Source organism: Solea senegalensis, linkage group LG7 (genome assembly GCF_019176455.1).
Source record: "Solea senegalensis isolate Sse05_10M linkage group LG7, IFAPA_SoseM_1, whole genome shotgun sequence".
Lineage (NCBI taxonomy): Eukaryota > Metazoa > Chordata > Actinopteri > Pleuronectiformes > Soleidae > Solea > Solea senegalensis.
In genome coordinates this window covers 23534813-23605973 of record NC_058027.1, presented here as the reverse complement: position 1 = coordinate 23605973, position 71161 = coordinate 23534813, and the positions used below count along the sequence as shown (strand labels likewise).

General features: G+C 39.9%; 5 protein-coding genes across 11 annotated transcripts; 4 read left to right on the top strand and 1 right to left on the bottom strand.

Moving 5' to 3' along the window:
* The first annotated feature begins 11944 nt into the window (after window positions 1–11944).
* On the top strand, window positions 11945–20239 carry cops2 (COP9 signalosome subunit 2). Its single transcript, XM_044030995.1, has 13 exons — window positions 11945–12090; window positions 12487–12600; window positions 13388–13465; window positions 13565–13690; window positions 14532–14621; window positions 14701–14778; window positions 14876–15050; window positions 15129–15307; window positions 15736–15788; window positions 17113–17210; window positions 17314–17396; window positions 18555–18613; window positions 19117–20239. The coding sequence occupies exons 1-13, from the start codon at window positions 12037–12039 to the stop codon at window positions 19259–19261; spliced, it is 1332 nt and encodes a 443-aa protein (XP_043886930.1). The 5' UTR covers window positions 11945–12036; the 3' UTR covers window positions 19262–20239.
* Window positions 20240–21354: 1115 nt separating this feature from the next.
* secisbp2l (SECIS binding protein 2-like) lies at window positions 21355–38086 on the top strand. Its single transcript, XM_044030788.1, is given in 19 exon segments — window positions 21355–21610; window positions 26425–26633; window positions 28437–28764; window positions 28868–29006; window positions 30365–30588; window positions 31162–31186; window positions 31380–31495; window positions 31807–31917; window positions 32031–32141; window positions 32310–32477; window positions 32577–32718; window positions 33022–33197; window positions 33338–33470; window positions 34032–34194; window positions 34908–35128; window positions 35276–35430; window positions 35863–36082; window positions 36644–36753; window positions 36756–38086. Coding segments are annotated over 19 exon segments (3339 nt in total). The 5' UTR covers window positions 21355–21589; the 3' UTR covers window positions 37323–38086.
* Window positions 38087–42730: 4644 nt separating this feature from the next.
* Window positions 42731–55676, top strand: LOC122772281 (SHC-transforming protein 4-like). 3 transcript variants are annotated; one of them, XM_044030179.1, is made up of 13 exons: window positions 42731–42895; window positions 43542–44053; window positions 45098–45168; window positions 47107–47167; window positions 47845–47964; window positions 48081–48134; window positions 50108–50159; window positions 50298–50424; window positions 51130–51319; window positions 51601–51679; window positions 51937–52033; window positions 52297–52444; window positions 55046–55676. In XM_044030179.1, the coding sequence occupies exons 2-13, from the start codon at window positions 43544–43546 to the stop codon at window positions 55172–55174; spliced, it is 1638 nt and encodes a 545-aa protein (XP_043886114.1). In that variant the 5' UTR covers window positions 42731–42895; window positions 43542–43543; the 3' UTR covers window positions 55175–55676. The 3 variants fall into 3 exon arrangements, with proteins under 3 accessions (XP_043886114.1, XP_043886115.1, XP_043886113.1); XM_044030180.1 differs by having other exon boundaries at window positions 51130–51323; window positions 51590–51679; window positions 51967–52033; XM_044030178.1 differs by having other exon boundaries at window positions 51130–51323; window positions 51590–51679.
* A 2245-nt stretch (window positions 55677–57921) lies between these two features.
* ppm1g (protein phosphatase, Mg2+/Mn2+ dependent, 1G) lies at window positions 57922–67205 on the bottom strand. 4 transcript variants are annotated; one of them, XM_044030174.1, is made up of 14 exons: window positions 67034–67205; window positions 65588–65724; window positions 64125–64194; window positions 63766–63851; window positions 63236–63365; window positions 62949–63051; window positions 62513–62715; window positions 62041–62222; window positions 61808–61939; window positions 61588–61690; window positions 61061–61192; window positions 60658–60787; window positions 60404–60503; window positions 57922–60301 (listed from the first exon to the last, which is right to left on the bottom strand). In XM_044030174.1, exons 2-14 carry the CDS (start codon window positions 65696–65698, stop codon window positions 60104–60106), a joined length of 1680 nt encoding a protein of 559 aa, XP_043886109.1. In that variant the 5' UTR covers window positions 65699–65724; window positions 67034–67205; the 3' UTR covers window positions 57922–60103. The 4 variants fall into 4 exon arrangements, with proteins under 4 accessions (XP_043886109.1, XP_043886108.1, XP_043886112.1 ...); XM_044030173.1 differs by having other exon boundaries at window positions 67056–67205; XM_044030177.1 differs by having other exon boundaries at window positions 62041–62219; window positions 67056–67205.
* Window positions 67206–68083: 878 nt separating this feature from the next.
* On the top strand, window positions 68084–70367 carry mis12 (MIS12 kinetochore complex component). 2 transcript variants are annotated; one of them, XM_044030182.1, is made up of 2 exons: window positions 68084–68515; window positions 69803–70367. In XM_044030182.1, exons 1-2 carry the CDS (start codon window positions 68096–68098, stop codon window positions 70073–70075), a joined length of 693 nt encoding a protein of 230 aa, XP_043886117.1. In that variant the 5' UTR covers window positions 68084–68095; the 3' UTR covers window positions 70076–70367. The 2 variants fall into 2 exon arrangements, with proteins under 2 accessions (XP_043886117.1, XP_043886116.1); XM_044030181.1 differs by having other exon boundaries at window positions 69800–70367.
* The last annotated feature ends 794 nt before the right edge of the window (window positions 70368–71161 follow it).

Below are 71161 nucleotides of genomic sequence, written 5' to 3'. Positions count from 1 at the left end.
ACGCATGAAAGCACTGGCAGTCGGCCAACCTCTCCTGTGGTCATGGCTAAACCTGAGCCATATGCCTCATCTAAATCAGCAATATGTGTCATAAAGTTTGTTTTATTAGACTTAGCACAAATCTCGTGTTCATGTGTAAAATCTTTGGCAGTTGAGTTTGAGTTCAGAAACGCTCTGTGCGTGCAAAGTCTCATCTGATGTAGCACAAACCCCGGTATCCGCAGCCTTAGCCCCACCCCATGCCTGGGACTCCACGTCAGCTCCGGTCTTGCTCCAACTTGTGCCATTCATTCTCCGGGTTTCTCTGCCTTCTATAGCCTTACCTCAGGTTCAGCAGGCCCCGACTCATCTGGAACCACAGAAGACAAAAAGAAAAAAATGCTGAACGCTGAACTGCTATTCCCCTCCTTATGGGATTGCCTAAATGTTGTTAACCACACCATCATCTGTGGTAGTTTATGCATGCAAATGTGGTTTGTAAGTGTGTTTGATCGCACTTCTTGTTTACTGTGACAATGCCATTTATTTATCTGTATTAATGCTATATGAACCGTTGCCTGGCACCAAAAAGACTCCAGGTTACTACCCGGTGAGAATGAGGGCCTTTCTGTGTGGAGTTTGCACGTTCTTCCGTGTGTACCTGGGTTTTCTCCGGGTTCTGCAGTTTCCTCCCACAATCCCAAAACATGCACAGATTAATTGGTCACTCTAAATTGTCCGTAGGTGTTTTCACTGCGATGGACTGGCGACCTGTCCAGGATGTACCCCACCTTTCGCTCTATGTCAGCTGGGATTGGCAGCTCCTTGACCCTCAGTCAAGACAATGGTACCACAACTATCTACAGATGAAAGACAAGCGGATGTTTGGGACAGATGCCTAAAGCAACTACGTCCAAAGGTTAGCATACACTCTTCTCCCTCTCATGCGCGTTATAGGTAGATATTTAATGTATATAATGTTTTTAACCGTCCGTTAATTGTTGCCTTGTCATCGCTGCCGTTTCTGCTTGCAGAGTAGCAGACACACTTTCTTTTTACAGTCTCTGTCTGTTTTTGACACAGGAAAATGCATCACATTGGTTAAATGATATAAATTAATCTGTTACGTATGTGCATCAAGGTTCCCACACCTTGACTGACATCAGGACTTTCCAGGAGCAATTTCCTTCAAATTTAAGGACCAGATGTGCTGATGAAGCTTAAGATGGGAGGGCAACTTGTAAGTGCTGCTTAGCCAATGGCGCCCACCTTTCGATTTGTAGCACGCTCTACATCTGGACAAGTGATTGTCCTTGGGATCTTGGTCAAAGTCAGTTTTTGTAATTGTCTTTGATGAGACAGAGATCTTGGAATTTTCATTTCCCAGGCGTCACACCATTTGCTCTTTTATGTTTAACATTACTCTTTCATTGTTCAGCATGGAATCTCACGCCAACGGCAGAGAGAGAGAGAGAGAGAGAGAGAGACAGTGGACAGTGTCCACAACACCACAGTAATTACAACTTAACGTTTGTTCTACTTAGTACATCAAGCAGTGCAGGGCATGAAACAGTAGGTGGCCTTGTAACATACAAGGGCACATCGGTGGTAGGAGACGTTTATCTAAATATCAACTTAACTTCTTTCTTGCACGAACTTCAAGCACTTCCAATGACCCATATCTATTTAGTGTGATTTTCAAAAACCTTCAAGGCCCTTAGTTCAAACTTTCTAGGACTTCAAGGACCAATGGTAACCCTGGTGTATACGTGTGTAAAAGTGTAAAAGTGCAGCTTGTTTCCATGTTCCAGAGACTTTGGCAACCAACACACTACAATATTTTGAACTGGGGTTACAGTAACCTTTTTAAACACTAAAGGTCACTGTCCCCTTTAATATTAATAACGTATTCACTGTAGGAACACAAGAGTGTTTACAGCAATGCATGTCATCTTTTAAAGCAGCTCTTTATCATGTATGAGCAGCGACTTCAAGTGTGGAAAATGAAAGATCACAGAGCACCATCTGTATCTGGGGAGGTTGTGCAACCAGACAGTGATGCTCCATCTAACATGTGTGCACCACCAGGCTCAGTGAGACACACATGGTGTACACAGACACTTGTTGTCTAAAATGTAAACAAGGCCAGAGCCAGTGAATGGCCATCATTCCACACTCTGAGAAAGACGTTTTCCTCTCACTTAAATGCCCACCGCTTTTCCAAGCACTTTAATTTGTTGCCATTTAACACTGAGGGCACTTAGGGAGCGATACGGTACTTCAAAGTGATCTCTCAGCGCTGACCTTGCTTCCATGCAATGGAAAGTTGCTATTTGTGACTGACTGTGGAAAATCTCTCATGCCTCACTGGTATTTCACTGCCATTCTCAGTTCAGAATATGGGCAGCTCTCTGGTGGAGAAATAAACAAAGTGGATCCTAATGGATGGAAGTGAGGGCTTTTATCTGATCAAGGAGATACAGTAATCTCTTTGACTGTAGCCTCAATCAAGCCTCGAATAATGCAGTGGAGTAACAACAACGGGTCAGACACACATGGCTGATTGTAATATCTGATGGTGCAATGTTAAAGAAAAAAGATGATAGTTTTCAACACATTGTTTGCTCTTTCAATTGAACTTTTCTCCATCAGTTTAAACGTTTTATACATAATATGTATAAAATATGTATAATATGTAAACATATGTAAAATATGTATAATATAAAATATGTATAATAATATGTATAATATGTATATATATAACTTTAGGTATGCTATGTATGATGTTGTGCAAAAAAAAATTTGTGGAATACAAATTAGGCACTGATCTAAATCTCTCAAATTAATTTTCCTCACCAAACCACTGGCTTCGGAAACTCCCATGGGCAAATTATTTCTTTTTGTTTGAGCATGTTTCATTAAAATTACATTTCCTTGCTTGAGGTGAGGACTCTTGGCCACCAATTTGTGTTTGCTCTGCAACTGCTTGGATACTCTGTCTGCCACGTGCTTTAAAAATTTCCACCAAGCCCTGAATTCACTTCCATTCTTCTTTGAGAAGAATGTCCTTTCCCAGACTCATTAGGTGAAGGTGGATGAGCTTCAGTATGCTGGGTCAAGAACATCAGGCAAGTGAGTAAACGCAGATGAGTATGCCTCACTCCAGAGACTTGAACTCTTCTGTGGCTCTCATCCTGCACACACTTGATAACCACCAGCTCAGCTCAGCTTCCTCCAACTCCTCTTCTGGCAGGTTCTTGCAAAGAAACGTGCCTCCCGTTGCTACCTCTATGTCGAGCCTAAGAGAAAAGGGAGCAATATGAATTAAGGCTACATTCATATTTCTCTGTTTTCCTTTAAAAATTCATAAATTTGTCTCGGGATATGCCAGCTGTTCACGCTTCCCAGGAGTCTCGGAAATCAACAAGTTTGAAGACACTGCTGGCTCTGCTTAAGTTTGAAAACTCTGGGGCTACATTTTTGACTGGAGACAGGCAGAAATGAAGACCTTTGCAAACAATGACACAGTTACCCACATTCGCAGATAAATCCTGGTTTCTTGGTAGAAACTTACTTTCTGGACCTACGAATACATGCCCAGTGTAGCTAAATAATAATGTCATGTGCATTTTTATTATATGCCTGCAGATTTCTTCAGATATGGTGTTGGATGCAGATCCAAACAAAAGACAGTACTGTAGTATCAAGGCAGTAAGTCTTGTACTGCCTTGATGAGAGTGTTAAAGTAGAAGACGCACTTCGGGTTTACAATGCTCAGAATGTCCTTAGAGGCATTCTAAGTAATGTTAAAGAAAAATCACAGACATTCTAGGTCTATTTTCGGATAATAACGAGCTACAGTGGCATTGAGTCAAGACAAATCGCTATTTTTAAAACCACTGTTCTATGCAGCTCCCACTGAAAGATTGTTTGGCACTGCAGATGGCGTCACAGAACCACAACTTTGAAAACCCTTCAGTGTGGGGCAGGGTTAACACCTTTACCAAACATCCATGGTCCGACCACTGGGCTAATGGAGCGTTCTGAAGCTCTGACATGTCCCCCTCTCTTTCTCAGAATGTTTCTGCTGAGCAATGGGTGTACGTTCGTTTGAAGAGTCATGGATTAGATGGGAAAGGATTGTGGAGACACCTGCTTTGTGTCATTTGACAAGCTTTCTGAATTTATGCTTGCAGGTCACCCATGGTTTAGAGCTTGGAAGGGCCTCACAGCTGGTTGTCATCGTGCTGATTGGCTCTCGTCGATACAAGAAGCAGACCTAGCCGGTCTCCTTCTCTCTGACTCTCCACATGGCTGGCACCCAGACCTCTTGAATACATGCACACATGTTTCACACATCCAAGCGTATGCCATACTGCTGCCCTACTATTTCTCCACGAGTTGAATCTCGACAAACTTGCGCTCGCGTTGTTGCAAACTGACGCATTTGTCACATTCAAATTCAATACTTTTGTTTGTACACATACTGTACAGCACTCTGTACACAGTTTACTCACTGGCTGGATTATGTTGTCTCAAAACAAACGCAACTGTCGAGAACTCGCTGGAAATGACAGTCACAACATTTGACCACAGTTGCCACCTGCCAAAATATCTGACAGATGAGTTGCTCACTGGACATGAAAAGGAAAGTTTTATATTCTGTGAGTGAGTGTGTGTGTGTGTGTGTGTGTGCCAGCTTTTTCATGCGACGTGGAAATCAGCACTAGTGACATCTCCTGCTTTTTCAGCCATCGCTAAATACTTTAATAGTCTCTGCCTTTTCACTTTTGTACCCAAAATTATGAGCCCTGAAGAAGAGTGTCCACCATGTTCATCAACTGCATGATTACCTCGTAACATCAGAGCAGAAGGTATAGAATACACTAAATCTTTAACAAATATTCCTGCAAATACTTTTCTATAGCAAATAACTGCAGTTGTTGCATCTATGACTATTTCCTCACAATCCTCCACAGAATGTTATATTGTTTTTCTATAATTGCAGCAGATTGCACCATAATGCCACAACAGCTGCAGATTGGAAAAAAAGAGAGAAATGACTGTAGATTGTTGATGAGAAATAGCCATATTTCTAACTATATTTTACTTTATGTTAAACCTAAAGACACACACAAGCCTTTCAACAGATGAGTTACGTGCGAGCCGAGGTTTTATTACTTCTCTTCTGACGAGCACTTTCACAGCTGTGAGTTCTCTGAGCTTGGCTGTCAGTTAAAGACGTAAAACACTGTCTTTGACAGGTCAGCGCGGTGACAAAGAAAGGTGAGATAATTATTGAGAACTCCTTGTAGCAAAACCAGCATATTGTCTGCAAAGAGGTCCTGACACTGTGGCCAGAGTGGGAGCACAAGTCTTTAGTGAACATGTTCATTTCTTCTTCATCTGCTTAATTCCTGTGCCAACTTATTCTTTGAGAATGACGTTGGCATAGCCATTAGCTATGAATGTTTTTTTAACAAACAATACTTTATAACTTTATAAGATGATATATTATTATCTGATTTCATTTTACTTCATTTTATTACTGCCTTAAAATCATTACCTTTCCACTGAAAAATAGTACCGACTCTGACATTGTCACGGAGCTTCTTCTTCCTCTAATTCTAAATTGATTTTGGGGGTATTTGTGATGTCACATTTCACGCCCAGCTGACACATGGGTGAAAAATGGGAATGGTGTAATTGCATTTTTGTAAGCAGGTGTTAACTCAGGTTAAATAATCCAAGGTATATCTGCTAAGTTTAGTGTGAAAAAGGCTGTCCTGTGAATTCATTCCACACAATGACCCGTTAAATTCACACTCTGTGGAGGCTGTGTAATGTCCAGTTTAAAGTGATCGTGCAAAACTTTAACTGTGAGTACTAAAATACAAAAGTGCATTTTTGACTGTCCATGAGAACATTTTCTGATTTCTTTGACTTCTTCGTGAAGCCACTTACCTAATGCGATCACATGATGGGGAATCATGAGCTTGTTTTGTCTCGCTAGCCCTCAGGGATATCTGTTATAATCTTGATATATCGCATTTTTCTTGACTTAGAGCTTGATCTTTGACCTGTTACCTACAAACATTTGTCATTGGGAAATCACTTTCTCAAGTGAAATAAAACACATCCATGCATTTTGAAGTCATCATGAGTCGTGGTGATGACTTCACCATGTGTGCACACAGAGAGACAGAGATAGAAGTCAGAAAAAAACAATAACCTGCTTATGTGGTATTTACAAAACCGATTTTCATCAGAAACCAGAAAGAAAAACTATTTTATATATATTTTTTAATATATTTAATTTCCTGAACCAAATCACTCATCAATTTATCTATATTTTGAGGCGTAATGACACTGGGGAATGCCCTTCTTAATCAGTGTGTAAAATTACCCATGTTGGTTTGCCCTTTCCTTCAATCATTTCTCTATTTTTCTTCTTTTTTTTTTTCATGATGCCTGTCAACAAGGACACATCACAGCCATGTGCGTGTTCACCGTGACGGGCAGGCATGCAGCTGGAAGGGACCACCTCAGAGGACATATCAATCCACCCTTTGATGTTATTGTCTCTTATCGTGGAAAAAAAAGGTTGCTCTCGTGAGAAATTTTATTACTGATTATTACTGAACTTTATTCATGAACTGTCTCACATGACTTGCAGGCTGGATCAAACTGCAGTTATGTTGGAAGTTCCCACCCCTTGTCTTAGTTTCGTGTTAGTCCTTTATCTCACTTGTCATGCACTTAATCCCCCCCCCGCCCCCACCCTCTCTCATGCACATCCCACAGTGCGGAATCTATTGATATTCATACTCCCTGGCTTTATCATTATATATTTGAATTTAAAATACACCAGGAAAAAGAGGAACTGAAGCTGAAAGGAGAGAGTTGATAAGTATTTCACCAAGACCCCTCCTGCACTCTTCATCCTGCACATGACCTAAAAGCTGAACCTGCTTTTATGCCACATCTGACTTTATTTTCATCCTTAAATAAAAAAAGAGTAATAAAAAACAACGCATCTTAGAACTGTTTGCCTTCCATCCTTGTCAACGGGTGCGGGTGGGATATTCTGGTTCTCTGCGCTGCAGGAAGAGCTTTGGCTGACTGGACTTATACCGGAATAATAAACCCATACCAACTTCCCATGTGCTCAAATAGGTAATTTTATTAACTATGTGTATAGGGTAAATTGAAGAAAGGCAACCACAGCTATGTCTGACTTCACATTTGTTGTGTCTTTTAATGAGTGAAGGGATGTAGAGACATCCTTAAAGGAGTAGTCTGGGGTAATAAGAAGCAGGTATTTGCTTTTACTTCATGAAGTCTTGTTGCAACAGTTTCTGCAGCTGGCCAAGAAATAGTCCGAAACATTACCCCGCAATATAACTTAGTTTTGTTTTTACACTTTGATTTTTTGCACGAATAAGCAAGCAAGATGGGACATGTTACGTGAGCTTCAGAGGTGCTGATAGGGGTTTTTTCTTCCCTTTGTACAGAGCATGACCTGCCGTTTCTCCCTGCTTCCTGTCTATGTAACATTCAATACAGGCATCTTCTCCTAAACTCTTTTCATCTAGACTCTCCTAGAAAAGTAACATCTCCAGAAATGTTCAAATGTTCCTTTTAATTTGGGGTTTGTGCGTGTTTATTCTATTCCAATGAAAAATGACTTGAAAGAGTAATGTCCTGAGCACTGTATCCACAAGCTAATCCTTATTTGAATGAATGTTTTTCTTACCCACTTACATTTAATACACAAGAACTCTCCACACAGCCCAGCACCCCAGCACCGCGGGCCACATACCACACACATACCATATTATTCTAGCGTGTGATGCAGTGGGCGTGCGGGCGGACTTGGCATCGGTGGCTGCTTCAGCTCTTGCAAATTGGATTTCATCTGTAAATAACAGCCCCACTTGATGGAAGATGTTGCATAAAATAGAGACACGCTTTTACATACCTTGTAAAAATGAAAACAGCAACAAAAAAATAAAAAGAGAAAAACAAACTGGCTAGTCACGCATCTTGCACAAGTTGAGAAGTGAGAACAGATATGATGACCCGGGGGCAGCTTGTTGAAGGCTGGCAACTGCACAGGTTTTGGGGGCATTTCACTTTATGTCCGTGCACAGACACGCATGATTAAACAGGTGTGTACAGTATATTAGAGCACACACACCCATATATACATACATTTATATATATATATATATATATATACAGTATATCTGAAACTATTTGTGTGCATGCGTGAGTAATGAGGTACAGGGGAATTGGCTGTGGTGCAAAAAGAATTAGCACCCTCGTGTGAGAGCTTCAGTGGTGAGAGCCATTTGTGTCGGCAGCCTGCTGAGAGTGGTACGCAGGCTTTTGCTGCCAGATGCCATGCTGGAGCTACATTAAAAGGTTCTTGTCTCATGTTTAAGGAACTGTCAGAAATTAGATTATTATTAACTCTATTAAGGTTATTAGGTTCAGCATAAAACAGTTTTTGGCAACCAAAGATAAAACGGATTATAAAGCCCAGTGTATACATTTACGCCCAGGGACTAATACAAATGTACTAATTTTATCGAGTGAATCATCTGATATCTGAAAGATGAAGGTGTTTATACAGCTTAATACCACACTTTTGGATCTGTAAACAGGGTCAGTTGGTTTGATTAACTTGTGTTTATCTCACTGTCCCTCTGACACGGTCAGATAAATACAAGTATTTGGCATTCATTTGGTGCATTAGAACCATGTTATTCAGCCCCTGCTCACCACAGGACTTTTGAGACACTGTGAATATGTTGACAGGTCAATCAATCTGTGGTAATAATGCTGTAATTCAGCTATCAAAGACTTCACAAGGTTGTGAGGCTGTTGTCATGACAAATATGTGTGTCTATCGTCTGAATCCCTCAGTAATTCTGATGCGGTGGATTCCGTTAGTTAGCATTTGTTTAGTGTTTGTGTTGACACATAAAACAAATATGTGTGCACAAGTCCACCAGGGCTGATGCAGAGAGCAATTAGAATATTCTGGTTTCTCTGTGAAACCAGTAGACATCCTCAGCACAGCCGGGATTTACTGCATCTCCAACATGGTCATCTCTGTGTAGGAGATGTAGTTAATCTGTCAGTGCGAACATAAAAGATTATATAACGAAGGAAAGTGCACTGTCTGTGACTCATTTGTATACATGCGCCCTTGCAAAAGTTATATTATCGTGAGGCTTATAAATACCTTCAAAGTTCAACATCAGTCCGTGAATAGGTTCTTCTCTCTCTAGTACTGGTGTTGGTGATTCATGTCTGAATATTATAAATATTATGGCCAAACTGACTGCGTCAGATGATAGACTTAGGTTTTTCACTCGCACTCATCCGTTTTTGGATATAAACTTATGACACATTACGTGATGACACACAAGCTGATGGCGTAGGTTTTCGGAACAGTTAAGTCATGTCTGCGGTGATGAAGCGTTTCACATGGTGCCCTGTGGGACGTGACGCGCGAAACAAATGGAAACTGTGGCCACAAAATATGTGAACTGTGCTCACAACACACAAATTCTTGGCAATTAGTATTTTGTGCAAATTAAATATGAATTCATGGGTTTCTTTTTTTGATGTTGCATTATTAAAACACAATGTAACTTTGTTGTTGGTTTGACAATAGAGAGGACAATCCTGACATTGTGTTGTAATGTAACAAAGTACAAATACTTTGTCACTGTACTCAAGTACAAAATTAATGTATCTGTACTTTTTTTTGTTATTTACGTATATTTACAGCAACTTTTACTTTTACTCCACTACATTTCCTCTAGCTATCTTTGTTACTCGTTACTACCAAATAAAATCAGAAGAAGAGTTGGTAGTGGTCTGTATTTATATAGCGCTTTTCTTGGTGAGCTGCTTTACACTATAGTTTTGTCACACTTCGATTTGATACTTAAGTACAGTAAAGGTCATATACTTTAAGACTTTTACTTAAATGATATTATAAAAAAGTAACTCCAAACCAAACAACCAAAGTGTTTTTCTGGTAAGATACTTTTATTTGAGTATCCCTTTCAGGTACAAGACTGTTCTTTTCTGATACGAATACCTTGTTGTTGACATTTTGTATCATCCACCTGTAACCGTGATCCTTTCCAGAGCCTTGTCGTTCGTCAGTAATGAAATCTATCCCAGCGTCCAAGACGTACCTCAGCTGGTAAAGCATTCTGACTCAAAATTCTACTTTAATGATTCATTGCAATGTCAGGCTTTTGTCTCTATCACTGCACCTTTGTTTACTCTCTATGGACGCCGGCTCCATAGAGATAGCTAAAAACACGCCTGGGTTAGTATGTTGTGGCCACAAATTAATATTTTGAGACCACAATGTTTTTATTTGTTTGTTCATGTCATTCCTGGGGCTCTGTAAATACTGTCTCTGAAGAACAGAAATGCAACAGGACCAGATGAGACACCGGCAGAAGTCAGTGAAGCTGAAAATTAAATGGGCATCAACATCCTCTTCAGCAAGATCCAGGAGGGGGAACTCATCCTCACTGAGTGGAAGGAGGGAATCAAAGAAGGGGGGCCTCCAGGACTACAACAACTACTAAGGGATCGTGCTTCTATCAGAGACCTACATGGTTCTAAGCAGAGTTATTTTGGAAAATGAGGATAAGTATGAGAGTTGACACCAAGCTCTGAGGTCCTGTGCTGAATTAAAGAGCAGTCACAGTCTTGAACTTCATTGACTATGACGGTGTGGATGGAGGTAACGAGAAACTGATCTACCTCATCCAATACACCTACCATGGCATGATCTACAGGATAACTCCAGGCCAACTGAGACCGTTCTGAGGTTAGAACAAGAGTCTAACAGTGCTCTGTCTCACTCTTCCTCCTGGTCATCGATGATGAACTAGATCAGTGATTGATCAGTGAAGTGTGGGCCGCTGCCCCCCAGTGTGCCGTGACGGTACTGCAGGTGGCCGGTGAAAAGGTCATTATATATAAATAAATGTTTTTCATTTTCATTTTTCTAATGAAGTTATAAATTGCTTTAAAATATATACGATAGATTTTAAGAAGTGCTTATAAGGAATACAACAAAGCCATGGAGTTTAAATTATGTGTTATTTTTCTTTTATCTGACCTAGTATAGCAGGTAATATATATAGCATTATTGTGAAATTTTATGTGGAAGTATCCAGTGTCAGCTGATCACCATACAGGCCTAACATTTTAGGATTTGCACTTAATGTTAATTTGTTCATTAGTAAATTGTTATTTATGTTTATGGCACTTCGTTGTGAAGCTAAAACTTAGTATAAGTAGGTATTGCATGGAGCTCAAGCTCATGTAACACATGACAACAATAATATGTATGGGAATTATTGATCCTAGTCTTGTGTGTTGATCAGGGTCTTGAGGATTCCCGATACTCTTACGTTTGGAAATGAAGTAGACAATGAACGAGAAATGATCAGAATATTGAAGCAAAAATATACCAAAGTATAAGAAATATAAAGCAAGTCGAGAGGGAATAAGCATGTCTGAAGAGGTGAGAATCTGAGTTTGTGATGTCATGTTGTTGATTGTGTTATGAGTATATTATCTGCGCTGGATCTGTGTACATACAGTATGTATGTATGTCAGTTGTACAGTCAAACAGATTATGCTTTGTTCTTTAAGATAACAAAAAGAACAAAGCATAATATGTTTGACTGTACAACTGACATACATACATACATGCAACAAATTATGCTTTGTTCTTTATGAAAAAAAAAAATTCACATCATCATCCTAAAATTCCAGTATAGCACTGTCACGCTTTACCATGCAGCGCTGTGAGACTATGGTTGGAAAAAAGCCTGCCTGCGCTGCAGTTGGTTGTCTTTGACGATACAATAGCGCCATCTATCGACACAAACGGCTTCCTGCTTGTTTCAGTGCTGCTGTCACACCATCATCCCACCACGGCCGCGAAACACAGCACAGGCCGGGCCACCGTCTGTCTCTGAGTAAGGACTAGGAAACGTCGCCAAGATGTCTGACATGGAAGACGATTTCATGTGCGACGATGAAGAGGATTACGACCTGGTATTTACAACTGAAATAACTACACTTGCCTTTGAAATTCACCCGCTTTTATCCGCTAACAGAGTCCAATGCGGACAGGGCTAGCTGTTTAGCATGTTGGCTAGTACAAGTAGAGAGCGGGTCACTGTCGCTAGCTTCTTAGCCGGCTAACTGCAGTTAGCTGTAACGACCAGGTGCCCGGTTGATATAATGTATATTAAGCGACCACCTGTTAGCTGAATTAAAGTGTATGCATTATGTGGTCTAAATTACAGACACTGAAACCACAGACAACTCGATGTGCTCATTACGAAACCACGGCGTCTGTGTTGTTTTGCTTAGCATTGCGTTAGCATGCTAACGAGTGCTGTGTTTTATTTGGTAACGTGACTTTGACATGCATGTGTTTAAACGCAGGAATATTCAGAGGACAGTAACTCCGAGCCAAATGTGGACCTCGAGAACCAGTACTACAATTCAAAAGCCCTGAAGGAGGATGACCCCAAAGCTGCACTCAGCAGTTTCCAAAAGGTGGAGTAGTAATTATGAAAAGACTCAATAAACAACACAGCCTGCTACAACTCACCCTAGAAGCCACCTCAAAAAAGGTTAAACAGTGGAATTAGTAGGGCTGCATACTATAATGAAAATTTAGATTAAATTAGACTTTATTAATTCCACACTGGAGTAATTCACTTGCTGCAGACGCAAAAGGGTTATAAATAGACAAGTGTAAACAGTAAAATAAAATAAGTAGTAATAGTAATAAAATAAGAACTTTTTAAAAATGCAGTGCCACAGGATTGTAACACAGATTATGTACACTGGTACAGACAGATTGTTGACATGAGACAAATAGTGCTTAGTAGAGGTGAGGGTTTATTTTACTGCTCCTTTGGTGTCTCAACACCCATCATGTGTACAATATATTTATCGTACATTGAGAGCCTCCTTACAAATTCTTTTATTTTTTGGATCAACAGTTTGGCAGTAAAGGCAAGGAACCGCCTAAATCATATTTTGAAAATCTGTTCATAAATCATCGGAACAATAATGACTGATCTGAACTCTCTGTGGGAGCAATGTGTCATCAAAAAGGCCAAAAGTATAAGTACTTATGACCACGTACTTATCTTTATCTATCTATAGAGAATCTTGAATAACACTCTAGAAGTCTTTTGCATGTAAACATGAATCTCATGAAGCCAACACATGTGATTTCTTTTGAATAATATGTGCTTTCTTTTAAATAATGTGCTGTTTATGTATAACAAAAATTGTGATATTGACATGTGTTTTGAATATATTGTTTTCTCAGGTATTGGAACTGGAGGGAGAGAAAGGAGAGTGGGGATTCAAAGCATTGAAACAGATGATCAAAATCAACTTCAAGCTGGTATGCTTTGCAGTATATGCCCTCATTTCTTTCCCCCTGACCTATCGGAGGTGATTTCTAAAGTGAGAGTTATTATTTTTGTGTGTCTCAACCCTGCAGACAAACTTTCCAGAGATGATGAACAGGTACAAGCAGCTTCTTACATACATCAGAAGTGCTGTCACCAGGAACTACTCTGAGAAGTCCATCAACTCCATTCTGGACTATATCTCTACCTCCAAACAGGTATGGACACACAGTGCACTTACACTCAAGAAGAGTCAGAATCATATCAGGTTTTTTTTAACCACTTGGAACCAGCATCTTGGGAGCCATAAAATGCTATTTTTGGAAACCAGCTCCCAGGATGTAAACATTTTGAAATGCCATCCTTGCGTTTCTGTATATACTATCAATATGCAACTTTGGGGAAACGATGATCTCACTCATGCTTTGGTATTTCCTGTTGTCATTGTTGTCTTCTTCTTGTGTTTAAAATTTGTACACAACTTTTTGCTCATAATCTATTTTTTCCTCCTTTTTGTCGTGTATTTGTGGCAGTGTTACAGCACCACATCAGTCCTGCCACATATACAATAACGTTTAAAGATGTTGTGTGTGTATGAAGAATTAATGATGATAATAATAATAATAATAATGCCATATATATGAAGAAAAATAACAAAAAAAAAGACCACGGTGACCATGTCTTCACGGACACCAAACATCTGAGGAACAGCTTGATTTGTGGCTGTTTGTCTCAAAAAGACGTCCAGCTTTGTATGAGAATAGGGCTTTTCCTCAACTTTCATGGGAGTTTTCACCAATCACAAGGGAGTAACGCTTTTCTATCGTCCACTCAGCTGACTGTAATAGGTGGAGCTGGTCTAGCTACACCCTGACTGTACTGCACCAAGGGTGCCAAATAATAGAGTGGTTGGGGACAGTTATTTTGGTACTATTCCTAATGGAATCGCAAAGAAATATGTATCATACTGTGTCAAGGGAACCATTCCACTCGGTGAAAACATGGCATTGGATTTCCAAATGTTTGAAATGTGCTACAGCGTGTCTCCTATTTTACCAGATGGATTTGCTGCAGGAATTCTATGAGACCACTTTGGAGGCTTTGAAAGATGCAAAAAATGACAGGCTGTGGTTCAAAACAAACACAAAGGTACACAAAGATTATTTTCTTAATCCATGTAATAAAGCATAATCATTTCCTATTAAACCACACATTTCTTTCTTTGTAGCTGGGGAAGCTCTACTTGGAGAGAGAGGAGTATGGAAAACTGCAGAAAATCTTACGGCAACTTCACCAGTCATGTCAGGTAATTGGGTCAATTTTTATTTATTGATTATGCCATAGTTAAATACAAAAACATTTTTTTGAACACCATTATAAGTAGTAGTACTGTTTCCACACAGACGGATGATGGAGAAGATGACCTGAAGAAAGGCACACAGCTGTTGGAGATCTACGCTCTCGAGATCCAAATGTACACGGCACAAAAAAACAACAAGAAATTGAAAGCTCTTTATGAGCAGTCACTTCATATTAAATCTGCCATTCCTCACCCGCTCATTATGGGAGTTATCAGAGGTATGATAAGATTTGTGTTGTATCAATGTCACATTTGTTGCACCTTATAGCTGTTAATTGAATTTTTCCTGTGACCAGAGTGTGGTGGAAAGATGCACTTGAGAGAGGGTGAGTTTGAGAAAGCGCATACAGATTTCTTTGAGGCCTTTAAAAACTATGACGAGTCTGGAAGCCCAAGGAGGACAACATGCCTGAAATACCTGGTCTTAGCCAACATGCTGATGAAGTCAGGAATAAACCCCTTTGACTCACAAGAGGTATGAAAATAGGTTTGGTTATGCATGTTCTCTATGAAAGATTATTAAGGCTGCAACTATCAATTAATATGTGCAGACTACTAACGGCTTGAATGTGTCTAACGAGAACAATTTACTGGATGTACTTTGTGAGCATCTTGATGGTGGTAGTTTTAAAGCTACTTTCAGCATGGACAAAGACCATTTTGACCTACTTCTTTGACCTGAGTATCGAAAGGCCATCTTTCCATCATGGAGAAATGTGAACATGCCCAGAAATATAGGCGTGTTTAATGGTGTCACTCTTGTTTGTGTGTGACGCATGTTTCCTTTCAAAAATACATTCAAAAGACGCCGCATGTAACTGGCCAGTCTGGGTTTTGTGCTTACTCATTGAACAGTGACTTTAGTTCAAGTGCCATTTATGATATTTCATCTTTTTTCCAAAGGCCAAACCATACAAAAATGACCCAGAGATCCTAGCGATGACAAACTTAGTAAGGTAAGCGTGCATGTTTGTAAATTCTATAAAAAAAGTCTATTTCCTATATTTTCCTACTGTAACATCTACTCAAAAGCAGAAATGGATTAGCAGATGGTAAATTCTAATCTAAATTGTTTAGGAGTGTATAGTTTATCCTTTTTATCAGATGTGTTTTAGATGATGTGTTTGAGCTTTTTATCTTATCAGTGTTTGATGTCACGTGCATCCCACTGTGTATGTGTTTGGCAGAGTCACTGCTTTATATCATTAGGTCATAGTAGGGGAAAGAACAGCTCATAAATGTACCTTAGGTGTGTGCTGGCATTTCACACAGTGAAACACAGTGGGTGTGTTTCGCTTGACCTGGCTTTGTGCACTGCATCTTTGGATCATAACCAAGTTGTTGAGGAAGGTATGTTGTTGTGGTTGGCTGTAATATACAAAATAAAGCCAGAGTGCTATTAATAAACGTTTGCCATAATGTTTTTGAACAGATATATATCCTACATTATTTTCCTTTAGTATTTTTCCAGTAGAGGTGCTGTTATAATGCTTGTGTCCATTGATTCCATGACGTAGTGGACCATATTCTTTTTTTAGTCAGAACAGTGTTAAATTAAATTGATTTTTTGTGTGTCTTGGCAGAATTTAGATTTGGGTATTTTGGTGCACATTTTTGTGAATTTTGTGCTCAAAAACTTTGGTCAGCTTTTATTTAGTACATCGCAGTTTCATTCTACTTCTGGCTCGATTATTTGATTATTCAATTATTAAAACAAGTTTTCTGATTTCTTGGCTTCTTAAATGTGAATATTTTCCAGTTTCTTTGCTCCATATAACAAAGAAATCATTAAAACGAAATCATTTTGGTTTGTGGACAAAGTGAGACATTTGGAAACATAATTTCCAGGTTTGAGAAACATTGAGCAACCTTTTGTGACATTTTAGTTGCAGCTCTAGAACACAGCACAAAATTATACATTAACAACATCAATGGACTGAATTAATATGATGTGTAGTTTGCTACAACTGTGCTCTTTCACCATTAGTTTACATTTCGCCGTATTTTTACAGATTTTGGAACATCTTCTGCCTCTGCTTTTTTTTGTCCTCATGTTTACATAGGTTGCAGTCACTGAATCAAGCTGCGCACGTTTCTATTCTATAAACAAGAAACTGAAAATGCACACCCAGAACTGTAATAAGAATAGTGTTTACCTAAAAGTCAGATATTTTGGAAGGTTTTTGACAGCCTTCGGGATAAGATTTTGTCTTTGGGTCATAGAGACACAATGTACATAGTGTAACATCATTGATTGTTTTTCTTCTTATTCCCCTCCAGCGCCTACCAGAACAATGACATCACTGAATTTGAGAAAATCTTGAAAACAAATCACAGTAACATAATGGATGACCCCTTCATTAGAGAGCACATAGAGGGTGAGTCAGCGTCCACATGGATGACACATGTGTTGAGAGAGAGAGAGGGAAAAAAAGCATTGTTCTTTTAAAACATAGCTGATCATGTGATGTTGTGTTTCAGAGCTCCTGCGGAACATTAGAACTCAAGTACTTATCAAACTCATCAAACCGTACACAAGAATACACATCCCTTTCATTTCTAAGGTAAGTCTACATGATCATAAACTGCCTTATACATTGACATCTTCTGAAAGCTAGTCAGTCATATCATTGAAGACAAAAGGTATAATCGGAAAAATCACACAAGTACTCGAGCAGAATCCGATATCAAAATATTTGACTTTATTTGACTTTCCAAGAATAGCAATAGCTAATTATTATTGTAGTTGACATAAGCCTTTAAGTAAATTAAACTTTTAAAGCAACACAAAACAAGTTTGGCTACATCCACTCTACTCCATTTTTGCTTAATACGGTGGAAATTGCTGCTCTGGAAAGTCCCAGGGATGCGCTTTATTCTCGATGGGCAGATACTGAGACCTTTGGAAACTATGACTCAGTTGACTACATTTGCTTCCCGAATAGTTCTTATCAGCCATGACTTGACTTTTTGCTATTGATGAAAAGCCCTGTTAAAACATACAGTCAGCTTCAAATAAAAGAAAAGTATCAGCTTTTACCTTTCACCTTTGTTGTTTGTCATTGTTCATATTTTTCTGGAAAAAGGCAAACAACTATAGGGGAGAGAATTAGCTGGACGCACATTACTTCTTGGTGCCTGGCACAGATTTGAAAAAGCCATTTTCAAATGAAAATATTGAGATGTAGTCTGTGCATCTGAGTTCTCTAGGGGTGCGGTATCTGCTCTGTCAACTGCTGAGGCCAAAGGTGTTATTTTGTTATTGTAGTTTTTTATTGGCCTGCCTCTCTCACTCTCATGAATACAATTTCTCAGGATCTCCTTGAGGAAATTTCTATCCATTTGACACAAACATCAACTTGGTTTCAAAACTGACTTCTTTTCTGATCAGTCCCATTTTTGTGGTTTTTGTGGGTTGTGTGTCACATTGTATCTTAACCATGATTTGGGTAACTTTTTATGTCGAGCGACAGTTTAATATTTATTGTTTTATAGATTTTAACTAAGATGAAGCATTACCATGAGATACCATCAACATATTAAGTACTTTAGTCTAAAGCAAATAAGAGATCCTAAAAGTATAGATTGCTTCAATCATTTATGTGTCACATTTTTTTAATCGGCATAGAACATTCAAAAATGGATAAGTTAAATTACAGCCATTGCTGATTCCAGATTTCAATTTGAAAATATGTGACTCTTGTCTGCTTCTGTTGTCTCAGGAGCTGAACATTGATGTGTGCGATGTGGAGAGTTTGCTGGTGCAGTGCATCTTGGATAAGTAAGTTTCTCCCCCACGTGACTACTGAGTCTGAGAACAAAATAATCACCTCCTTCCCGTAAATAGTCATCGTTCCTCATAGTTCACAGTTTCTGTTACATTTTGTACTTGATTGTCTTGCGCTGATAGTAGTTTGTTATTTTCCGTGTACTGGTTTGCTGTCGTGCACGACTTGGATGTAAATCAAAATTTCAGCCGACTCAGCTGACAGATTTACTAAGAAATGTTGAGTGATCATGCCTTGTGCTGGTATGTTAAAATTAAAAAATATGGCTAACTTGAAAGCAGACACAACACAACTCTCATGTTTATGACAGAAACTTTGGTTTTTATTTCTAAACACTCAAGAACCTATGCTGCATCATTTGTTGCAGTTATTTTCTGTTCTGCATCACCCAAAGTACACAGACTAGGCACTTTAGATGTAGTGTAAATACAACACTATATAGTAAATTATGTGAGCCTAACTAAATTGTTTCTTTCTCACTGTTCATTTTATTTAGCACAATCCATGGCCGTATTGACCAAGTAAACCAGCTACTAGAACTGGACTACCAGAAGAGAGGAGGGGCCCGCTACACAGCTTTAGACAAATGGACAAATCAGCTGAACTCTCTGAACCAAGCCATTGTTAGCAAGCTCACATGATGACATGTAAAAATCATGAGGCAAGGAAAATGGCATGTTTGAATACATCCATAAAATATGCTACTGTGCTTCTTCAAGTATAACCTCCGAGACGAGCGCTGCAGCACAGGTTTTGCGAAAGCCAACAAGAAGACTCCACAAGACCCACAAGAACATGTTCAAAGTGTGTTGTTTTGTCCCGACGAGAGGAAATCACTGACACTTGTTTTTGTTTTTTCATGTTCCTGATTGGCAGACCAATGTACAACACACAAACACTTCATTTCTGTACAAAAGGAATCCAAATGTGTGTTAAAACCGTGTACACAGTATTTAATGTATACTGTTGCCTGTTGGTAATAAACAAAATTCTTTCAGCACTAAAAAGATTTACCTGCCTTTGACTAGCTACAGGGTGTGGAAATAGGGTTGAAGTGGAATAAAAAAATCTTTTTAACTCAGAAAAGAAGCCCTGAAGAAATTGTTTTTTCTTGAGTTGTATCATTGTTCCAAGTTATTTGTAGACTCTCATGTTACTGGCTCAGCAGGACTCTTTCCAAAAGAAATCTAGTCACTAAAAGTCAAAAAGCTTTATTTTAATTCATATCTATAATAGCACTTTTGGTGATATTAAGGAGGAATATTGATGTATCTTGCATTTTCTGCGACATGCAACTACTCACTGTCTACCCTTCTTTTGGACATGTGAACATACTCTGGATGTTTGGCAAGTTGTAAAGCGATTTGCATTTGATTAGATCTATGTTGATCTTGTTTTGTGCTTGAATGACATCTTGTTTGGCTCCACAAATAGAAAAAACTCTTAGTCTCTTATGAGACTTTTACAGTTCATGGATTCACAAATGGATAATTAAATCCAGAGGGAGGCAGTAACGCAACATTGAAGATGCCAGCTGTTGTAAAACCAGTCGAAGAACTTCTCAAATTTGTACATTGACAAGACTGAAAGAAAACAATAAAATGTTTTTGTTCTTATTACCAACGTATGCTCATAAATGCTCATCGGCCACCATTTTGGGTCATAACTGATAAGCCCTATGCTGATATAACAAAGTAAAACTAAAATTTGAATAGCAAAATGAGTTCAAGAACAACAGAAATCTTTGGACAAGATAATGCTCTCTAATTATATTACCTACAGTTTATATTACAGACAGTTTTGTTATTAATCAGTAAATAACTTATTCTTGAGAGTTTAGTTCACACATTTTTGTTCCTAGAAACTAAATTGTGTTTTAGTGCAACCTTTTTTGACTGTTTAGTATTTTAATTATTGGTTTCATGTTATTTAATATTTATTTAAAACATTATTTTTACTGTTGTTAGATAACAGTGTTGTTTATTTAGGTGTAAAGCATTTTTGTACATCATATTATTTAACATACTGGGGAAAGAAACACTATATATCTACCATTGGCTGCTCTGATATCTAAATATTGGCAGATATAGAAAACTCATATGGTTAACCTCTGAAACAATATGTAATGTCATGTGACACCCACTGTTACGCCTGCCTCACTGCAAGGGCCCCCACTTTAGGAAAGACAGTTCCATACAACACTAGTAGTATTGCTTGATTTTCTGTTTTTCTTGATTTATTTTTACTAAGTTGGTTTTATTATTTTTGTTTGTGTGTATTTCTATTTCTTTGATTATTTAAAAGCAGAATAACAACTGCAACAAAATCAAAAAGTTACGCACTGCAGCTTTAACTTTGAAAAGTCTAATAATATTTAGCATTTCTGAAGATATTTTATTGTTAAATCAAGTGATTTTATGTAAAAGTTTCCCCCTCACAATTTTGAAAGTCCATAGTGCCACGCCTGACTGACTGCAAGGGCCCACCAATGGGCTGTGGCCACCACCTTGGGAAACACAGTTCCATACAGTACTATTAGTGTTGCTTGATGTTCTGTTTTTCATTATTTAGATGATGTTGTTATTTTTGTTGTTTCATTTTTGTGTATATTTTTTATTTCAATTAATATTTAAAAAAGAAAAAAAAAAGTGACTGTGTGCCTCGGCGGCTTCCGTCACAGGTGACTCCCATTTCCACAGTGACAGCAGTTTGTTGGCTCTCAGCAGCAGCAGCAGCAGATACTGAGCTTGACCACAGGCTGCTGCTGCTCTCAGAGCTCAGCTCCACCAGCTGACGCAGTAGCGTCTAGCAACAGTTAGCATCGCCGTCCAGCAAAGAGCCGTCGCCGACCATTGCTGTTGTCGTTTTTCAATACTATTTAATCCACAATGAAGAAATTAAAGCGTCCCTCCTCCTGACGTTCACACTGTGGTCAGGGAGGCTGTTTTTCCGCGGTGAGGGTGACTGACATGGACGCTTGTGACAATAAGGTAGGTTTCTGTTTTTGGGGTCTTGCTAAAAATGCATTAGCGGGTGGAAAAATGTATCTCAACGATAGTAAAAATATGCTAAGGCCACATTTTGGATTATTGCTCATGTTTCTGATGCATTTCATTGTATCTACACCTCGTAGTGTAATTTAACGTATGCTTACATTTTCTCTTTAGGTCATTATCCACTTTAAGAGCACGACGCGGTTCAGTAAATGGCAACAAGACTGTTATTCCACTTGGCTTTAAAGCTAACCTCATAACAGCTAACGGTAATCACGGTTTTATTTTCAACGCCAGCGCACAGTACGTGTATTGACATGATTTCCAGTACCTGTGTTTTTGTCCTTTTGATAAAAATGACTTGAATGTGTTTTAATGTCAACGTTTCCATTCGTGAAGCTCAGAAAAACAGCCTTCTTCGCACGTTAGCTTTGTTAGCTAGCTGGCTAGCTGTAGCCACACAGCTCAGCTGTCATTACACGGCGGTGGTCGAGGTAATGTGCCTAACCCCTGTTTTGTTCAAATGTTCGTTAACAATTAAGATAGGAAGTCGGCTCGGCATTCCATGTACAGTTCTTTCGGTAAGGGATATGTGCATGAGAGAGGGTGATGTCAGGGAAGGCGGAGAGGTTTCATGACCGTCACAAGAGGAATGTCTGGTTCTTCTGCATGTATGAAATTCCTCTGACTCTGTGTCGCTATGCTCAAAGTTTGGTTGTACTCGACTCTGCAGTGTCTCGGAGTAACCTCATTGCCACATTGGGGTGGTACTTTGTCACCTATAGCAGTGTTTCCCAAACGTTGTATACTATGACCCTTTTTTAAGGATCACACGACCAAATCATTCAGTTTAAAATGCTTTCTGTCAGAACAGAAACTGACCGCTCCTACTATAGGCATTTGGTCCTGGAAAGCTCTTGAGCACAAACTTGTAATCATTATCCCTTTTTGATAACACAGGAGAAATCAATTAGTTCATGTGAGCTGCAGCTGCTTTAATTCACAGATTCCACTTCTTGTACCTGTCCTGAGCTACAAGTTCTGGTTCCCACAAGGTTCTGGGGAATCTAGCAACTGCAAACAGTTTTTATAATTGTGCCTAAAAGGTTTAATGAAGCACACTCCAAAACCCTGGACAATGTTCTCAGAACATTCTCTTTTAGTTGTAAACAAAATACCAAAACCCAATACGCTGTGGAGACAGTGATGCAACTACAGAAGAACAATTCTTCTTTTAATGTTTTGTGTTAGTAGGGTGTCATCTAATGTTTGTGTTGTTTACATGGTTGTCCAGTTGCATATAAGATTCTACTAAGTGGCCCTGTCTTGACTAGGTCTCGCTTGTAAAATATATTTTATGTCAATGTGACTTCCTACTTAAGGATTCAAATGTTTTCAAAAATGTGATGTGTAGGTCACTGCTGTCCGTAAATATCTGCATATTGTTTCTCATTTGTCTGTCGCATTAGCCAATTTTTAAGTCTTAGTCTCTCTCTCCTACCAGGAAGACCTATTGTGTATGTCAAGTTACAGATTTCAATCTTGTGAAATTTACGTTACAGTTACATCTCTTGAAATCTGCGTTCAGTATGTTGGTTGATGGAAACATCTTTTTGTATAGCACCATAAACTACATGCTCCAAAATGAGTTGAATTATTAAATGGTCATTATGTCTGAACACCTCCATTAATGTTGGATGTATTGCATGACTCTAGTATTATAGTATGAATTTAGCTAGATGTGATCATGTGCCTTTATTCAGATAGTGTCTGGTGCTGTTGGAAAGCAACTGGTGTAAAAATAAAAAGTTTGGACAAACAGAGGCTTGTGAGATCAGTAGCCCTCAGTTGAACCACTCTGAGTTCTGTCATCCCCAGCGGATCAACATCTGGGTCTGATCTCATTGTATTTTTCACAATCACAGCTATTCTCACTAACAGAGATGCACAAAGACCCATGGGTGAATCTAGAGATTGATCCTCTGTTCAACTGTCTTCCTTCACAAATCTTACTTACTAAATAGTCATTTTAATTTGATGGTGTTTAAAAAAAATTAGGATTCCCTAATAGTGTAAAGACCTCTGTGGTGGCTTGCAGTGTAATTAGCTTATCCTGCAGTGCTGTCCCTAATTCATCCTCTCAAACTTAATCCTGTAACAACATCCTATCGGCTTTACTGTGCCATTGTGCTCTTTCAGGTCATGTACCATGTTCATAAAGCTGCAGTGTGTAATCTTTAAATATAAATAATGTGCGTTGCTTACCAGCCATTGCCAAATGAATGCACACAATGCTGTTAAAGTCTCTCAGCTCTTAGTATCGCAGTTTTTTTTTTATTTTGTGTCAAGTAAGACAGCTGCAACTGGTCGGAAATATAACTTAAACCACTAAGAGGCACCCTCAAAAAGTGGATTCTACTGCTAAAGAGAGGGAGGGACAGAAGTTACGCATTGGACCTTTAAAACCGCGCAGTTATGCACAAACTTGGTCATGGAGGCTGCTATTACTCTTTAAGAAATTTGAAAAAGTTTAATTTAAATCTGTAATTTAGTTTTCTGTTCTAAACTTGCAGAATAGAATGTTCACCACGAGCCTGTTTAGGTAGGATGGGTTCTATAGATTACCTATGGAATGATAAGGGATCCACCCACAGTCAGTAGCAGTGGGAGACAATGGCCATTTGTGTTACATCCACTGGTTGGACTGATTCTGTATTCATGCATCCCAACCACTGTTTCAGACAAGTGAGGGGGTGTCTTTGTACTCTGAACCCTGTCACCTCTCCTTATCCTTTGTAGAATAGTAGATTATTTTATTGGGACCTCTTGGGCAGAGCTGTTTTCTTGGGTTAGATAAGTGTCCACAAAATGTCAGATAAAGACATTTTCACATGCACATTTTCACATGCACATTTTCACATGCACTTTCATTCAGATGGAATTTAAATTCAATTTAAATATTTAACCTGACAGTGCAGTGTATCTATTTATAATCTATGCCTCAAGTACTGCTCTGTTATTTTCTGCAAGACGTATACTGAAAACAGTGATGTTTTCTAGTCTAGAATCTGCCCACACTACTATGTCTCTGATTTTTGACACTGCAATGATTTGAAGTAGCTGGTTGAACTTTATAGTCCAAAGCCTGTCAAGCCATGTAGTGTCTGAGTTCATAAATCTTTGGTCTCTCTGTGGCCTGTTATATCATTTCCTACACCACAACAACCTGTTGTTGGCTTGGTTTGGTCCAGCCATAAAGCCAGAGACCCATAAAAGTAGAGTTAAAATAAACACTAATATTCTGCTTTTACCTGTTGCTTTTTGACTGAATTACCAAATTGATTGATTTAAATGGCTTTTTTATCTTGTGGTTTTCCAGATCTCCACATTTCCTTTAATTTAATACAAACAAAAGTGGTAATTATATATCCCTTTTTCATTGTGTCATAATTAACAGTACATATTGCATTATGAGTAATCTGATGTTATCTTCAATACAGAAGTGGTACTTATTGGGTCTTTCGGTTTTCTACCATGCCTTTTTTTAAAAACAAAAAACAACTTGATTGTCATATAACATCATAACAGATGTTTGTTTATTTCACACAGATATATATACTTCCTGTTATCAGTGTGGTTTCATTTTAATAGTCATATACTCATGTGGCAGAAACCCTAGGACATCGTGTGGCACAGTTTGAAGATTACATGGTTCATCAAGTGAGGGCTTTCCACTTTCCGACCATATTATTTATCTTTTTTGAACTGGTTAAAAAATAGTTTTATTAAAGTCTTTAATTTGATCAAATGGCATCTGCAAACCTGTCAGAAAGTTTTTGACCCGTAGTGCTCTCAAAGGCCATTGTGTGTTGGTACTTTGAGGAAAATGGCCAATATACCAAACTAAATCTATGACATTGTATGATCAGTTTGCCATTTTTAAAATACCTTTTACACAAAAGACTTACTTTACAATTGAAGTACAGAGACTCTCTCCACCATATAAATTAGAAGTTGGATGGATAGTTGGAGCCCTGACTTGACATGTTGTGTTCTTTGCTTTGATGTTTTTTGTTTGTGTGTGTGTTTTATGATCAATGTACTTCCTTCTTAAATGGGAAAAAAGTATGAGGAAATGCAGTGCTCAGCTGTGATATGTACAGCTCTCTCTGCCAGACTTTCAATACTTGATGTATCACCTAAAATTATTGGTCGTTGTTCCTCTCATGCATTTTCAGCTTTCACAGTATTAATAGAGATGACGATGGGAAATGTAGGGCTTATGTAACAAACATACACATAGAAAAAGGTACAGAAGTGCATTTCAAACTAAAAGGTTATTTTGAGTATTTGACAGGATTATTCTGTGAATATTAGAATATGAGAGCAGAGTGAAAGTAATGCAGGGTTTACAAGAACTTCTCCATCTGAAAATATAATATTATAGTAAAAAATACCTCTCGCAACTAGTTAATCGCAACAAGGTACATTTTCGTGATTGGGATATAATGAATGGAAAAAAATATCAATGCGAATGAAAAGTGGGTAGATAACAAATGGAAGCCTCTGCCGGTTAATGTTTGAGGAGTTTTTATGTCAATTGACAGTTGTGAAATGGATACAGATATAGAGAAGACAAAATGGGTTTGAAGTAACAGAATGTGCTGACTGGTATGAGCAACTTAATGTAAGCATTTTTACAAACCGGTCTCTATTGTTATTCAGTGTTGCTCAAATACACCGTGGAGTCATTAAGTGGCTACTAGTGCTCACGACATGAGTTTTATGGCTGGTCATCTCTCTCTGTCCAGGATGTGAAGCTTTCTGCCGAAGTGGAACCGTTCATCCCACAGAAGAAAGGTCTTGAAGGATCCTTGGTCAGCATGAGTCTCTCTGGAGAGGCGGGTGGTGGAGGAGGCAGCGGGGGTTTAGGAGGAGGTGGTGGAGGAGTGGAAACCACGCCCATACCGAGCTACCTCATCACCTGCTATCCTTTTGTCCAGGAGAACCAAGCGAACAGGTACTTTTTTGGATTGGGTGGCTGTTGCATCAACCACATTAACCCAGGTTCTGTTGCGGTAATTGTGGTGTGGTGGTTCTCCAGTATAATTATGAATTTTGCAGACTCAAAAAAAATATTGCCACTCCCAGTGGCTTTGTGGGGAAACGATTGCCCTCGTTTTTAACTATATAAGCACAGTGTTCTCACTTCTGGACCTTTTGTATTTTTAGAATAACACTGTGTACTATTTTAATAAGAGAACACTGTGTCCCAAATGTGCTTCTCACAATAGATAAAGATCCTTTTAAAAAGTGTACTTAGAGCTGTTACATTGCTCTGTTGTTTAAGAATGCTTAAATATGAATGGGACTCTCCCAACTGTTTACATGGAACCACAATTGATGTTTCCAGTGGCTCTGTCTTTGTCCACAGTGATCTGCTGTATCCTGCACACATCCGTGCCTCTGTTTCCTTCCCTGCTATTTGAATGCAAGGAAATAACCCACTATAGTAAACTGCCTGTGAAAATGTCATCTAGATCCTTATCATCATTTCTGCATACTATGTGACACACCCTAACAAACTGAAGCATCATGTTAACCCAGGCACCACCCCCCTCGTGCTAGGTACACTTACATTTTTGTTCTCTTTTTTTTATTTAAATCTTCCCTAAATTGCATTTTCAAAAAAGAGATATTTTTGTCATACTGTTCTTCTTAACTGAGAATGTACTTTTCTGTATGCCAATACAGAGTTTCACAATACAGAACAACTTTGCCACATTATACAGAGACATGGTGTACATTTAAAGCTGTCCTATTGAAATAACATTTGACGGCTAAATCGCTGTGAATTAAGACAAGGTTACCTGCCGTACATTATATTTGTTACATTCAGATGCTGCCACTGTCATGAGACAACATATGAAGATTTCCTTTGTCTTGTCACCTCATCTTGCTATATGCTTTTGTAATGATTCTTCATCTGAAGGAGGTTTCAACTTCCTGTTTATAAATGACAAAACTTTAACCAAACTTAACTGCTTACTGGAACCAGGGCAATTTTTGCTCTCTCCACCAATGAGGTTGGACTTACCCAAGCACATTTAGGGCTAAATTGGAGTATGAGTATACAACTGGCTTTTTTAAATCACTTTAAGTATATTCCTTCCGCCTTTGAGTTAAATAAGAAAATCATTGTTTTCGTTTTGGGAAGTACAGCATTCTACACCTACTTGTGTTTCCTTGGCTGTGGCCATGATGCTTATCATTGATGACACTCGCAGATATCTGTTTGTTTTGTTCTTCCTGACCGTGACAGACAGTTCACGGTGCCAAAAGAGTTTGCCCTGCAGGAAATGCTTGACTACAAGTCTGTGTTTTTTTGTCGTAGAAAAAAATGCTGTCATAGGAAAAAAAAATTTTGAGTTTTGTTTGTATTGATTAATTGTTTCATGGCCTGAAAGCTGGATTTTCCTCACCATTGACTTACAGCGAGAGGGTCATTATGTCATTGTTTTAATGTTGTGGCAGAAACAATTTGAATTGGACATGGACATATTCTCAATCCTCAACTGCTACAAATGTTGAAAATCTAATTTTGGCATGGATGATTGGGTTTTTAATACATAAGTGTTTGTTTTAGGTGTTTTATGGTGTTTGGCATTAGGTTGCATTACTGCCTTCTTCCTCTTTCTTTGCCTTTCATTTTTCTCCTTTCAAGTAGAGTTGCTCATTGTACTGATATATTTAGTTGAGCCTTTCGTCTTTAATAGTAAAATAACATATTAGAAATAATTTAACTTTAATTCTTGCTTCACAGGCAACATACCATGTACAATGGAGGGGAGCTGCGCTGGCAGCAGCCAAACACTACACCTGGAGCTCCATACCTGGCCTACCCCTTTTTGTCATCCCCCCAGCCTCCTGTATCCAATGACTATGCTTACTACCAGATTATGCCAGCTCCATGCCCTCCTGTGATGGGCTTCTACCAGCCCTTCCCTGGCACATATGCAAGTCCTGTGCAAGCTGGGGTCATCAACCCAGTCTCCGCGGATGTCGGGGAAAGACCAATGCCTCTGGGGGCGGCATATGGGTTGGCTAATCAAAGAGGAAGAGGCATGATCCGGCCTAATGCTCTCCCAAAGGTACACACAAATATTCTTGATAATGTCTCAAATCTCCTCATCCTCTTTTGAGCTATTTAGTGAGCATGCTGTCCTTCTGTCATCCTTTCTCTTTCCTCTGCAGCCACAGTTGGGCGTGTGTCAGCCTCCAAGGGGTCGCAGGCCTCCAACAAGGAATGTTGCTGTGCAGAAGGAAGTATGCACCTTGGGACCTGATGGTAGGACCAAGACGGTCATGCTGGTGGATGCAGCACAGCAGACAGGTAACAATAGTCCACTTGCAATTAAAGATACATTTATTGGCAAAAACTGAATATACTACCATGTTTGTAGAAATGTATAATCACTTTTAAGAAACTGTTTGCTTGTCAGCCGTTTTATATGTACTTGAAAGAGTCCACCATATTACAGTACCACCGTGTTCCTACAGACAATCCATGCCAGATTTTGAAGCAGAAGCTTGCTACACAAAAGAGAACAACAACGTTTTGTCTTGTATGCAAAATAGTTCCCTGACACACTTGGGAAAGCACCATTTTATATATATAGCTTCTTCTGGACCTTTTAAGTGCTCCCATACAGGTTGTACAAAGAGTTTTTGTAGGCTAGTTTCACTGTTGTTCTTTAGTCCTTTTATGTTGCTAAAAGGAAGCAGAGGCTCAACGCATTCCAGACTTTGTTAAAATGACCTGCTTTGCCAGTCAACAAGAATCTTTTACTGTCAGTGATGAAGTGGGACTCACTACCGATAGTGTCTGGTCCTACAGGTTGATGTTGATGCTTGAGCTTAGCATCGTGACAGAAGTGGAATGCAGAGTTTCCAGTTGGAAAGGGTAACATGCATTTCATGATGTCATCAGTGATATTGCTGCTTTCATAAATCCATTCAGTTTTGTGTCACATGGAAAACATGTCGCTAAGTCCTGGTTCAAGTCACGGCTTCAGTAAGTCTCTTTTTAACTTAGACCTCATTCGAGTCTGATGTTAACATCAGTCCTCAGTGATCCAATCATGGCCAGATGTCCCAATGTATCCTGCATGCATCCTTAGATCCAAACACACAAACCACTCTTGAAGGTGGTTTCCGGACACATTTGTCCACATTCCTAAGCTGCATGAACTCATTCTGTCCTCAAGACAGAATAGAGACTGCCTCCTCAGCCTTGAATGTCATGTGATCAGTGGTTTCTTACCAGCATTATTATTCAGCACTCAGTTAATTAATTTGCAGCCACTGAGTTTTGATTCACTTGGTCTCATCTCTTCTCTCACTCACACACACATATACACATGCATACACTGAAAAACACGCCAATGCTTTGACAGCAGTCATATCTGTACAATCCATTTGTTAAAAACTTTTTTTGTCCATGCAAATAGTTATGGCATCATTATGTATTTAAAGAAAAGCTTGGGAAGCCAGATCCGATCATTGGTGGCAACAGGAGACTCATCCAGTACGCATTTTACTGCCAGGTGTGAATAGTGGTACTTAAATTAACTTAAAGCGTGATCTGGTCAGATGTTAATGCCAGGTCTAAACAGGGCCTTCTGAAGTTTTATTTCACTCTTCAATTCTTGTGTTTATTTTGTGTTTGGTGTCCTCTCACCTTGTCCTCAGATTCCCCAGGTGAGGTGTCGGGGCGATGTGCTGCTGAGCAGGCTAGTCCTCTGCTGTGGAAGAACCGAACAAAGAGAAGACGGGCAACCCAGGCAGCAGAGAGCTACAACGAGCATGGTGCCAGTGAGGCGGATATAGACAGTGACAGTGGCTACTGCAGCCCCAAACACAACCAGGCAGCTGGGGTAACGCAACGAACAGCAGAGCATGCAGCAGCACCCAAGGTATGAGCCATTTGTTTACCCTCATGTATCGATAAACAACATTTTCTTCATGCTTGTTCAGTGGCATTTTTACATTAAAATTAGCATCTGTAGGTGCTGTGATGTGATGTATTTCAGACTGAAACAGAATGGGGTTCTATGATGATGATAAATGAGTATGCTTTGCGTTTAAAGCACAATATAAATATGTGGAGACGTGAGGTTCTTCTTTATTCACTTCCACCCACACTTCTTTCACCTGAATAATGTATGAATGAATAATTTAGACCTATTATTTGCAAATGCAAGTACTATGCACAAAGCTAACAGGCAAATTTGTTTGTATGTGATAGAGAGAGAAGCTAGTTTATCAAATTAGAGTGTAATTTGTCAGAGCACATGAATTTGATCCAGTTACTGAAAGTATATTTTGCAAGTTGTTGAGTAAAAAAGACAATTTCTAAGGGTGTCCTATTATTACGTGTTCATGAAGATGATCATCATGCCAAAACAATCAGGACAAGATTTGATTTAGTCCTTAATTTATCCTTGCGCTCACAGTGTTGGTAACATATTCTATGTTGTATGTTATAGGGAGTAGAGGCTGGTGTAATGACAGGTACGTTTGACATGTTTTTGAACACTTTGTTTGCATAGATTGAATATACAAATATATGCAGTCTTTAACTCGCATCTTCACACCATGCTTTCTTAGCCTTGTTAATTCTACAACCTGTATCTAATATTTTACCAATGAATGGAGGTTTTTTCTTATCTGAGCATTGCTATTTATGTATTTGTTTATTCAGTAGCCGATACCTGGGTAAGTGTAGCCTCTCAGGCTCCCCCGAAGTCCTGGGGAGACAGGAACGGCCAGTTTCACAGAGCAGACCAGAGGAAGAATCTTGAACAAAGAAACTTCTCACAGGTGACAAACTCTGGTGATGTGTAAATTTAGTGTCATTTTCTGGGTGGAATTGACAATAACACAAAAGTGAAATTATCTTTAAGATTACATGCTGGACCTTTAAGTGGACCTTTTTCTGAATAATCTGTTAATTTTAACTGCATACGTGTTTCCCGTCTTTTCTGGATGTTTTACAATAAAGCGATTGAGAATCAATTGCACTCAAAAATTGTATGGTTATCATACTTGCATAAGACTTATGTAATGTACATGGATGCTTATAAGCTTATAGAATAGTGGAATCCTGTCTGACTCTGTGCTCTGCTGTTTAGGATTTTCACAGTGGCTATCCAGGACGTTTGCCACCCAACCAGCCAGAACAAAGACTACAGCCAACAGTGGTCACTGGTACTGACATCACCCCAGAGCCCCTCTATTTTGAGGTAAGAGAAGGTTTCTTGTGAAATAGTCACTGCAATACTTTTGATATTATAACATTTTATTTTAAGGTAGAGCTTTTTGTGATGGGCTAAAATGTTTTCTACATCTTAATCAGGATGAAGATGAGTTTCCAGATCTTGCTACTGGGAGCACTGTCCAACGCAGCACCAAACCAGAATCTGTGCCCACTCAGACACACACGCAGCCTAAACTGCCCAAAAACCTGGTAAAGGAAAATTATTTCTGAAGGTTCTTGTTGTGTCTGATACATGTTAAGTATCTAAAAAATATTTGTACTAAATCAGCATTTTTATTTTCCCAAATAAAATTGATTTATCACACCAATTGCCACTGCACAACATTGCACTCATCAATGTCTCCAAACACCTCACAGCTGGATAACCTACCAGAAAACTCCCCCATCAACATTGTACAGACACCCATCCCTATTACCACGTCTGTTCCCAAGAGAGCCAAGAGCCAGAGGAAGAAGGCTCTGGCTGCTGCCTTAGCCACTGCACAGGAGTACTCCGAAATCAGCATGGAACAGAAGAAATTACAGGTAAAAAAAAAATGTCTGTCTGACATTGAGGTTGTGTTCACTGTGAACCTGTTTGATTGCTGTGACCTTTTTTCTGCCTCTTTTATCTTCACTCGGCAGGAGGCATTTACCAAAGTCGCAGGGAAGAAGAGTAAAACCTCAGTTGAGCTGGACCTTGGAGACATGCTGGCAGCTTTGGAGAAACATCAGCAGGCTATGAAGGCCAGGCAACTCAACAATACAAAGCCACTGTCTTTTGCAGGTATTCCCAAACTCTGTCTATCATAAGCGCAGGGTTTATTTTGGCTAATGTTTAGGCAAACATTTCTTCTTAATATCTCAGCAATTTTTGCCCCTGATCGTAAGCTAGTAGAGACAAAGAAAAGTGCAGGATAAGGGAGTAATGCAAAATTACAAATGCCAATTCTGTATAAAACCAAGACCAAACTTAGAAGAGCTGTAATTTTGAATCACTGAGTGGACAGGTCCTGACCATTTAATTAACCCTGGACACATACATGTACACATCCTCACACTCTGATACATCTGTTGTCCTTCTGTATAGTTGGAACAACTACTCCATTCCACAGCTCCAGCTCGACCAACCTGCCCTCCATGTTGAAGGGTCATCAGAAGCCATACTCGGCCCCACACAATGCCCTGGATTCCACCGCTCCTCGGGTCAAGAGAGGGAAGGAGAGAGAAATACCCAAAGTCAAAAGGCCAACGGCCCTGAAAAAGGTTGACTTTAAGTTGAAAATGATTTTTTTTTTTTTGAATGAAAGTTGGAGTATGTTCCTGTTTCACCTGGATAGTTTTTCATAAAAGAAATGGGGGGTAATGAACCATGCGGATATTGTTTTTGTTACGGTTTTCTGTAGATCATCTTGAAGGAACGTGAAGGAAAGAAAGGGAAGGTGAGTGTGGAACAGGAGTCGACGGGTCAGGAGGAGAATGGGGACGAGTGTCTACGTTTCACTGAGGATCTTACACAAGAGCCTGCCTCTCAAGAAGGTGAGGGCCATGTGTTTAAATAAAAACATTTAAATCTGTCGTCAGTTGAGTAATTTAGTTAAAATGCATGTTAGAAGAACTATATACTAAACTGGGCAGTTTGAAAAACAATGATGTTACCTGCATTTCCTTCATTGTTGATTCTTATCAGCCAAAACACAGCCATTGGCTTAGTCTCTGTTTTAGAATTACTTCAGCTTCCTGCTTACACCTGAATGGTCACATGACATACATTTTCAGCTGGAGCTGTCATTTCTTTATTTTTGGCACTTGTACAAAGTGAAGGCCCTCTCAAAAACTATATTGTCTCTTACACTCGGCATCCTCTACCTGCTGAGCCTCAGATGCTCTGGTCAGGATGGAGGTTTAGTCTTTTCTGCCCACTGCTATTGGTCTTTAAATCAATTTTATAATATGTTTATTCTAATTTATTACAACTGTGTATGTACTGATTTGTACTATTTTATTGATTTCTGCTGTAAAGGATATTGCCATTCGGGGACATTACCTTACCTAACCTAATGACATCTAATTATTTCTGGTCTGCTGTTTTCACCACAGAGAATGGTCTGAGTGTTCCCAGTGATGCATCCCTTTCCCCTGCCAGCCAGAACTCTCCATACAGCATCACTCCAGTGTCGCAGGGTTCTCCTGCCAGCTCTGGCATTGGGAGTCCCATGGCTTCAAATGCTGTCACCAAGATTCACAGCCGGCGCTTCAGAGAGTAAGTACACGCCCTCCTCCCACATGGATCAAGAACCAGAATGTGGAACAGGACAGACCTTTTGTAGGAATCCCTGGTATTGGAATGTCTCAAAAAATGTGGAAACAACAAAATGGTCAGTGAAGCAAATATTTGTCCCACTCCCAATTCACACAGCCTTGGCATTGAGAAGCATACTCTGAAAGTTAACGGGTGTTTTTAAAGGCGTCACTGTACAATAAAGAATTGTAGAGTACGGCGAGGATGCCTAGCACACTGTCCCTTCTCAGCGAAAATGTGTGCCAGTGGTCACAGACACAGCTTTGTCCTCCTGCATCCACTGCTGTAGGCCTTTTGTCCTCGTCCACCCTTCATACAGATTTTGCATTTAAAGCTTCCAAAAAGCCTCTGTAGTCTCCACTCCACCCCTCGGCTCTTAACAGCAGGAGGACACTTGTCCTCGGACTGCTCGACCAAGTATTTCATTAATATTGCAGAGCTAATTGTAGAATAACTGAATTATTTGTTCCATCAGGTGTTCTTGGTTTGACCAGTCAGGAATCAAGAAATTTGACATTTTAAACTAAATCATCTACAGCATTTTTGCCAGCAGTTTGCATAAATGATTATCTTTGTCATTAGCCTGGTAGTTTTCCAAAACATATTCTGAACATTTGTTACCAGCATGATTTATCTCCCTGCCCTCCACCCTTTTTTTCCCTTTTCCTCTGCAGATACTGTAACCAAGTGCTGAGTAAGGAGATCGACGAGAGTGTGACTATGCTGCTGCAGGAACTGGTTCGCTTCCAGGAGCGAGTTTACCAGAAAGATCCCACCAAGGCAAAATCCAAACGCCGCCTGGTCATGGGTCTCAGAGAAGTCACCAAACACATGAAGTTGCACAAGATTAAGTGTGTTATTATCTCTCCAAACTGTGAAAAGATCCAGGCCAAAGGTAAATCAATAATAAGAAAATATCAGTTGAAACAAATATTCTGAGGTCCGACAAACTGAGCTGTTATCTTGTTTAGATAAGTATTATTTACTTAATCACTTACTTACTTAAATAACTCTGAGGTAATAACTGTTTACTGTGTTGCAGGTGGTTTGGATGAAGCGTTGTATAATGTCATTGCCATGGCCAGGGAGCAGGAGATCCCATTTGTGTTTGCCTTGGGCAGAAAAGCTCTTGGACGCTGTGTCAACAAACTAGTGCCTGTCAGTGTTGTCGGCATTTTCAACTACTCTGGAGCAGAGGTAATTCATCCATCCATCCATCCATCCATCCATCCATCCATCCATCCATCCGTCCATGATAATCTCTAAACCACTCCTGGGTCTTACTGTCACCCAGCAAGTGTTTAGTGTCTACTTATTTGTTTTTTAAGTAAAATAAGAATAAGTGTTATGTTGTTCTCAGAACCAAAGTGGATCTAAGGCCATGTCGCTCTCACTGCGCCCTCTACAGGACCATGTGGTAATTACTTCAGATGGTCTGAGGCGCTTTCTAAACTATAATTTGAACTCAACCTGGTTTTTAAGGTTCAAGTTTGAACTTAACCGCCAAGTACGAATTTCAGATAAAAGTTTGGTGCAGATTTACCAGACTGATTTCTTTTTCTTTTCTATTGTAAGAGCTAGACATCATTTGCTTCACAGCAATTTGAATAAATCCTTGTTCCTCTTCAGGGTCTCTTCAACCGTTTAGTGTCACTGACAGAGGAGGCAAGGAAAGCCTACAAAGACATGGTGTCTGCTCTGGAGCAGGAACAGGCAGAGGAGGCACTGAAAAATGACAAGAAGGTCCCACACCACATGGGACATTCCCGTAACCACTCTGCTGCTTCTGCCATCTCCTTCTGCTCCATCTTTTCTGAACCGATATCAGAAGTCAATGAAAATGAGCACGGTAAGCTTCCCTACTTCTTTCTTTCACTTTTCATTTTAATGTTATTTCTAATCATATGAGGTATTTAAATACAATGTAATTACAGAAAACCCTTCGAGGTCAGGGTTTTCTCTAATTACTGGTTATCTAAATTTGTTGACTGATTACAAAGTAAAGAAGAAAAAATGATCTGTTCCCTCAAATTATTTTTCATTTGTTCTAATACTTAATTAATTTTAATCCTGAGCTGCATATATATAATTGACTCAGTCATTGGTTCCAAAATGAAGTTAGTTTGAATGGTCTATGGGAAAAAATTTCTACTTACCTCTTGATTTACAATGCCTCAATCACGAGTTTCAGGTATCATTGGACACCAGTGTGATTGACAGCAAGGTACAAGCCTTTAAAACGGTTTCCACTTGAGCTTGATTAGATTTTTTTAAGCAACTATAGCTGTCCAAGTAAATGTAGTATCACAAATGTCTCTCTGAAACGGTCATGTGCAATTTCTGTGTAATTACACTGAACTACAGGACTTGAATTCACTGACCATAATCTTACTGTTTTTAATTCCTCTAGAAACCAACTGGAGGAACATGGTGGAGACTTCTGATGCTCTGGAGCCTGTTGAGCTAGAGCAGAGTCGCCCTGCACCTCCCACAGCTGCACAGAAAGACACTGAAGCACCACCAGCCACAACCACCACAGCTCCACCACCACCACCACCACCACCACAAACCCCATCACTGCTGTTCAGTCTGGATCCACTGCTCTCCAGTCCAGAGCTGGACCTTCCACACAGGGCAGCGGAGAAAAAGACGAGGTCCGTGCTGACGACCGGCTGGAGCTGGCCTCACAGCAGAGCACAGAAACGGGCTCGTTGGATGGAAGCTGCAGGGGTCCACTCAACAGCTCCATCACCTCCACCACCTCCACACTTGTCCCCGGGATGTTGGAAGAGGCAGAGGAGGAGGACGAAGAGGAAGAGGACTACACTCCTGAACCCATTTCTCTGGAGGTGCCCACCCTCAGCAGCCGCATTGAATCGTGGGTGTCCAAGACCCTGGAAAACCTGCAACTGGGGAAGAGCCAGGAAAGTACAGAAGACGAGGACGAGGAGGAGGAGGAGGAAGAAGAAGAGGAGGATGAAGAGGAGAGAGGGCAGAGTGAAGACGAGGAGGAGCTTGAGTCTGCTGGCATCACAGAGATGGGGGTGAAGGGCGAAGAGCAAGTGGAGGTGAAGAAGGTCATTGGCTGAAATCACTTCAACTCCTCCCTCTTGTGTTTGTTTTTTACATGTACTCATTTGCTCACTTTTCTGGCTCTCACTCATCCGTCTTCACAGCAGCCAGCAGCTTTTCTTATTCGTCTTTAACCCCTGACACTACACATAATCTCAGGTATCCAACCAACTGACCAACACTCACACCGCCCATAAACGCATCGTGAAGTAACTGACCAACCCACAAACACACAGACCAACCAACAAGTTGCGCATATTTTGATTGGACAGGCGCTTCTTCGACCGCATAGCCTGCTACACTTGAAATCATGGGAAGGTTTACGATTTCCCTCCTCGGAAAACTGAACTCTTGTTAGAGTCGGGGGAATTTTCTAGGAGCAAGCGATGAGCAGTGATGATGAGAGATGATGTTAAACTGCTGTGTAAAGGAAGGTCCACTCCCATCTTTACTTCATAGGGATTAGCTGATACTACCGTATATTAGCCAGGGATGTCCCGATACAGATCTCTCGTCACATTTTTTTAAACCTGATCAGAGGTGAGCAGACCCCTCCATCATTTACTTCAGCTGCTGGGCTTTTCACAATTTCCAGCTGTCACCAGTTAAGTTTGTTCACACTGTAACACACAGGTTTGTGCAGCTCTTCTTCTTAGGACTCTTAAACAAAGCCTCATCTAGAACCAGTTCATGTCCTCCTACCTTTACCTTAACCTAACCACAACTCAAATCTTAGCTCTAAACCTAACCAGTTCCTCAGAAATGAGGTTCTTCCTCAGTAGGACCAGGTTTTGGTCCCTAAGACCAGGTTCTGGTACTGACAAGGTCAGTGTTTATGCCAGAAAAGATCACAGAGAAGTAAAAAGCACACACACTCTTTCATACACACTGTATTATCGCACTTAGGGCACGAGTCAGTGTTGAGAACATTAACATCAACGCTCGAGAAGTGATATTATCACTTGTTGTGTCCACTGGCAGAGAGCTGTTGTACAACGCACCTCTCTTCTCTAGGCAAAAGACAGTTGCAAATCAGGACTCCACAATGGCAAAAAAGCTGAGCGGGACATCCCTAGTATACAGTATTGGTATCAGTCTGATCAGCACTGAGATCAGAAAAAAAGAAAAACTTGAAGTCCTTTACTGTCTTAAAAACTTAAAATCATGTCTGCCACACTGCAGTGATCATGTGAGCTGCGTGGACTTATTTTAAAAGACAAAAGAAGAAAAACGACAACAAAAAAGTGTAACATACATATATATGTGTCTATATATATATATATATATGTATATGCATATATATGTATATATATATATATATATGTATATGTATATGTATATATATGTATATGTATATATATATGTATATATATATATGTGTATATATGTATATATGTATATATACGTATATATATATGTGTATATATATGTATATGTATATATATATGTGTATATATATGTATATATACGTATATATATATATATGTATATATATATGTATATATACATATATGTATATATACATATATATATGTATATGTATATATGTATGTGTATATATATATGTATGTATTTTTTTTTTTATTATTATTATTATTTTTTTTTTAAAGGACTGTCAGACTGATACCAGTATCGAGTCATCCCTGTTTCTCCATTCAGAGCCCTGCAAGGTTTACAGCTTTGCAAGTATTTGTGTATGCGTGTGTGTGTGCACTGGCACATGTAGTTTGCATTAATTTTGCTGTGTTCTTTAGCTTTATTTTCCTCTGCTTTATTTTGTGTGTGTGGAGTTTTTCCCACCTCGTTGAGGGAAGCAGAGACGTGCATTTCTTTATGACTTACTGCTCAGTTGGTATTTAGGTTTCCTCACAGAAAATGACTACAGTGTCAGGGGTTCTTCTGATTCTTCTCTCCACCAAAACCACTATCACCCATCAGTCTTCAGTGTTTCATTTTCTTCTTTTTTTTTTTTAAATTTTCAGATTTCTTTTTGTTCCTTCCTGTATTCAGACGATTGAAACTTCTAAGGAGCTAAACAAGCTTTGTGTATATAACCCTCGTCTCTGTGGTTCTACTACAGTGTGTAATGGTGTGTGTGTGTCATTGATTTGCTTGTGGGTGAAACTGTTTGGGGTTTGATTCCTCGGACGAGACTTGTCCTCAGTTTCCCCCACATGCTCTGTGCTTCATAAAAAAGTGCTCCTGTTCTTTCTGGTGGTGTTTGTTTGGACTCTTGAGCTTTTTCTTTTTTTTCTCTGTTTATCAGATTCATCACCAACACTGAGGATCTGTTGTGAGTCCGTCTGTCCAGAAAAATATGTAAAAGTTTTTGGTAGTTGTACAGCTAGTAGTACTGGAGTACTTTGCAGCATTGTGAAACAACTGGGAAACTAAACCTCTTGCAAAATGTTATTTTTTAGCAGTATTGACTCTAATTTCCATATCTTTTTAACAAAAAAAAAAAAAGAGAGAGGCAGTTTTAACTGCAGTACATAACTTTTAAATGTAAACAAAACATCCCTTGGAAGCATTAGCCAACTCAAAATGTCAGATATCAGTTTGCTGAGGAAACACCAGAAGATCAAAAACCTAAATCTTCTATCAGTCATCAAGTCGGTCATCAGTGTGTTGGGATAAGTGCTTCTCGTCTCCACCTGCCTCTGCACTGCGACTGTATACTCACAAACGCTCCCTCCATCGGTTGTTTGTTGTTTGCTCGAGGATGGAAGGCAGCATTCAATTATGTTACATTGTTTCTGTTCACAGAGACCAAACATAGGCAGAATAACAACAGCGGCAACAAAAGTTACGTACTGCAGCTTTAAATCAAATGAACTTAAATTTAAAAGTGCCCGACTTGGCAAAAACATCAGACAGGGTTTAGTTTGAGCTGAAAAGAATCTGTTGTCGAGCTCTAAACCTGAGAAGCTGTCTCTCCTCAGGGCACAGTCCCACAGTTTTTTGGTTTTTTTTCTTCATATCTTCCTGCACAAATTAATTAATGACAAAACCCTTGTAAATACAAGTGTACAAAAAGAGATTTTGCATTGTATTAAAATAAAAAAAAATAAAAAATACAATCATCCTTTTCTTAAAGCCATTTGATAGTTGACATTTAAACTGTTGGAATCCAGTTTGATAATGGTGTTTGATAGTGATTGATAGTGAAGGTTCCAGCCGGTCTACGACGGCGCCGTGGTGTATTAGCACGGTGTACTGAGTGTCATACTCGGCGATCCTGAAAGTATTTCCGGTGTGATGGACGGTACGCTGCGTGGAGGCTTTTTGTTGTTTTGACTTCCATCAAAGTGTTTTTCAAAGTATGTTCATTGACATCAAGTGTTTTGGGTTTTTTTGCACTATGTAAATATAGTACTGGTAAAAGGTCTTGTTACTAATGTGAACAACAAAAACAAAACAAACAAAAAAGAAACGGTTCAATGAAGTACTTTATTTTTTTCAGCGTGTTCCTTGTCTTTGTATGGATATTTAAGGCCATCTCCTTCAGACTGCATCACTAGCAACATTGTTAGAAGCTCTTTCTCATAATCCTGTTATCACTCTTTAATCTGTATGAGCAGAGGATTAACATCATTAAAATGTTGTTTAAGTAAATGACTTGGAAGAGTGTCTCATCCTTTGTCCACTCTTGTGTACACAAGTTAGTATTCCATGGACAAAATCATGCGTTTACTTACCTTCATATTGATCAATATAACAATGGTTCTCAAACTGTGCGACGTGAGCTTCCTCTGATGGTGCTTGGAGGTTAATCAGAAATACTGGCTTTGTGATCAGAGTGGAGCTGAGGAATTTTGAGTGTGAAGAAAATTATAATTAGTTAAAAAAATGTGTTGTAGCAGGTTAAACAAGTTATTTAAGCCCACAGAACTGATACTCACTGCTCTATTTTTCTCTGTTTTTGGACTATTCTATGTAATCTACATAAATGTTTTTTGTGGGAAAATCCCAGTGGATCGCTAGTTTGTCTACGTGCCACGTCCAACGACACTTAAATCAACTTTCCCCCTCGTTCTGATGCTCGGTTTGAGTTTGCCGTCACAATGTCTACGTGACTGGACGCAGTCACTTGCTGACATGTGATTGACTGATTAGATATTTGCTTTAACAAGCTGTGGCTCACTCAGCTCATTAGGATCCAGCTCAGTCTTTGCTCTCTGCAACAGGCATCTCCTCTCGTAAGATAACGCAGTGTGGTTCATTAAATCCACAAAATAATATTAATTCAATTCAATATAGGACCAGATAGTAAGGCAGAAGTCTTTGCAATATTAAAGAGAGAAGAGAAACACAACAGTTCACACAATGAGCAAACACTAGGCATCTGTGGAGAGAAGAAATCTCTGAGAGAACCAGACTCAAAGATGTGCAGTCATCTGCCTCAACAGGTTGGGGTGAAAGGAAGAATGGGGACAGAAGACAAAGGACAAGAGGGAGATGAGGTAGAGACTGAAGAGAGAGACCAGAAGCAGATATATAAGTTGATATTACAAAACAATTGTAAAATAAAGGACAGTATCAGAATCAAAAGAAGATTTAAAGGAAAATCCTATAAAAGGCAAGTAATTAGTGAGAAAATAGTAACCCCTAAAAAATCAAAATACATTCAAATTAGGTGTACCTGATAAAATGGCGGTAATTTGGTTATTTGTGGTCCCACATTGCAGTTCCACTGAATGGCCACAGGGAGGCGACAAAGCTCATTGTTTCATGCACCCAGGCTTCATCTCATCTTTTCAATCACATCCAGATCATCTTTTTAAAGGAGCACTTTTGTGAAAAAATAAATGTCACTTCAAGTCCAAAAATGACCTCTTTACTATTCTCGTTTCTTGTACATATGTGGAAACGTGAACAATTTTATTTATTTTATTTTAATCAGGAATAAGTGCAGGATGTAAAAACATGTTGCTATCAGGAGGAAATGCAAAAAGGTTCCATTTAGGTCTCCTTCCGCTTGTGTGCTTCTTACAGGTGATTTGAATATGACATGCAAACAGGTTTACTGTCGACTGAATAAATCTCATCTAATCTCATTTAATACAAATAGTAATAATGACTAACTTAACATTTTTTCAAGGGGGGGAATGAGCAAATCTGGTGTTGGAAGAGAAGAGAGAAATGGAGCACTCATGAAGTGTACTGGCTCTACTTCAGTGTATTAAAAGTGTGTGTGTGTGTGTGTGTGTGTGTGTGCAGCATGAGTCACCCTGCCCGCCTGTGATTGGATGTTAGTCTGTGGGTGTGGGGGTGGGTGAGTGAGGGGGCTGTGTGTCAATCTCTCCTCCACTCCATTCACACATTGAGCCGCGTGCACCTTCACAGACAGACAGAGGGAGTGAGCGAGAGCCTCTCATTCATAAAAAAGAGAGAGGGAGGGAGAGAGGGAGGGGGGGAGAGAAAGTTCATTCATAAAAGCTGCACAATTGTGCTCTGCCTCACAGAGGAGATACAAGTGGATGTGGAGGAGAAGCAGATCTCAGAGGGAAAAGTGTCATGTCCTCAGCATGAGTGGAGTGGACCAGACTGGACTTTAGGCTACACACAGGACGTCCACTGTCACACGCTGGTGAGTACGATCTGGTGTGAAGAAGATGATAATCTGACCTCAGACGATCCAGATCAGATGATTCACCAGAACCATCATTGTATGTCTGTGTGTGTGTGTGTGAGATCCACGTCATAGCTGATGATGAGGTTATAATCGCAGACTTAGATGTTGGGTGCGGCGGATCAGTGGTAGAGCGGGTTGTCTTTCAAATGGAGGGTTGTTGTTTGATCCCCTGCTCTACGCTATACATACATGTGTTTCCCAATTTGCAATTAATATCAAAGACGGAGAAATTTAAGATGTAACAATAATAATGTTGACAACTGTAATTAAAATACTATATAACATACTATAACAGTATCCAACATACTATACCAAGTATATAACATACTATAACAGTATATAACAAACTGTATTTATTCTGGAAACTGTCTATAATGTACATTCTATTTTAACTTTTTATATGTCTTTCTATATTGTACTTTTATTTATTTATCTTTATCTTTACTGTCTTTGCTGCTGTGACAATGTAAATGTGCCCAGTGCATGATATAAAGGAATATCTTATCTTATCTTAAGTGGTGGGCCACATGTAATCTGCAGTGAAATGATTACTACTGCATGTAGTATATCTGACTTGGACTCTTTCATCCTCTACTTGCAGGCATGCTGAAACGCACCAAATACAGTCGCCTGCGCAACGATTCTCTCACATCTCTGGAGGATCAGCCTCAGAAGATGCCGCCCCAGAGGATGGAACTGGACTTTGACTCGGATTTGACGCCTTCACACCACGGCTCGTCCACGCTGAGGGACTTCATCCCCCGTGTGGCCAACATCCGACTCCAAAGTCCCGTCTCTCTGCGTGGCCTGACGGGACACAGAAACACAGCTGGGGCCAGAACCAAGGGTGGACACACGGACAGATGCTTTGCAGGGACAGAGTGGGGGTCAGGACATCATCAGAGGATTTGTAGCCAGCCTTGCCTTCATGTGCCACTGTGTGCAGGTCAGAGCCTCACTCATGTGGCTCTGTGCTGCACAAAAAGACCCATCACCCTGCATCGCATGACCAGCCTCCCCTGGATCCCCGGGTGTCCTCCCTGCTGCTCCCAGGACACGCGTGATGATGCAGGCGTGAGACAAGCAAACAGAGCAGTCCACCATGACATCAAGGTACAAACACTCTCATCACAACAAGGCATGAATACACAAGTTTCGGTTCACACGCCTTAAAAAAACATCATACTGACGCTAAATCCATAACTGCCTCATTAGAACCAGGTTTTGGTCTCCATGAGGACTACTCTTCTTAGAACACAGCATTGACTTCCATTCATTTGAACATCCTAAACATAGCATTATCCCTTTATTCTAATCTTAACACACAGGTTTGTGCAGCTATTCTTATCAGGACATTGGACTAACTTCCATTTATTTGGGCAGCTGAAATAAACCCTTAAGCCGAACCACAATCACTTAATGCCTCAACGACAATTCAAATCTTACTCCTACATTTCACCATTAACTTAGAAATGAGATTATGTGTCATTAGAACCAGGCTTTGGTCCAAAACAAGCTCAGTGTTTGTCCCTGAAAAAAAGGTCCAAAAGAGGAAACAGATCCAGGTACACACACACACACACACACACACACACACACTCCTGCCTTCTTCCTGTGTTCACTTCTCACCATTACACTCACTTTCATACGTTCACCCTCCCACTCAGACTGAGCTTCCTGTGTAGGCAGTAGTGACTCATCCTGGCTTTCTGCTCTTCTCTACATCTACTCTGCTCGCTTGTGTGTGTGTGTGTGTGTGTGTGTGTGTGTGTGTGTGTGTGCGTGTGTGTGTGTGTGCATGTGTGTATCCGGTATCAGTAGAGTCCATGCCATCCTAACCGGAGCCGTGTGTGCGCATGAGTGATCAGGAGCAGGGGCCCGCGAGCTGATGGGGATGAGAATGGACATTGTGACTGTCCTCAATGAACACACACACACACACACACACACACACACACGTGTGTCTGGTCTGCCTCCAGCTACAGTTGCAGAATAGAAATGGAAATTGGAACATACTCTGTTTTACACCCACTCTTACTGTACATGATGGGCCTTTAAGACTTTGTTACACTGACTGTTTCTAAACCTGAATTATTTAACACTTTTAAATCAGTTAAGAACTGGTCTGTGTGTGTGTGTTTTGTTGTGTATTTTTAGTACATGGGCAGTGTGGAGGTGACCCAGTCCATGAGGAACCTGGACTTTGAGACGAGGATGCAAGTCACACGGTAATTTTTCACTGTGTCACCAAGATTCTTTCTTTTTATAATCTTTATTTACCGAACATTTATCAAAACAACTTAAAAAGTCCCTTTTATGTTCTGTCATGAACTCTTTAACACAGAACATAAAATCAGGCAAAAGGAAGAAAATAAAACTAACAAATTAAAAATAAAATAAAGAAAAATAACTGAAAACCAATAAAAACTGATTAAATAAACAGTGAGGAACCAGATTGATTAAATCAATCTCAGAAATATCAAAATGATAGAGCTTGCAATAGAGCTTGTTTGTTTTGATTTGGAGCTATAAGTGGTGGGCCGCATGAAATCGACTGTAGGGTCACATGTGGCCCACGGGCCCCAACTTTGACACCTGCGCTTTCAGTGGAAAACACTGACTCTAAGTCAGACATAAGGAAAATACGTTGGGATGGGTTTAAAACAGGCCACAGAATTACTGAAAGTACTGTACATACATTTGTGTAGAATGAGCAGCAAACTGCTGAGAACAAAACTATGTCTGGATGAACTGATGTTGGGGAGAGGAAACACTGATTGAACGGATAATTTGATCATATTTTTAACCAATCAACATCCATTCATTCCTAATTATGTGCACTAATTAGCATTTGACTGTCACAGGAGGAGCTGAAGCTCACACGGGCCAGGAGGCAGAGGGTAAGACGGTCAGTGAGCCAGTGAAGACATGTGTGGCTTATTTTAACAAAATATTTCAAAGGGAACATCAAATTAAATGGATTACGTTTCATAAATGGGGGTTCTTTCTCCTCGTCATTTGATATTGACATCCTCGTAAAGATGCCAATACACTGGCGGACACAGCGTCTTCTGTCCACAACATCACCAGATGAAGAAAATCACATTAGAGGAATTTCCTGCTGATGATCTTCCATAGACTCATAATATGAGAGGGGGGGGGAGAGAGAGAGAGGGAGAGAGAGAGAGAGAGAGAGAGATTTGTTTTCCAGGAGAAGAAAAACTCTCTTCAGTGCAGGGGTCACATTGGGGGTCAGTTATTTAAATAAAATAAAATTAAATTTACATTTTGGCCAATAATTAATTGTAGTTTTGAAATTGTACTTTTTTGTTGTTGTTTTTACAAAATTGAAGGCATTTTTTTGTCACCTTTTTGACTGAGAAATAGACACAAACGTGTAAATAAGAACAGCATGTGGCTCATCATATGGTTCTTCTGACCTTTCTGCCAAGTGTCAGCTCACAAAAGACAAACATGTAACTTAAAAAGTGATATTTAGGTCCGAATTTTTTAATTCAATTAACTTTAGGACATTTTAAAAAAGGTAAATGTACGGTGTTACAGACAATAAACGTTCTTTAGAACGGGATATCACGAGAATTTGTCTAAGAAATCTCTTCAAGAAATAGCTTGTAACAGATCATGACTGTACTTTGTATTTAATTATATTTATTATAATTTACTTTCCAGTATAAACATTTAACTTATTTTTTTATATATTAAAAACAAACAATAACCTTGTCAAAGACATTTGTGAGACTCTGTGAGTTTGTTTTGCAGAATTATTGACATGCTACAAGGGGGCATGAACCCTGTTGCTGGAAATAACTGGACCAAAACATAATTTTATTAAAAGTAGTTGAAGCAAACATGGACCTCACCCAGTTTTTCTCAGAATCATAAATGGCTTTATTGAGCCAATTATGAGTGCACATTCAACGACTCCAGTTTTCTATGACTCCTTGTTCTTTTTTTTTTCACAACCAAGACATCATCGCTGAGAAAATAAATGTAAGATTAGTGAAGAGAGGTTATAATAAAGCAATGATGGAGGAGTATTTGAATCTATGACATTGTGGATTGATGGCTTGTAGGAAGAAACTGTTGCTGAATCACTCACTAATATGTAATTGTGCGTGTGTGTGTTTGTGTGTGTGTGTGTGCAGAGAAGCGATCAGCAGGATTTGTGAAAGGACTTCTGCCAAGACAGCAGCGCAAAGTAAAAGGGTATGTGACACAAACACACGCAGACACACAAAAACTCTTACAGATGACATGTCATAGACATAATGCATTCCCCAACACCTCAACCATCACAACTCAGTGCCTAACCCTTACACTAACCCTAACCTAAACCCAATTCTAACCCTGAAAAATCACTTTAATGTTGTGGGTCCTGAGCCAAAATGTCCCCACAAGGTTAAAGACAGGTATTCATGTTTTGTTGGACCTCACAAAGATATAAATACAAGTACACACACAACTAAATGCCTTACCCTAGTGTTAACCATAACCAGTTAATGCCTAACCCTAACCTTAATCTAACCACAATTCAAATCTTAGCCTCATTCGGACCAGGTTTTGGTCTCCATGAGGACTACTGGTCCTGACAAGGTGCAATGTGCTTAACAGGCAACAAATACAAGTACACTCATAGACATAGACATATACCCTAACCTTAACCTTCACAACTAAGTGCCTAACCAAAACCCTTACCCTAGCTCTAAAACCAAGTCAGTTAAAGTTGTGTGGACCAGCCAAAATGTCCTCACAAGGTCAAAATGTCCTCACAAAGATAGGTTTGTTTGACAACTGGTCCAAACAGCCTACTAAAGACATGTACACACACACACACACACACACACACACACAGCCAGATGAACTGACGCCTGTGTCCTCCTCAGTCTGTGGACCGGGGATCGTCTTCTGTCCTCGGTCATGTCAACCTTCAGTTCTCCGGGCGCAGGATTGTGCTCACTGTCTCCACAGACAGCGTGACTGTGATCGCTGCCTCGTCCTTACAGGTGATACCTCACACAACACTTTAGGCCAATCAATAATTGTGAAATGTCTGAATTATTGAGCCGTTGATTGTGTTTCCTCCCCTTCTTCTCCTCCTCCTCCTCCTCCTCCTCCTCAGAAGATTGCCCACCACCCAATGCAGGCCATTTCCTTTGCCTCAGGAGGAGAAACAGTAAGTGTATGTCATCAAATGATTCACATGTACAAACATGTTCATGGGTGTACTGGGAGACAAACAGGAAACTACACACACACACAAGCACATTGGATGATTTAATTTAGTTTGATTACTTCTTGGTTTCCTGCCATTCCTGGCAGATTTAATTATTTCCTAGAACAACTTTTGATGTTTCCAGGGTTATAGTTTATCATACTATAAGACATTTCTGAAATCTCTGTCTCAGTTTCTCTTTTTTTTTTTCATGGCACAAGTTAAATTTAGAAAAGCAAAAGCAACGTATAGGTTTGGAAAAAATTGTAAATTGAATTTTGGCTCTGCAACACTTTGAGCAATCAATTTCATGCCGCCCGTCTTTTAATTGTATTATCAATTTGTAATGACTCATTTCTGTATGTTTTTTTCTGTAATTAATACATTTGGCATCATAAATACATTTATATTGTGAACTATTTATCATTCCTCATCAAAACAAACTGTTTTGAAAGATATTTTAAAAAGTGTTTCAGAAACAAACTCTACAAACTCAAGCGTTGAGCCTTTATTAGTATAAAACTTGTTATAGAGTCAGATAGTATAGTTTCTTTAACGGGTTAACTGCAAGTAAAAACTATTTTCACACAAAATAAATAAAAATGCAAAAAAGATCTTTTAAGTCTGTTCATTTTAGTGTACATTCCCTCACTGCACACCCTCGTTTTAGAGACTCTAGTCCATGCTTTTATAACATCAGGAAGAAAGAAACCACATCCCACATCACAACTGTTTTGCTCCTCCCTCCACTGGCTTCCTATTCGTTTTAGGATTGATTTTAAAATGTTATTGTTGGTTTTTAAAGCTCTCTGGAAACACAACAGATATAGAGCGATAATAAAGGCAGACGGCTCTATACTCTTGAACTTTGACTAAAAGTTCCAAGAAGACGGGGCAGAAACAGTTAAATGGTAAGTTTATTTGCAAGAGGAAGGCTATAGGAGCAGAAATAGGTTTTGTCCAGAGGGGGAAATCCCGGGGAGAGTTTGAGTTTAGTACATTTAAAAGAAGAATCTGTGAGAGCAGAAAGATCAGGAGCTGAGTTCACGAGGTCAGTCTGGAGATCAGTGTCTGAGGATCAGAGCAGCCCAACATACGATAACAGAATTACTATCATGAACAGGAAGGTTTAAATTAAAAAAGGCTGAAGCATGGGCTCTTTGGCAGGGGCTGATTGCGAGATTAAGTGCAGCTGGTGGTGCTCTGTCACACCTGTAACACGTTACATCATCACATTTTTAACGTTCAACAATTGGAGGCAGTAGTGGATTGACAACTCCTGTGGAGATGTAAAATCACTCATTTTCTCTACGGACTCGTAATCAACAAGGCAAGCAAACAAACTCTAAAGACAGGAGTGTCAAACTCATTTTAATACAGCGCAATTTGATTTAATTAAGTATCTTTATTAAATGATATTTCATTAAATGTAAAGCATTCCAGCTGAGCTCCATGTGACATTTGAAAGGTTTAGCTTCACAACAAAGTGTGTAATTACATATCATCCATCAACATCGATAATGATTAACAAATGAACAAATTAACAAGGAGTGCAAATACTGACTGGATACTTACATATAAAATGTCAGAATATTGCTATGTACTGTATATTACCTGCTATAAAAGTTAGTATTTCTTAAAAACCTGTCATACATACTGTATTTTACAGCTATTTAAAGAACTTAATTACAAAACTGAAAATTAAAAAGGTATTTGTATTCAATGAATGACCTTTCACGTTCACCTGCAGTACCATCTAAGCCCACTGGGGACCTCTTCACACACTTTGGTTTAGATGATACGACAAAAAGTTAGCAGAATTTGTACAGACACAGCAAACTGACAAATCACACCACACATTATTGTATTTACTGTTGGCACTATTAAATTAATTATACATTGCATTTTTTTTAAAAGTGTATTTATTTTTAAAGGACATGGCAGATTACATTGCTTATGTTGCCAAGGACGTCACCAGTCACCGAGGTAAAAGAACAATTTCTGTGCTCTCTCTCAAAGATTATGATCATTATTATTATTATTATTATTATTATAGATAAAATAATGTTGGCACTGTCAGCATTATGGAGACAAAAGCTTTCTCTCTCTCTCTCTCTGTGTCAGCGTGTCACATCCTGGAGTGTCCCCAGGGTCGGGCCTGCGAGGTCATCAACAGCATAGGTCAAGCCTTTGACGCTCGTTTCCGACAACTTCTCCTTCACGCACCGACACTTCTCTCCACTAATCCCAGGTTGTCCCTCAGCTTATTACACTGCAACGCTAATGTTTACATTTCATCCATCCGATCACATCAGATATACAAGATAGCACATCTCTAAAGGACTTTTTGAGGGTTAAGACCTGGCTTTAGAGTTATGGTTAAGGGGCCTGGGAATACATTATGTATATTATGGTCCTCACTATGAATGCTACGCAAACTTGTATTTGTAAGGACCAAACAACTTTTAAACCTAAGGAAGTGGGGACATTTTGAGAAAGTGAGGACATTTTGGCTGGTCCACACGTTCTGTCACTTTTTTAGGGTTCAGACCTGGTTTTAGGTTTTAAGTTTGAATTGGATTTAGGTTAGGGTAAAGGGTTGGGATTAAAGTAAGGGTTAGGCTCAGGGGCTAGGAAACACACACTACAAATGCTGCACATACGTGTGTGTGTGTGTGTTTTCTTGTATTTGTAGCTTTGTGAGGACCAAACAACTTAAACCTAAGGAAGTGGTGGACATTTTGGCTGGCCCACTCGTTCTGTCAACCCTCAAAAGGACTTCATGAGGGTTATGACCTGGTTTTAGGTTTAGAGTTAGAATTGGGTTTAGGTTTTAAAGTAGGGTTAGGCTAAGGGGCTAGGGAATGCACTATGTATATTACGGTCCTCTGTGTGTGTGTGGCGGTCATGTGAGCAGAGGCAGCGAGGTTAACATCATGTCACTTGCTGGTTGCAGGGCAGCAGCGAGACTCACTCACAGATGGAGCACAGAGGAAACATTAACAGACCAGAAGGCCAAACATGAAGGTCAAGTCAGTGAGAGATGCAGCTACTATAATGCCATCCCAGGAAAGATGCCACCTCCTGGTGGAATGGAGGACCTGCGTACGACAAGGGAGGAGGACACACATGCTGACACACAGGAGGTGTGTAAGTATTTCAGATACATGCATGTAAGCATTTGATAATAAGTGACACTGTGACATCATTATTGCAATTATTATTTAGAAGCTCATAGATGAGTTGTGATATTTGAAAATTTAGTGTTTCTTTTTCCCTAATGGGAGGAACTTGTTCTTTTCTTTGCCCTTGGGATTTTATTGTAGGCTAATGAAAATGAAAGAGCAATGTGTACAGCACACACACACATGCACAGATTCAAAGATCCATCTTGTTGTGTGTATGACTCATTCTAGTGCTGTTACAGATTTGTTTGCCTCAGCCTGTTTCTGTGTCACTGTATGAGAACTGCTCCATCACAGAAGAAACTACAGCTCCACCTGCAGGTACAAAACAGCAGCACATTGTGTAGTTATTTATTTATACACTTATTCATTTGCCATTTACTCACACTTTCATGTAGTATCTATGTGTAGCATTTTTTCTGTGTGTGTGTCCTTGAGGATAAGGGTGTCCTTTTTCTCTGCAGCATTGTACATATATTTAGTGAGTGTCCATGGACTGCAAGGTCAGGTCCAGTGATCCTGTCTGCAGTCTACCTCTGCTGACCTGTAATACTCTCCCTGTTTTGTGGTTCCACTAGACTCAGTGATATGTGAGGTCAGAGCGGTAGAGTGCACCCCTCTCTGTGAGTCACCAACCCAGGACCTAATCCAGCGGGAAAGCTGGTTCCATGGCCGGTGAGTAATCAACTCTTCTGCTCCCGCTGATATAATACTCTCATTTTCAGGACTCGTGATTCTGCTCAGTCTTGAGCATTGGCTGCATTTGGACTCACATGCACACATCATACTTGGAACATGCTTTCCATCTGTCCAAGCATAAATTGCCCTAAAACACTGCCTACACTAAGCCACTGTCATACACAGTCAATTACCAATTTTAACGTGTCCAACTGCCTAATGTCTTAACTTTCTCAGTAAGATTGTGTCTTTCACCACAGGTTGGGAAGAAAGCAGGCAGAGTCACTCCTCACCTGCAGTGGGGATTTCCTGGTCAGAGAGAGCAGCTCTGCCTCTGGTCAGTATGTTCTCAGTGGTATGGAGGGAGCCAACGTGCGCCACCTACTGCTGATTGATCCACACGGACAGGTAACAGTGTCTGGAGTTTTCAGTTTTTCCCAATTTTACACACGTCCACACACACAGACCTCTGAAAATGTGAAGCTCATGTATCAACATTTCAGTGACTTCAAACTGCAAAACTCTAACCCAGTTTTATTGATCTCACTCACATATCGTTATAAATCTGCCCCCTGATTACGTTAATTTAAGTTAGTCTCACTCATGTTGTTACACCTTTGTACCTCTGTACTTCTTTGTGCTTAAATAAGTGAAATTACTGTCAAAAGTAAAAAACAGGTGTCAGGTCTGTTGTGTAGGACTAGATGTTGCTATCCTTCAACCAAAATAAAAAAATAATAATAATATAAATGACCAATGGCACTCAATTGAGTGATGGCATCCATTGGGTTGTTAAGTGGGCGCCCTCCTTCTTGGGTGTTTCGCTGATAGCCCTCGACACCTCCAGAGGGTTCATCAGTGAATCCCAGCATCCCAGGTTCACTCCCTAGATGCTATCAACTCATTTGAAGACCCAGGCAAAGTCCTTCCTCTTCATCCACAGTCACTGGCTGCCCTTCTCAGCAACCCTGGAGAGGTCTTTTACTGCCTACCAATGGGCCTTCCCTCGCTCTCCCATCTCCCTAAGGAGCCTGGATGTTGAGGTGGCTATGAACCCTCTGCAGCCTACTTCCACTGGGCGTACGTTTGCTTTCCAGCCTTGTTGTTGGGAGCGTCGGCTGCAAGTTCAGTGTACCTCAGCTTCTTGCGTTTGTTGATGTACACAAGCTTGAGTGAGGCGGACCACAGAACAAGGTCTGGTCGCAAGTTGGTAGATGCGATCTCAGCTGGGAAGCAGAGCTTCGCGCTCAAGTCGGCCAACAGCTTCCAGTCCCGTGCTCTGCCCAGCTGCCCAGTGTCTGGTCTTATGGTGGTGAGGCTTGATTGCCCCTCGCCCTCGCAGACGAATGGTGTTGATCACCAACAGGATGGTGTGAACCTAACCTGGCTTAGGTTTGCAGGAGAAGGTAGGACATCGTAGGCAGCCCTGATGGTAAAGCTTGCCTTGAATGCCTCCATCTCCCACAGCTCTTTCCAGGAGCTCTTCCTCTTCTCCACTCCTTTCCATGCCATCCACTGCCCTTGTTTTGCTTGTGCCACTGCTTGTGCGCACCTTCCCGCTTCCTCTTCTCGACATACCTCCTGTACCACCAGCTTGCATCTCTCAGATGGAGTGGCCTTGTTCCACGCTGGTGTACTGGCCCCGAGGCCAAGACCACTCCTGCCGTCCTGCACTCGGCCCACGATGTCCCTGTGTCTAAGATGTCCCTGTGTCTAAGTGTTGCCTTTGCCTGCTCAGTTGCAGCCAATGGGGTCCACTTCCTCCCGGTGGCCAAGATGGGGGCGGTTTGGGCTCCAAATGGATCGATTGAGTCCAGTAGCATCTGCACAGCTGCACAGCAGTCACTGATTGACCAGGTGATCAGGTCTGTTGTATAGGACTAGATGTTGCTATCCCTCAACCGAAATAAAAAACAAACAAAAAAAACATACAAATAAATGACCAATGGCACAAAGATATTCAATTGAGTGATGGCATCCATTGGGTTGTCAAGTGGGCTCCCTCCTTCTTGGGTGTTTCGCTGATAGCCCACAACGCCTTTGAGGGTTCAGCAGTGAATCCCAGCGTCCTTCCTCTTTTAATGCCTGCCGATGGGCCTTCCCTCGCACTCCCATCTCCCTAAGCAGCCTGGATGTTGAGGTGGCTACGAACCCTCTGCAGCCTACTTCCACTGGGCGTACGCTTTCCAGCCTTGTTGCAGTTTGAAGTCGCAGTGACTTCAAAACTCTAAGACAGTTTTATTGATCTCATATTGTTCTAAAGCTGCAATATTTGTTCAACACCAACAAAAATGGCAACCTGATTACGTTACGTTAAGTAAGTCTCACTCATGTTGTTACACTTTTGTACCTCTGTACTTATTTTCTTTGTGCTTACATAAGTGAAATTACTGTCAACAGTAAAAAAATTTAAAAATATGTAAATGTGGTACTGCAAATGCTATTTTAGGACAAAAAGTAATAATCCACCAAACAGGGACAAGGCAATATTTCCACACACCTGCATTAGAAAATGTAACATGGATTATCGATAGAGGAATTATATGCACATCCCCTTTCTCATTTTCCCTCAAAACTGTATTAGTAGACATTGATTTTTACAGATATTATTATGTCAGGAACTGTCCATAATTATGTGTAAGTGTCATCTACAGGTTGGCCATCAGGTGGTGCTGACAGAAAAGCTCATTTTAGAACACTTTAGAAGAACAATTATTCAACACTTTTGACAAATCTGCACGTAAACATGAAGGTTCTACACAGAGAACAAACATTCCATTTTCATTAGTTATGGAGCAACATGAATACTATATCACAATTACAAGAGATAGACTAATACACTTAATTGTCAATTAGGAAATTAAAAGAAACTAAAAGTTGCAGTTGCAGCTGAGGTGCAGCAATGATGATCATTGTATTTTTGTTCAAACGCAGTGGCAAACAGGGTGCTCAACGAGTGCTTAACCAGTGCTTAACCAGTGCTGTCGTCTGTGTCTCCTGTGTGAACAGGTGCGGACCCGGGATCAGGTGTTCCTGAGTATCGGTCACCTGGTGCGTTTCCACATGGAGAACCAGACGCCCATTATTTCCGGAGGCAGTGAGCTGCGTCTGAAGCAGCCGATCCTGCAGCATCACTAACTGTCACATATACACTGTGCATACTGTACATCAGCCAAGACAAAAAAAATTAAAACTTTTTAACGTATTTATTTCCTTTATACACGCAAAGACATCCCTTTTTTTGGATCATGTTATTATTTGACCATTAAAACCCAAAGGATTTGTACATATGCAGTAAATAATAATTAGTTTGTCACGTTGTGTACATGGCGCCTTAGTGTCCTGTGATGAGAGCAGACCTGCTGCTCTTTATCCGGCTAAATTTTCTGGTGTTCACTGAGGAAAACGCCCTGAATGTTGAATGGCGGCTTGTACGTGTTTAAGTTGTCTTGTTCGTCTACAGTTTGTTCTTGATGTTTGTTCCCATTAGGTTTGTCTGACCTTTGGAGGAAAAACTACTTTCTCTGTTACAGAATTCTCTTGTGAGACAGATTTTACGCACACGTCGTCCCAGATAAGCTACTGAATATGCAAATACTTTTTGCAGTTAAATACATCGTCACTTCTTTGACACAATGAATTGCTGGACTTTTGTCATTTCTTCACAATCCCTGGATTATCCAGGCACTTTTAGTTTTTAGTTTGTATATCTTCCTCATGTGTGTGTTGTACCTAGTTAACTCCCCCGTTGATTGTCTGCCCTGCCCTAATGTGATTCACCTGTGTCCTATCTGTGTCTCACCTGTGTCTGATTGTCTCCTAGTGTATTTAGTCTCTGTGTCTGCAACCAGTCAGTTGGTTTGTTTGTTCCATGTCGTGTTTCAGTTCTTTCTGGGTTTGCGCTGGGTTTTTAATGCTCTTATTTTCGTGTCTGTTCCCCATATTTTGGTTTGAGCTTTGCCTTTTTCTTAATTTCTTTAAACTACACTTGTATTTGTTTTACACTTCCTAGCACCAACAAATAAGCAACTTTGTTTCCTCTTAAACCTGTAGGCAACAGAACTTTCTCAAACAGTTGCTGAACCTCCACGTGAATCACCTGTTGAAAAAGAAACCAAAACAGTTGCTCGAGTCAAAATGATGGCACAGTTGTAAGATGCAAGTTATAATTCTGAAACAAAAAGTCAAAATGATGAAAAGAAAAGTCATGGTTGACTTTCTATCCACACCTTGACATCTTCAACTTTCTGATAAACCTTCCTTCATCCTCCTGTGGAGAACACATCACAATAGAAGCATGTAAAATAAACAAGATATTTAAGTTGGTTATTAGTTAGATACAAAGTGATCACTACACAAGTTGTTGTTGTTGTGTGACGCAAACATTTTGTTTCTGGTTTCCTGTTTTTATTTTGTAATTCTTGTACAAATTGGGGCCCCGCCCTAATTAGTTTCACCTGTGTCTGATTATCCCTGCCTCCCGAGTACATTTAGTCTCCATTTGTTGTCATCTTTCAGTTCTGTCTGCTCCTTGTTGTATTTTTTCGGTTTGAGTTAAACCTCCACACCACGGGTGTACTGTCACTATAGTGAAGCCTGTTTTTAGTCAGTGAAAAAAGAAACCAAAAGAGTCTTGCAAGTCAAATGTATATCACGGTTGTAATTATGAAACAAAAAGTTAAAATGATGAAAATGAAAGTGATGATTGGCTTTGTGAGACTTTGAGTCAGTTACAATCACTTCAGAGTGGTTTCACCAGTGTGGAAACAGTCGGAGTGGACATGATTCCACACCTGCAGGAACCTGTTGACATCTTCAACTTTCTGATAAACCTCTTCATCCTACTGTGGAGAACACATCACAACAAAAGCATGTAAATGGGGTGTCAAACATATGGCCCGAGGGCTGGAATCAGCCCACAAGAGGGTCCAATCTGGCCCGCACGATGAATTTGTCGTATTCAGGTTTTATTTTATAGCTTTCTAGATCCACCATGATCTGTAGGTTGTAATACACATGTGTAAATGGTAAAACTTTCATAATAGTTCTAGGTTATTATGTTATTATTTTACTGATCCAGTCTACTTGAGATCAAATTGCGCTTTATGTGGCCCCTGAACTGAAATGACTTTGACACCCCTGATCTAAAATAAACAATATATTTAAGTAAGTTGGTGTTGGATTGTGCGCTTGGGACAGAAATGAGCAGAATTGCAAAACAGCAGTGACTGCGTGCTGTGACTCGTAGTATGACGTGATATTTATGACATTATATTATTATTATTATGGCAAAACACCAGAGCAATGAAGGCCACAGGGATTAAAAAAGGCAAGATACTGGTTATGTGACAAACAAGACTACAAATCCTTAGTGGATTAAAATAATTTATATTATTATATATTATTAGCTTTATTTTGAAGATCATATAAACAGATCTGGAATCTGAAAGTATTCCTTGGTGGTACTTGCAATAGCTCTAATGTACATTGGTAAATAAATACATTATCGATTAAATGTTACTTCAGTTTCATCTGTCATAATCTCACCGAAACATTATGTGGAGTTGCCATTTGTGATTATTATACATGGTCAATCAATTGTACACTTAAATAATATGCAAACAGCAAAAGGCCATAATATAGTTCATGCTAAACTCAATATTCCACATTTAAATGAAAGAAACTATGGTGGTGGTGGAAGTTTTAGATGTCAGGTTGTGAATTTTAACAGATTTTAGTTTTAGAAGTTAAGCAGCAGCTTGTGTAAAAGAAAATATAAAATTGCTCATTGCAACATAGACATAGATACCACAAAAAATTAAATAATCCATGAAACCAGCAGGTAAAACACTGACTTGCATATAAACACACACACAGGGACACGGTTTTCTCATTATTTAAAAAATGTATTTGTATGAACTTACATACTGGTGTCAAAAGAGTATGCACCAAAAATGTCACGTTGACACACAATTACAAAGAAAAAGTGTTTTCTTTTTTCCTTTTTCTTCAATTACAAGTATTGAAAAAACTATGTACAGAAAAAAGGGCACGGCGACGAGACGGAATACTAGAAACAAACTTACAGTCACAACATGGTTTTAAATGAGGCGCCTGGAAAATAAAGAAATTTTAACAGTTGCACTGTCTCGGGAGCTGTGAAATTCAAAGTGTATTTCCATCCAACGAGCAAACAAAAAAAAACCTTGTGCATCCTCTCTACAGTCCAGCGTCAAGACATTTTCAGAGTGTGGTCACAAAAATGATCATTTCTTTAAAAAAACTGCAAGAGAAACAATTCATCAAAAAAAAAAAATTATAGACTTGGAAATACATTTTAAATAAAACATATGATCGAGAGATAATCTTAAAAAGATGTTACGAGGAAACAGAGATGGGCAGAGAGGGTGACTGCAGTGGAGGAAGGTTAGCGTCCGGGAGATAAGGTGTGTGTGTGAAGGCCAGATCCAGGTTTTTTATCATTGACACCTCTCCTCCATTTCCCTGCCATCATCTCCTTACAGATGAAGAGTTCACACATTCTCAAAACCTCTGGCATCTTTCCGCCATCTGGTACTTTACAGATTTCAAGACAAAAGACACAAAGCGGGAATCGACAAAAGGCAAGATAATGGTCCTGTAATGGGGGGAGGGGGGGGCGTTATGTGACCAACAAGGCTTAAAAGAAAAATCCTCACATTTTAAATGGGTGCTACTGGGAAGAAATGTACTGTATAGATTTAATATAATATAAATTGTAAATTAGAGCAACTGGACTCCAACATCCTTTATGGTTTGATACCAACATCAGGAGCACAAGGCTACGTCCACACTAAATGTTTTCATTTTTTTTAAAAAAGGCGTTGTTCACCGTTTAGAAGAATTACACGACCGGACAATGACCACAATGCAAGATCAAGATTTTGTTTTAGTCGATTAAGTGGAACGGTTACGACAAAATCATCACGAATAAGGAAAGAATATGCCGTCACCGATGAGACTTAATCGGAATGTGACTGTGTGCGACTGACTGTTGGGGGTTATTGTGTCTCGTTAAGTCCACACCACAGTCAAATTTATGATTGTAAAAAAATAAGAAAAAGGAAAAAAATCTTTGTTTGTGGTTGCCCCAATAATCACTGGGCGGTTTGTTTTCTCCAGTCAGATAAACTGCTGGTGCCGGGAGCTAAAATTTTCTCTACACATTCTTTGCTTCATAAACGGTTGTTCTATGCACGTTTTCTCACTTCAAGGCCTTTTTTTTTTGCTTTTTTTGCTCTTTCTCTGTGCAGCAGCTGTAACAGCTGATCACAGAAGTAAGAAAGAGATTGTTTTAAGATGATGATGATGATCAGATTTTTATTTTATATACATGTGTACTAATGGTCATTTACACCACACCACAGCTGCATTGGTGATTAATATTACAGTAGTATGAGTGGTTGGACAAATTACTGATGTAAGGAAGGGGACAAAAACAAAACAGCCAAGGGAATTTACCATCATTTCTTAATGTCTTACTTCCAGGCCTGACCATAACCCTGATGGGCTTCAAATTAAAAATGGGGTCAGTTCTTTTTTTCTTTTAAACCAAAACACTTTTTTGGACATGGCCTGAAACAAGGCATCAAAACATTCGTGCGACGTTAAGAGTCACATTTGCTGGATCACGGTATCTTGAAGTTTCAATTTGGGCCACGCAGGACGGTAATCAATCCATCCACGTTCTAGTCGGCATGCCAGTGAGCGACAAAGTCTGCCTGTTGTGAAGTTGTTAAGAAGTTTAAGTGTGTCCAGCCTCCTTCCACTGCTACCAAAACAAATGGGAAAAAAAAAAACTAGTGTGGGTGTTAAAGTGGGAGTCCACCTAAGACAAGAGGACAATGACTATAGTGACGATTGTGGTTCGTTCAGCTGATTTTTGCTTAAACACTTAGCAAATTCTGTCTTGGGGTGGACTGTTTTTGTTTGTGAGGTAAGGATTTAAATTTTAAACACGGCGTGTCTCTGGTGTATCTGGTGTAGTCTAGGACCAGATGCTCCCCGGGACAGGTTCCCCATTTTTCTCTAGTCACTTTTGGCCCTTTTGCTGTCGTTTCCGTTCGCCTCCGGCTCAGTCCCGTCTGCCTCCTCCTGGTGCTTCCTCTTCGTGCTGTCCGGCTGAGCGGAGGACGAGTGAGGCTGCAGGGTGATGAGGATGCAAGTCATGTTGTCGCATCCTGTCCCGTCTCCAGACGTGTCGGGAGCCAAACAATGGTCCACCAACTGTCAGAGGAAGACACAAGGATTTTAAATGTGAGATCAAAAATGCCTGGGGGTCAATTAAAGCTACAAGAAGTAAGCTACATGTGTAAGAAACCCTCTTACCTCTTCCACTATAGATGACAGCGGTTTGGCATTGCCACTCTGGTCTGGTTTGAGTCTCTCACTGATGAAGTCCACAACCTCCTGACTGCTTAACACATTCCTGCACACACACAGTGGATCAACTGGTTATTATTCTTATATCATTAATTATGTATCATCTCGCCCAAGTGCTTTTAATCCAAATTTATTTCCATGACCTGCCTCGTCTGATCTGCAGGTTAAGTGCAGCCAGTGTCGTCTCCACTGTTACTCACCAGATGCCGTCGCAGGCGAGGACCATGAAGTCATGTTCCTCATTAAGTGTCAGGACTTTGACGTCGGGCATGGCAGAAATCATCTGCTCCTCTGGGCACAGAGCCTTGTTCCTCTTGTAGAAGTGGTCTCCTGAGAACCAGAGTCCACATAAACCTTATATTAGAACATTGTATTTGTCTTTAAGCAGCATAAAAGAAGTAAAGGACAGATCTAGATTGAAATTTTCTGGGGATGTAGACTATGGACCAAGAAAATCGTGGCCTTGGGTTGTTATCTGGATTTATGAAAAAACATTTCTTAAGTGTATCGTCACTGTAGGAAAAATGTAGCCCTATATAACTTGCGATTTAAGCTAAATGAATAAATCAAGAGCTGAATTTGATGGTCAACCTCAAGTCTTACCAATAGCTCTGGACAAGTTCAGTCCCCCGTTGACACGTCCATCCATGGTCACTTTCCCTCCGGCGTTTTTGATGCGAGCTAGTTCCACCTCATCTTCTGGTTTGTGGTCGTACGACATGTCGACAGCTTTGCCTACAGCAGAGCAGGAAAGGAAGTGCTTGTTATTACACAGCAATATCTCCGTCTTTCCTTAAAGATTCTGCTATTACACACAAGCAAGATTAAAGAAGAACTGAACTGGCCGCTGTCCTAATAAAACAGGGATTTATTTGAAGTAAATTCCCTGCCACACACACTAGTGAAATTACTTGTGCTTTAATGTAATATGTATGATTTTTTCACTGTTCATTCCTCTCCTGTTCCACAGCTGCAGCATTAATGTGTTCAAAGTTTTACTTGATTTGCTTCATCCATCATGGTACACTATGACATGCGTGTAGTACAGATTCAGTCGCCCAACATCTGTACCACACATACACACTTGTAATAGAGGTAAATAAACACCGGGGTGAAGATTCTCAGCTTACCGTGTTCAGACACCACACAGCGAGAGTCACCAGCATTAGCCACGATCAGCTGCTTCCCTCGGATCAGAGCCACGACAGCTGTGGTGCCGCTGTCTGAGCCAGGCTGTAAACACATGACAACATTTTCTTTGAATTTCATGGTACTGACATAAACAAAAATTTAAAACTACTACAGAATGACTTCATGGCTTGAAACAGTCTTTATATCAGTTGTACACACCTCCTCCTTGCCATCCATTCCAGGAAGACACATTTCTTCCTCCTCTTCCTCCTCAGAGTCTTCCTCTCCCTCCTCTGTATCCTCCTCTTCTTCCATCTCACTGCTGTCGCCTTCTTCGTCTTCACTGCCATCCTGATATTTTAAAAAAACAAACCATAATTAGAAAGATCTTCAGAGTTAAAGGGCCTTCACATCCAAGAAAAAATATATGTATTCTGTTCTCCCGCTCGAACCTCTTCATCACTGCCCTCTTCTTCCTCTCCCTCCTCAGACTCCTCACTGTCATCAAAAAACCTGGACTTTGAATCTCCTGCGGCCTTAGAGGGCAGAGAGGAGCAGGACGGACCTGCATCTCCTTCAGCCTTACCAGCCTTTCCTTCAGCGTTGGAGCTCCCCGACTCTCCACAGTCAGCTGCTGTTCACAAGATGCCAGAGCAAAGGACAACAAGGAGGCAGTGTTACAAAGCTTATCAACAGAATGACCACTTAGTAAAAAGGCCCAGTGTGTAACATGAGGGATGACTGTCAGAAATTTAAATCACTGTAGTTCCCTGATGCTTTTAGGAAAGGTAGTGGAGGACTCCTCCTTTTGTTGCACTCTGCCTCGCCATTGGATGTCAATTAGTTTTACACATTGGACCTTTAACACAGGAAGTTTGTCTTTTTACAGCTTTGGCTAAAAATGAGTGAATCCACGATCTGTACCTGTACTGCTGTCTTCGCTTCTTCCTGTTTGCCGACAGGCCCGCAGCTTAGAACCGCATGCCGCTCCTTCACCTTCTTTCACCTTTCCATTGCTCTCTTCCTCCAATTCTCCGTTCAGCCCCGCTTTCTTCTTTTCTTCCCCGCTTTCTCCTTTGTCCCCCGAGGCCTCAGGGTGAGGGCAGCATGCCTTTTTAGCAGCTGTACTAAAAACGGCAAACAAAAAAAGAATAAATTAAATACATGGTGGAAAATGGTGGCTGAGAACAGGAGAAAGACATTACAACTGTGGACATGTGCTGGAGTAAAGAACGAAAGCTGGATCTACAACATCCAAGTTCAGGTGGTAATTCTTTTGGACGACTGAGTCAAAGAAGTGCCAATCACTGCTACACCAAGGGCTAAGACCTTGCATGAAAATAAAAGATTGCTGGAGTACCTGTTGGCAGAAGCATTTTTGACAGCGTTGCCATAGCGCACCAGCAGCTCCTCTATGCTCATTGTCGCCTCCTCATGGAGAAGAGCTGCCTCCTCTGTGTCCACTGAAAGCAAAGGAGGAATGTAGAACATTATTCTGATTTAGCATCAGTTTTTTTCCCAGTAGTGAATTTTCACACCCACTTGCCCTCCTTTATTGTGGTCATAATTATGTTATACAGGATGTTCCATATTATGTTTGTGACAAATGACGTCTACACCAGAGAATACGACATAAAATACACTTACAGTCATCCTCATCTGCCACCTTTTCTGTGGGCAGCTCCTTGGTGGGCCGTCCAGCGATCTGTACCAGCTCCTTGATGACCTCTTCCGTGATTATTTTGCCATCGATTGCCAAGAAAGCATCTTCCAGTGCCTGGAGACAAAAAGCAATACATGTGTCAGTCAAAGTCAAGTGGGACTGTGCAGTATTAGGTTTCTGAGATAATGCTGGAGGTCTCTTTCCGTTATATCCACCATGACTTTGCTTTCTTTGTTGCACCAAATTGCCCCATCATGTACCTTTTTGCTTTCTTATAGTACTGTATATGTTCAAAAGTCCTGAGTTTGTTTTTTTTAGTAATGCTATAATCATCTTATATAATAATTTCTCAATCTTTCCATTCAAATACCAGACAATACAGGAAATGTACACGGATTAAGTATTAAGACTCTGCAACTATGTCAGAGTTAAGCAGCACACACTGGCCAGAAAGGCGTCTGTTCTCTCAAATTTTTTAAAATTAACATGGCCTGTGTCCTAGGGAGCGTTGCACCTTTTGCAGTTTGCCATCTTTGTAGGTCCTCTGCTCCTTGATGATGTCAGGAAGGTACTTTGAACAGTACAGAGCCACCTCTTCACCTAAATGAGAACAAGAGGTTATATAAATTGTCATGGTAGGCGTGGATACACATAATATGGCAAGATGTGTCCTAACAACAAAGATAACCCATCATAACACTTCACAAAAAATGTTATATTGTCAACGAATCCATAAGTAAAAGGGAATTTGTGTGTATGTCTGGTGCTTGTTATGAAAAGCAGTTTCCTCGAAAGGAAATAGTGAGCACTGCTGTACATTATCACTGTAAGGTGTAACGTGCTGAAAATTGTACAAAAGTATGTGTGTGTTACCTCCATGTCCATCATACACCGCAAACATAGCAGTATCCTCATCAAAATCTGGAATACAATTGTGAGCATCCTGTAACACAACACAGGTGAAAATGTTGATTAAAATATCAGCATATGTTCACATAATAATCTGCTATTCTATTATTATATATTACTTTCTCACTGTTTGCATATTCAAGTTGACCATTACCACGTCGCCTCATCCACCACTGAGACACTTCCCCACTTATTTCTTCCCTTGTTCCGTCTCTCTTTTTTTTTGTGTGTTTTCATCTTTGGACTTAAAGGCGACATAGAATGCTTGTATCACACATATGTTAGTTATGGAGGTCTACTTACATATATTAACTTGTTTTCATGATTAAAACCCTCCTAATCACTGCAAACGAGCCGATCAAAATATCTCCTCACTGACGCTCTCGTCAGCCGTGCTGTTTCAGACCAAAACCACACCCCCAGAATGTGGATTGTGTTGTGATTGGCCAGCCAACAAGAGCTTTCCCACTGTCCTGTGATTGGCCAGGTACCTGGAAGTGACGTAATAGATAGGCCAGCTCTCAGATACACAGCTCCCCCTCTGGCACGGTGGATGCTCTGCATCTCAGCAGCCACAACGAAAGTAGTTCTTCTTCTTCTGTGGTTGAATGTACGCAACCGGATGTGCCCGGACTAGTGCCCGCACCAGGAGGTGCTACGGTGGTGAGGATTTCTGATGACGACATCAAATTAAGGAAGTGCCGATCCACTTCGCAGAGCCCAGGAAAACAATACAACACTATTTTCTCAGCAGTGGCTGAACTGTTGTTCTGAAACTTTAGGGTTTCATAAACGAGGTAATGACGCACGCAGATACACACACACAAACGCAGCGTTGATTGGAGCTTCCGGTCTATGTCGCCTTTAATTATCATTTCCTAAATTCCCGCTACCCACCCTCTCAATTGCCCCACGGGGATGAATAAAGTTTTCTGAATCTGAATAATATAATAATGAAATTTCCCTACAGCATACGCATGTAGGAAAACATATTTAATCATTAAGAAAACTTGTTAAACCACAAATTATATTGTATTCTGGTGATATGTCAAGCAACAAAGTTAAGTTATTACTGTTGCATGTGTGCATACATTCTTTTTGGCTGATTTGCTTACGTGTGAACTGAATTTACCAGTTGATTGTCTGTATCTGATCTATTACTAGTTGGCTCATATGTGATAATGCGTCACATTTTCTGACTTGAGAATGCGGACGTGAGAAGAAGAAGATAACACAAGATCTTCAAAAGGTGCATTGCAGCACTTTTTCCACATGCAATGAGCCAAGAGTCACACAGCCAACATCAATTACATGTTCTTTGATGCTGTCAGATAGTAACAAAAACCCTGACGGCACCTACACAACAACCTACACATAAAAGGCCACACAGGACAGCAACATGGCTTTGATCTAATTTTCCTCCTCACCTCCATAGAGACGCGCCAGCCCTGCATGGCAGAAAAGCCGTAGCTTAAGTTGCTATTGCCACCATTGGAAGAGGTCTTGGTTGTGTTTGGCTGCGACAGATAAGCCCCCATGTTGACTGGATTATATGGCTTTGCACCTGAAGAGAGGTTAGAAAACAATAGAGTAGAATAGATCTTTATTATCCACAGGGGGCAATTTGTTGTGCAGTCAGCAATATTCACACTCATCCAACAGGAAGATAAGAAGGATGAATATTGTAACACAATTCATACAGTAAAATTAATAAAAAACAGATAATAGGCATTACACAAAGGAAACATCACAGTCAGCAAAGCAAACCTTTTCATGCAATTGTATCATTTTGATTCATCTTATGTGCATTTTGTCAAAGGATCAGTGCAACTTTGTAGATGGAAGGGCTTTAAATATTGACATAGACAGCACAGTAGAGTGATGGAGCTCAGGATGAAACGGTATGCAGCATTCTACGTTTTTGTGATAAAAGGTTCCAACAATAAGCTGATTGTGGTGAATACCCATTATTGGACTAATTGTGCATGAGGGAAATGAATGACTATAAAATGGTGTCAAGCTTACCAACAGACAAGCTTTGTGATTAATTTGCAGTGCATTAATTTTGTTCGCAGCAGTGTTTTTTGTTGCATCATGTATCACTGGAAGCTTTTGAGCAGAGGACAGAGAAAGGGGAGAAAGTCTGCCATTGAATGTTCACCAACAATGTCCTCCTGCTACTATTTACAGTAACACTGCCATGTTCAAATTGCTATTTTCAGACGTTCTTGTGCACTTTTACTTTACATATGACAAAAAGTATTGTTTTATCAGCACTAATCCAAATGAATAGTTTGTCATGAATTTGATAACATAAATACAATAAATACAATACACCTATCTATTTACTCATAATCACGTGCTTGACATAAACGGTGAATAACAAATCGTTGTTTTGATTCAATTTTAGTGCATTAGTTTGTGGCTGTGTTTCCTGTCAATTCTACAAACAAACTTGGAAACCTTTTGTTTGAGGACAGACTGAGCCTGTTTTGTGTGTGTGTGTTCTCTGACTGTGTCCTCGCGCTCCTCTTCATACAAAACAAACATGCAGACCTACTTACTGGTTGTTGAGTTAGCCGTGTTCTCCGGCCTACGAACGATCAATTAACAGCTCCTTCATACGATTAAACTAAACATAACTACACAGGGCGTGTTTGTGGACAGACAATGCTAATTGCAGCTGCTAACGTTAGCGATCTATGGCGACACCACAACAAAAAAGTAGACGCATTGGCAGCAGCGGCGGCGGCAGCTAGCTAACAGCATCAAGCTAATAGCGGCAAACCCGGCTAAACTTCCAGGGTCCGTAACCTCTGCCCCTGCCGCGCAGGCGGCTGCGCAGGCGGCACAAACAAACACAAAACACTCACCGCCGAAGGTTTGTGTATTTACCGTGATGGAGCAGGAGGATGAGCTTTTTGGGAACGGGTTCCGAGGAGAGAAATTCACATAGGAAGGCGCACACGTGTGGGAGCAGAAGCCGCTATCAACATAGACAGACCAAAGAGGAGAAGCAGCAGCCGAGCAGGAAGAGAGCGCGCTCGCGCAAGTCCTTTTTTCTGCCAACGGGGGGGCGTGTCGGAGCCGTGCGTCTGACGTCACGACATCTGTACTGAATATTCGCAGGTTATTTCAAACTGGTAAACGTTATTATCGTTGTTGGTAAATATCATATACATACGTAGAAATTTAACAATAATAAACTCATCAAAAGCTATTTAACATAATTAAAGGTGCTTTCTTCCGTGGGCACAAATTAGACTGTACAACAAGAACTTCTCTCAGTAGACAACACATAACCAGGCTACTCATTCCTCCCTACCAGGTGCAATATACGTATACTTAATAATTACTTACATCATTTCCCATGTTCAACCTTTGTTTATACTGTAAATATCAAGCCCATTCTGTGTATATTCTGCAAATTGTCCATAATCTACGTTCTACATTCTAATATTGTTATATATTGTACTTTCTTTTTTTTTTTGGTAATGCATGTTTATTATTATCTTTATCTTTACTGTCTTTGCTGCTGTAACAATGTAAATGTCCCCACTGCGGGAAAAATTAAGGACTGTCTTATCTTATCAACGTTTTTTTTTATTACCATGTCATGCCTGCAAAGAAAACGATTGTTTACTTTTTGTGCCGTTTCCATGTAGATAAGCGTCCTGCTCTTAAAGTTACCTTGTGGATTCATTATTTTTGTTAAAACGTCATCACCCTTTAATTGTTTTATCTGTTCTTTACATTTGTATGTTCTATTACACAATATAAATGCTGTTTGTTTGATATATTTATTTACTTATTTATTTATTATTCTCCGTACCTCCCTACCGGTTGGTGGCGGTAAAGCGCCATCTTTCACTTAATAAACGTCGTAAAAACGTCATAAGGGGAAGGCGGATAAAGAATGACATCACAGGTTTGACATGGCGCGGGAAGCCCGGGAAGTAGGAGAGATGGAGGTTCTCGGAGAGGTTGACGCAGAGTCGGACTGTCTCTCTCCTTCGGCGCTGAAACTGTACGAGGCCCAGTTTTTCGGCTTCACGCCGCAGACGTGTATGTTGCGGGTCTACAGCGCCTTCAAGGACTGCCTGTGCGACATTTTGCCCGTGGTGGAGAAGGTGTGTGTGAGAGAACTGAGCAAAGGCGAGTCTGGCGCAGCCGATGAGCTGCTCCGGACCCGGGCCCGTGAGTGCAGCCGGAAGCTACAGCTCTTTCTCGAAGAACGGTTCAAGCAGCTGTCGGAGCGGATGGAGACGCTGCTGACGAACCGCTGCTTCTCCGTGCCGCCAAATGTCCTGCTGCCCGAGGACCAGTCACACAAGAGCTACCACCAAGACCTGCAGGTGGGTTGAGGAGATGATGTGGTGCTCCTGTCACAATTATCCTCCTGGTTCGTAGACAAACAAACCTTTCGGTCCGTATTCTGTTTAAATTTGGTTCATGTCGCTAAGGTTTTGGAAATATTTTCTTAAATAATTATGGATAAAGAGGAAACTTACTAAATACAGTCATGTATAAAGTACCTAAAAGCGATGCTTGAGTAAAAGTATCTTCACAGAAAATTACAAAAAACACAAAAGTGACTTCAACTTCTAACTTTGGTAGAAGTTGAAGTCACTTTATAATATTACCTTAACCTTAGTAAAACTATTAGAGTGTATAACATTTACTGTACTTAAGTATCAAACGTAATTTTCTGATATAAAACATACTTAAGTTTAAAAAGTATTAATAAAGTTAGGATTTAGGATTGAGCAATGGTGGCTCAGTGGTAGAGTTAGTTCTCTTTCAGCTGGAAGGTTGTGGGTTCAATTCCTCGCTCTGTTAGTCTATATGTGTCCTTAACCCCATAGACTAGAAAAGCTCTGTACTCTTCTTCTTCTTCTGAGTTCATTTGGTAGTAACAAGTAACAAAGATAGTAAGAGGAAATGTGGATTAAAAGTTGCTAGAAATATAAATATCAAAGTAAAGTACAGATATGTGAGTAAATATTTGTGCTTTGTTACCATACGACACCAAACACCTTACCTTGCAAAAAAGTGTTACAAAATGTTGTAACGTTACAAAGACTTAGGGATGAAGTGATACGATACTCGCAACAATAATCGATTATTAACAGATTACTAAAATAGTTTAATAATAGATTTGAGTGTTTTTAAAGAACAAGTACTCTGATTTTTCAACTTCATAAATGTGAACATTTTCTGGTTTCATTTGCGCCATATATAAAAAAAGCATTTTGTATACTGACATTTTATGAAACAAAAAATTACTTGATGGTGAAAATATCGACATATCGATATTTAAAAATGTGTCAGCACAAATACAATAGCTAACTTGATTTTTTTAAAATTATTATTATCAAGGTTTATCTAATTTGGTAACCCAAAATGTCTTCTTTTACCCTGAAGAATTTCAATTTTTTTTTTATGTTAAAGAATAACTGTACAATTAAGCCAAATTAATTATTAAAAATACCATATAAAAACAGTTTGAAGTCTGCAACATAAAAATAATGTATGACAGCTCTACTCATGTAAGTGTTCAGGTTCTCTGATTTGTGTGAATGTGGAGGATAAAGTGGTAGACGATGAATGAATATAGCAGTTTTCATGTCTCATGTCAGGAGGTGCTGAGGCTGGAGTCGTCCATGACAGACCTGCAGAGAGCTTATGAAGCAGAGGTTTGTGCCAGACAGGAGCTGCTGGCTGAGCTGGAGGAGCAGAAGGAGGTGCAGGAGCAGCTGGACGGGATCCTGACGTGGGTCACAGAGCTGGAGGCAGCGTGGGTGAAGGAAGGTAACGGTAACTTTAGTCAAAGTTTCCGACTGGTGATGGAGTCGGTAAAGAAGCTGCAGGAGGCTGTGGGCGAGGTCTACAAGAAAGTGCCCGAACTGAACTGAACTGAACTGAAATCACACTGCTTCCTCTTTTTCTTTTTTACTATTTTTGTAGAACATCCCTCCAGAACTTAAAGAATAATCTGTGTATTCTTTTCATTATATTTTACAACCATAGCATAATGTAAATAATAAAACAGTTGGGTGTATTTTGTTGTCACTTTAGCCGATTTATTGGGAGTTAAATTCAGTACTTTTGTCATGTACCTCCTCCACTCACCTTTTGTAGACACATTACCAGCAACAATAGTCATTATAAATCCACATACAAAATGCAGCAGCCTCAAAAACTGAAGCCCATTTTCTGTCACAGCATTTATTTTTCCTCACTTTGCACTTCAAAGGTTATAGCAGTAAATGTTTTCGTGTCCACTGCAACCCCAGTCATGTCCAGCAGAGGAGGCTCTATCCACTCTAATTCCCCCTCACTCAGACACATACATCCAAACTTATTTGTTGAAAAAAGTGAGATGAGTAACATTAAATTGAAAGTAAAAGACATTGACAAGGACTCAGAGAAAAATTAAGTATTAAAAAGAAAAAGTAACCAATGTTGGTTAAAGTTACTTTCAATGTAGTTTCTTTCTTTTCACTGCACAATTCAGTTTTATGTAACATCAGAAATGTCCCAACACTATCTGTTTATTTGCATACCTTCATTAAAATAATAATAATTAAAAATTATTAAACATCAGCACCCTGATAACTTAAGAATAACTAATCAAATACTCAAACTTCAGTATTTAATACTTTCATTTCTACGTGTCTTTGGGTGTACAAAACAACACAAAACACATGAGACTAGCACTTTATTCAGCTTTTTTCTCCTAAACTAAACTGTTAATTAACTAAGTAAATGATACACTTTTTTTTTCTTTTGGCAAGTTATGAGACGTTTAATGTCTGTCAGTACATAAGTAATACTCCATATCTACATTTACTGCTTTGAAAGGTGCACTGTGTAACCAGTAGGGGGCAGCAAGTGCATATTATTACAGTTCACGTTTAACTCTCAACTTAACTGACACTTAATTGCTTGTTGCTGAATCTGCATGGACTGGATTACCTTTCTTGCCTTGTGAATATGTT

Bases quoted from the DNA above. Each gene is read 5' to 3' on its own strand.
- mis12 (XM_044030181.1), top strand. From the start codon at position 68,096: ATGGCGCGGGAAGCCCGGGAAGTAGGAGAGATGGAGGTTCTCGGAGAG. The intron at 68,516-69,799 runs GTGGGTTGAGGA...GTCTCATGTCAG, and splicing joins GCTACCACCAAGACCTGCAG to GAGGTGCTGAGGCTGGAGTC.
- LOC122772281 (XM_044030178.1), top strand. From the start codon at position 43,544: ATGCTGAAACGCACCAAATACAGTCGCCTGCGCAACGATTCTCTCACA. The intron at 44,054-45,097 runs GTACAAACACTC...GTGTATTTTTAG, and splicing joins CAGTCCACCATGACATCAAG to TACATGGGCAGTGTGGAGGT. The intron at 50,160-50,297 runs GTAAAAGAACAA...TCTCTGTGTCAG, and splicing joins GGACGTCACCAGTCACCGAG to CGTGTCACATCCTGGAGTGT.
- cops2 (XM_044030995.1), top strand. From the start codon at position 12,037: ATGTCTGACATGGAAGACGATTTCATGTGCGACGATGAAGAGGATTAC. The intron at 13,691-14,531 runs GTATGGACACAC...CTATTTTACCAG, and splicing joins ATATCTCTACCTCCAAACAG to ATGGATTTGCTGCAGGAATT. The intron at 18,614-19,116 runs GTAAGTTTCTCC...CATTTTATTTAG, and splicing joins GTGCAGTGCATCTTGGATAA to CACAATCCATGGCCGTATTG.
- ppm1g (XM_044030174.1), bottom strand. From the start codon at position 65,698: ATGGGGGCTTATCTGTCGCAGCCAAACACAACCAAGACCTCTTCCAAT. The intron at 62,223-62,512 runs GTACAGATCGTG...TCTTGTGAACAG, and splicing joins AAGCGAAGACAGCAGTACAG to CAGCTGACTGTGGAGAGTCG. The intron at 61,193-61,587 runs GTAAGCTGAGAA...GCTCTGCTGTAG, and splicing joins CTGTGTGGTGTCTGAACACG to GCAAAGCTGTCGACATGTCG.